Below are 72,089 nucleotides of genomic sequence, written 5' to 3'. Positions count from 1 at the left end.
CAATGTTTTGCATTCTCTTTATAGAACATTTAACATTTTAATTCCATGCGTTTTATGATTTAGTTAAAGTAATATTACAGCTTATAAAGTTCTTATCTTAATAAAAGGCATAAACAAAAAACTTTCATTTCCATGAATACGCTCATTAACTTTTTGAATCAAATAAATCCTTTTAAATGCAATCAAATCCTGCATTTATTCCTATTCAATAACTTATCTATCTTCAAAGCATTCGCCTAATTACAAATTCGCATTTCAAGTGATCGTTCAATCGATATCTCTTTCATTCATTCATTCATTCACTCGATCTTCCTAAATGAAATACACCGAGAAAATCGTTCGGTTTTTCATTTGTTATTCTGACAAGCTACAAATTATTCGAGAGATTGCAAACAAACATGTTTTTATTTCTTTTGATTGGGAAAATATTTCTTGTTGTTATTTTCAGTTCTCTTTGATTAAGTTTTGACTTGTTCATTTATAATCTAGCTCTTCTACAAGGACCTTACTACCTCATTTTATACGCTACAAGAAATTGTAGTGTATAAAGTGAGGTAATCGACGTTTTTATATTCAGCACACCAAAACTTGAAATGATTATTTACAGCCTGTGTACGGTCATTCTTTTTTTTAAAATACTTGATCCCGATAATCTGATCAAGTCTTCTCCATTTTACACGGTTAGCAACTTATCAATTTTGACTTAATTACAAAGTAGTAAAGCATATTTTCGTTTTCTCAGCCACTATCTATACTGAAATATAAAGCTAAAGAGTTTGTTTGTTTGTTTGAACGTGCTAATCTCAGGAACTACTGGTCCAAATTGAAAAGTTCCTTTTTGTGTTGAATAGACCATTCCTCGAGGAAGGCTTTAGGCTATAAACCATCACGCTGCGACTAATAGGAGCAAAGATACAATGGAAAATGTGAAAAAATAGGGCAGGTATAAATCATAACTTATATTATTATTTTCTACCCACGCCACGGGGTCGAAGTCGCGGGCAACAGCTAGTTGAATATAAAACAATAATGTATTAAAACTCTTTATTGGCTGACCATTCCAATTGTCAAATATGCGACACACTTTAATAATGCAGTCACAGTTTGTCCAATATTGTCCATGGCTTTTGTTAAACATAATTAGTTACAAAATATAGCAAATATTATTTTAGCGAAGCAATTTAAACATAGGGAACTAAATAGTGTGGTTTTGATTATTGTTGACAGTTATTCAACTTTTGTTTATTAAATCAATTTGAAATATGTTAGTAAATAGTATCTAATGTTTTTACTAATTTAACTAGACCAACGGGTCGTGTTAGTTTCCCAGTTTAAGATGTTATTTTAGGTATGGTAGGTGTTTTATTGTATTGGCCAACTGAAGCCTACATGCGGACAAAAGAGACACCCTTGTAAGCCATGTTCCACGGCGGCTTTAAAATATACCTGCACATGGTTTCCTTTTGAAAAAGTACTAGTCAAATAATCAGGAAGATGTGTGGTAAGGTAACAAGCCCGGAGGTAAATTTCATATTGACTTTCCCAATTTACTTAACTAGTAGCCTAATTAAGAATTTTCTATAAAAATAAAGAGTAAAAATCATACGTTATATTTTTCAGTTTATTGTGCCACTATTTCAAAAACTAAATTCACAGAATCCAGCTGCAGTCAACAAATCTGAATAAAACTTCAAACAAAAGTACGTGTGCAACTTTTTATATAAAAAAAAATACACACATAAAAAGTTACGCAGGATCTCGAGCGCTTCAAAAACAAAGCAAAAACGGTACCGAATGCTAAGTCTGAAGAAAAACGAAAAAAAGAACATTTTTTTTCGAAAACAGCTCTATAAATCACTGCAGAGAGTTCGTTAGTCTATTTTCATTCGAGTGAAGGGATGGGGAAGCACTTTTGCGCGCACCAGTACACTGTCATCGGTACGCAGCACGTAATTACGAAGGAAAAACCAGCATTTTCAATTTAAGCGATTTTATTATTGAAACGTTTGTACGCGGCTGTACAGTGCATTAAAGTGATTAAACGTGTGTAGGGCAGTTTGAAAAGCTGATGTGATTGCGATCTCAGTTTATTTATACTGAAAATTTATAGAAAAATATTCGATATTGCGTCGCTTTATAAAATGAGTGAACTTTTAAATTGTTTGTGAAATGTGAACGACTGTTTGTCACTGATGTTTGTATTGAGTCTCCTTTTGTAAGATAAATTGATTATTTGTAATTTAGTTAAGCTTACTACAAGAGCTTACTAATTTCTCATTACGTGTGAACGCTTGAATAATTTCAAACTACTTCAAAAAGGTTATTTTTGTCACCTCAACTTTGGACTGGGTCAAACAATTTTATTTAACGCATAAAAAAACAAGTTTAGCGAAATGTTGTAAGTTTTTTTGAGAAAAAAAAACTAATTGATTAAAACAAATGTTTAAACTACGTGCCTATTTGGCATGTAAAAGTATTTCTGCTCATAGCAACGTAAGAGAGAGAAAACCTATTTTTTTTTCTTTTATGTAATATTTTTGCGTTAGCTTTGTTCTCGCAATTTAGGTAATAGAATTTAGTATTCCAATCAATTCTAATTCAAAGGCTCTGTTCAAAGCAATTAATTTCATAAGTTTTCATTGAAAGTTGTAACGATTTCTATTTAATTTTCACTTTATTTGACTTTCTCGTTAAATGTATCGATTGCAAAATCAAACCTCTGACTAAAGTCTTCAAATAGGGCAACAACATTAATCTATAAATTACACATAACCTAAGCTATGACATACCAAAAAAGAAACAATTACTACTACTTAAGACTATGACAGCAACCCTAGGTATATAGAATTTTGGCTATTTCTGTAAACTGCCACGACTTATATGCATATTAATTGCAGGTGCGAAAGAGAGCGACACTGCTATAAAGTGTAGCGCGCTGTCATGCTTCAACAACCATTATTTTTTGTAAGGCTGGGGAATCCTCATAGAAACCCACTTTCTCGGGGGAGGAAATGGGTAGTGTCAGACTCTTACTGACTAAACCTGAACCACCGCACTACGTCATCCGCGTTTTGTGTCGGTGTATGGCAATACATTGCAATCCTTCATACACGCTCCCACAACCATAATTCTTTAAGAGGTTGTAGATCCTCTGGATTCTAAATCTATCTACATAATGAAGAATTAAACAATGGAGACGCATTAGCACTGCTGCGTAGGATGGGGTATCGTTAACAGCCTTACGTCAGTGCGAGAGACACTGACTATTTTAAGTTTATAAAGGAAAAAATACAGCTGAAATGAGAAAAAATTGTTTGATTATAAGAAGGTAATAGAGAGGTCTATATTTATAAAGGTTTGGTGGTCTGTAGGAGTATCATTGGCAACTTAATATATAGGAACACTAGCTTGCCTCGACAGATAATTTGAACAAATTAATATTAAATAAGATGGAAACTATCCTGTCTTTCAATTTGGATCAAACTGCACACAGTGAGCTAGTTTTATTAAAATCGGTTTAGTAATTTAGGACTTTCATCGCTGACAAACAACGGGACATGTTATTTATTTGTATTAAGATGAAGACTATTAAGAGTTCAAAGTTTGTGACATTGTGAGCGATAATTCAGGATCTTTTTTCATCAGTAAACCTTTCTATTTTGGAGTATCAGAGGCATAATAATATATTAATATTAACCCAAATAATACCTCTGAACGAAATCGACTCCTGCTAGTATAATTATAATATGCCTATATTTGGTACCTAAAGTAAATCGTGTTAAGTGTAACAATGGAACTAAGGATTAATTACTCACAATCAGGTTAAAATTTTAATATTAAATCCTTTGATACCCGCCGAGGCAATCAACATTGTAAATAAATCCGGTATGTAAATAAGTGTGCCAATGGGTCTAGCTCTAATTACTCGCAAAGCGATTACAGTTCTATATATTTTACAAAAATAACTATTCTGCTTTGTAAATATACTTTTTGTATAAAAAAATACAAATCATAAAAGTAAATTTCAAAAAATTCGTCTTTCCATACAATTTTTGATTAGAGCATTATTACAATTTGAACGGAACCTTATTATAAAGACTCCGCTGTATGTCCGTCTGTCACCAGTTTGTATCACATGAACCGTTACTGCTAGCCTGTTCTGACTGATAATGTATATCTGGTAACGCTCTAATGAAATACCACTCTACCGAAAAAAAAAATCGTCAAACAAAGTCCTCAACAGTTTTAATAAAATAAATAATGACTACATTTTTTTCAAATTTGCTTATCTTACCCTATTTTAGGAAACTCCTTGTCGCGGGAACAACTCGCACTTAACTGGTTCTCTTCTCAAAGTAACCCGAAGTACAGAAGCGTAAGTTATTCCCGAAAAAATATGTTACCAGCTTGTCCTATTTATTTATATATTGTATTAACACTATCGTGACAATTATTCATTTACCCCGCCGCGTCAGCTCATGATTAAGGACTCCGGTTGGGTTCGAAACTAGTCGCGCGATTCCGATAAATACGCGAGAGTAAACTGCTGCATCAATAAATAATTTTCCTAATAATCTTAAGTAATTTTAGCTAACGACGTGCTAATAGATTTTAGCTGAATACTCCAAAGTTAAAGTTAGCCAACTTTATCTAGCAAGCTGGAAAGCTTAGCGTTCACACGGTCAGAAGGTTAAATATAACGGCTAGTTCTACTCAAATCCTATTAGTTAGTTCTCAAAGTTTAGTTAACTTTAAACTTCTAATTCTATTATAAGTCGAATTAAATTCAATTTTCTGGTAATACCTTCTTAAGTAGGTCGGTAGGTAACAAAAACATATTTTTTAAGATTTACATTAAATAGCCGTCATTAGGTTTCATGAAAGTTTCATCAATTTTGGTTCAGTAGATGAGTGTTTGAAGTTGGGTGTATGTTATGGCTGTTAAACAATATTATTTACTCAATCATAATTTATGAAGAAAACCACCCACATAGTGCAAAATTTTGTCGTTGTCACTTCCTTTTATAATAATTTCTTATCACAATTTTCTTCGAATTAATTAAAAAGTAACTCCTCACGAAATCATGCCCCCTTAATATCTAATCACTATTTAAAAACTGATTACAAAACCAGACACACCATGAAAACGTTTAATAATTGCATTTAACCGAAGAACATATTAAAGTGACTGAACTTGCTAAAGGTAAACCAAATTAAACCTTATGAAATTGCAATAAGGACGTCTGTTTGTCAAAGAGTCTTTATTACTGAGCTGCACATTAATAAAAGTTCGTAGGTTTTCTCTTAAATAAAAACTGGGAGCTGAATGTACACTTCTTTTGCAATCACATGACATTGATACATAAGTGAACATTCAAAGGTCCTTTTTAAACAGATTCAGATTTATTTACTTTACTAGAGAAAATGGGATTTTGTTCGGTATTTACCAAACAGTTTACCGGAACTGAAATTTAATATCTACAAAAATTTGTCGAACTCATTGTTAAGGGACGATTTTTATTATAATTTCTAGGGCTCGACTAGTCTGTTAGCGTTGAATATGTTATACTGGTAAAAGGTGTGGTAAAATGTATTGAGACTTATTTATTGATAAGATTGACTGAATTACATTGTTTTTTCGAATTTGAAAGGCGATAATAGGTATACGTATATAATTAGAAAGAAATGACATTTCCATGCAACGTCCAAAATCCATTACAATCAATTCAGTTCTTTTGGCGTGAAAGCGAGACAGACAGAGATACTTACGCATTAATAATATCTATACTCTATACTAATATATAAAGCTGAAGAGTTTGTTTGTTTGTTTGAACGCGCTTATCTCAGAAACTACTGGTTCAAATTTAAAAAATCTTTTTGTGTTGAATAGACCATTCATCAAGGAAGGTTTTAATCTATACTCCATCACGCTGCGACTTCTAGAAGCGAAGATACAATACAAAATGTGGAAAAAAACAGGGCAGATATAAATCATAACTTATATCTTCTAACCACGGGGACGAAGTCGCGGGCAACAGCTAGTAGGAAATATAATAAGAAATGATATTTCCATGCAACTTCATGCGACCGTATTGAAGCTGATGGTTGTCGAAATATCACTTAGCTAGAAGGGATGTACTTAGATTTTCCAGATGTGCCTATGTCCTTTCTCGAGATATCTGTGTACCAAATTACATTACAATAAGTTCAGTAGTTTTGGAGTGATTGCGAGACAGACAGACACACGCATTTATAATATTAGTATGGAAATAAGAACTACCCATTTGACCTTCTCCTTAACGTAATAACTGTAATACCACACCACTTCATTTCTGCAGCATGATTATTCAACACTTGGTATTTTAAACCAGTTACTGTCCGTTGACATTAACTGCAGGTGTACGTAACCGTCGTTTAATTGTTATAAAAACTGTTGCGTTCTGTTATGTTATAGTTTGTGAGAAAGGTTAATTTTGTTATATGGCCATTTCACTTTTTATCGTCGGCATTTTAATTGTATATCATTAGTTTCGCTGTTTTTAGAAAAAAATTGTAGTGTTTTTAGTAAGCTGTTAATTCTGTATTAGGAGGTTTCTTAATTTCATGCCTTTGGTAAATGCTTTTATGCCTTAAAATGTCTTTGACATAAAAAATTGAAATTGTACAAAATTTAGTCAGTTTGTAAAAGACGAAGGCTCTATCGTGACCCTTGCAAAATTCTCAAGTGTGCTCGTGCAGGTTTAATGAAATAATTCAAAAATTACAAAACTATCGATTTTCAAAATTTCCCTAGTCTTTATGAACAAGATGGTACAGCCATGAAATTAGTAGATTCAACGAGCTAAGTACAAAGAGACAAGTATTAAGACAGTATAAAAAAGGGTATTAACAATGGTGGTTAGTATTGCAAAACGTAATCTCACAAAAGGCTACTAACAGACAAAACACGAACTACCATAAATTAGAAACGAGAAAGTCTACGTTTATTACTTAATCACGTTTCTGGAAAACAATAGACAATTTTACATAGAGGAAACGCGTGTTGCGGAAAGCGACGTAATGATTTGTCGGTCACTTTGTTGCGATAGACGTAAAGGGGTACCTAAAATAAAAGACCGAGGTCACAGGTAGGATTTTCAGGGGAAGACGTTCATCCGGTAGGAATAGTAGGGAATAAAGGTTCGAGCTTTTAATAGTGTTTGGGAATGAGGTTGAAATTAATAAGTAGATAGCTGAGTGGTTGAGACCTCCACGTCAAACCCACTCAGCACGTGGGTTCGATGCTCGCATAGAACAAGCATTGAATGTGATCCACATATGCTAACCCTGTGTCTTTGTACATGTGGTTTAAATGTTTGTTGTTGAGAAACCTCACGACAAAAAGATTTAATTATTTAATGCGAGAGTCGTTTTTTTAAACAAATAGTCATACATTGGATTGGTCTCCAAGAAGGAGGTCTCCTCGCGAAGAACGAAAAAACAAGCAGCACCACGCAGCAAAACCTCTTTCAAATATCCTAAAAGTTTTAAACTTTCGCAATTCAAAGCAACATCCTTCCAAACATTATCTAACATCACCCCGCAGTCGCGTCACGTCTCAAAAGCAATTCAAATACTAATACACGATATTACACAACGCACTTAAAATTCGCCGTCGATCAACAGGCGATAAAGCAGTATGTCCTTGCTTCAAGTTATGCCTAATTTATTCTGCCGAGGTGTACGTTGGTATGTCAGCCGGTGAATTTGCATTGGTATCTAGTGTATTTGTGAATCAGACAGACGGACGGACTGGAAAGTATCTGAGAAATCAATTTGTGTCATTAGGTGAGTTGCAGGATAAAAAATGTGGCTTTCCAAGCGGATGGTGAGCATGTGTTTTTGTGGAGTTCGGATTTCTGATTTCTGATTTCTTTAATGACTTTAAATGTGAATTTCTGATTGATATTGCCAACTTTCTTATGGATATGGTGCTTTTATACATCCAGAACTATACCTACGTGATCGTCTAATACTGTTTCGAAGGAAACTTTGATATGACGTTAAATTACGTTTTTAAGAAAGCAGTTAGACTGAAATACAGTTCAATTGAAAATCACCAATGCGCAAAGGAATTAATTCCAAAAAAACACTTATTTTCAATTCAAGTGCATGAGAATATAACAAAGCAAGAAATTTTGTTTGATATCAGAGGTCCACCATTTTACAAGGATAACAAAAAGAAGCTTATTTTAATATCTAAGACCAATGTCAAACTGATTTGCCGACAGGAAATGTCGTCAGTAAGTTATTAAGCCCACGCCAACACCTCCAAGCAAATTAATTCAATACGTGCCACGTATGATCATTACCAATCAGATTCTTGGTATTATTTGTCATTGCTATGACGTCATACATTTTTGTATTCATGATGATTTTGAACTTTTGTCTGAGCGTAGCAAAGATGGTTTTCAGTTCATTTTGAAAGTAAGGGGGGCAAATTCGGGAAGTTTATAACCTGTCCCAGATTAACAAATCGATGGAAAAGTGGAAGATGTACGTCATTCATTGGAAGTCTCACTTCAAGAGTAAAGAAAAACACAAAAATCATGAATATTTCTATGATACTTGAAAGTACTAGTACCAAAAATCGGTAATGTTTACTTAATTAATAACAAGAAAAGAAACAAGTTTTAGGCCTCGGAGACAAAATAATTCATTAGGTGATATTTTACAATACTACCAACTATTTTTGAGGTTAAGTTAATTTTAGTGTTTCTGTAAGTGTGCAGTATTAATTAAGTATCTTGGACTTACAAGTTCATTTCTCCAGTCTTTTACACTGACGAATGCTCAAATACATCAGAATGAAAATTCAAAGTTACGTCTGTGATCGAAAAGGAATCCTATTCGCAAACGTTTAAAGTTTTCTATTCTAAATCATTGTGACATTATCTAAGCTGTCCTAAGTTTCTCAATTCACATACCTCTTGATATCCTCGTGAGTAAGAACTTGGTGATATACTTGTATTGTTTCAGTTCATTAGACCCGTGAGCTGTCAGGTTGGAGTTCATTAACTTGATGTATTGTGACATATCGTCAAGGCCCAAGTTTAGGATGGAGGTAAAATCATTTTATTGGAAATCGAAAGAGGAGTCATTATTTTAGTACCTATAAGACTATTAAGAACTATAGAACAATTATAGCAAATAACTGAAGATAGAAAAACAATGAACATATACTTACTAAGTAAGTAAAAAGTAATGACGTATTGTAATGATTGTGGTGATCTTTATAATGCGATAGATATAAATGGCTGAGTGAATGATGAAAGACATAAAACAATAATTAAATGTTTTGAGTGTCTGACGTAACGATCAGACTGCACTTCGATCATTTTATTGGTTAGGCGGGGGTATCCTCATGAACCCTCATGGACCTTCTCGAGAGAGGAAAGGATACTGACTCTTACTGCAACTGCAACGTCTCTTGCATTTAGTCGGTGAGCGGCAATGCATAGCAATTCATCACGCTCAGGTTGCCCTTCAACCTGTTGGCAAGCAGACAAAGTCTGCCGTATCTGTCTAAAACGCGTTCATTTAAAATTTGACATAGAAAAGAAAAACTGTCGTAAACGCTCTCCAATTAAATATGTCAAATTCTAATCCCTTAACAGATTCGACAACCATAAGTAGGTTCACTAAGGAAAAATAAAATATGCCTATAACTAACAATCTTTAGCTTAACAATGAAACTCGATACCAAGTACCTCATACCCCGGAAGAATTATATTACACCGTTCAAAGTGTCACAAAACAAAATCGAGGTCGGTTTTTTGTTCGACATGACAGCGCCCGTCGACGACCTAACTTCGTCTTAAGCAAACAAAGTTTTGAGAGTTACCGATAGTTCCCTACAATGTGGTTTTACTGGTTCCCGATCGAAATGATGGAACTGTGCTCAAAATGTACCGGAGTTTATGAAGTGAGATATTTTTTGGAGTTAGGGATGTGGAGGAGTTTCGGGTAGACTATATTGTTGTCGGATGAAAATTTGTAGAGGATCATGTCGTGTTGTATGGGCTGAAACGTGCAGAACAACTTTTTACTATTGTATATTGCTATAGGAGACGTACGGCAAAGAGGGCCGTTTTCTACTGTGTTGTTAATCGAAATGTTGTAACAATGTAAGTTAAAAATGTATCTATCTCAATTATTTGTATTCGTATTTCCAAAGGTTTTTATTTATATTTTTCTGGAATAAAGTTACGGAGACCACAAGCGGAGACCGCAAACCACACATTGTGAAGTGCAAAGTTACAGGTTTAAATCATTCGTTAGCGGTTATGGTTACATCGCAGTCAACCTGAATAATTTATGTAATAATGAGATTCATGGTGCGTTTTGAATAGATAATGAGTTGAACGTAGACGTGGTTATTATAGGTTGTATATGTATCTGGTCTCTGTGACCTGACAAATTGGACTTCACTTTAAGTAGATCATAGTCATCATCAGCGTTGCCTCTTCCCAACCATGTTCCGGTCGGCTTCTAGTTCAACTGGATGCAGCCAAGTCTGCCTGTCTGATCTCCTCAACCTTTTTGCCTTGGCAATCTGATCTCCTCAACCCTGGGCAACTCGATACCCTTTAGTTGGACTCCTGCAGACTGATTGTTAGACTTCCTAGCTTCTTTCTATGAAGACTGTCAAGGATTCATACATGGACCCACCGTAGCAACTTGAGCAGTTGTAGTTTACCCACGAGCTTCTTGTTATGGTTGGATTTTAAGTTCGACCTTTTGAAGTTATCTTCTAACTTCTTGATACCGTAGGTATCTTCAGCTGAATTCAGTTTGGATAGTATTGGACCTAAAATATCTTGAGAAGGCCGACAAAGTGACGTTGAGTGATTTATGGAAGCAATTAATGATAAAGTTTTATATTTTAACACTTATAAGTAGGTATCTACCCGTATTGGTAATTGAAATCTCTAACCTAAGATGACCAAGCGTGGTGAATAATCTTTAATCATACCCTATATGGAAGAGGTCTTTGAACAGCTGTGAGTTAGTTTAATATAATGAGTATGTCCTTTTTACCTGATACTGCAATAAAAGTATACAAAGCTTTCAATTTTACCCTTAAAGAAAACAATCATAAATCCACACGATAATCTGAACTGTGGGTTTATTTATAACCTATTCCCGTCCTACATCATTGGTATGGGCATATTTATCCCGGTATTATCTATAACAAGCAGCATTGCCACTAGCCAGTAATATAAATCAATCCGGGAACGCACTGAAGCAATAGACGGCGCATGAAATAAACATTGCACATACTGCCTAGATGTCATGGGCGCCTGGTACACCGAACTGGAAGTAATAAACCTAACTTATTTCAAAGAAAGAATAATATACCTGATTTATTTCAAAGAAACGTATTCTTTACATTTGTTTTAAATTCCTATGAGAATTGCTATAAACGTTTATTTCTCCTACTAATATTAAAACGCAAAAGTTTCCTCTTTCTCTTTCATGTTTTCTCTTTCATGCCAAAAGCGCTGAACACAACACAGACAGTTTATAAGCAGGATTAACACAAAGGACAGTCTTTATCCCGATTTGATGTTCCTGAGGGATCATTTTCGGTTTTAAGCGGGCGGGCCCGCGGGCATCAGCTAGGGCAAAGTAAATTTTAAAGTGTTGTTCGTCACTGAATTGCGCATTACATCAATTATTATTACAGAAATTAAATTACCAAATTTATAACCAAATATTTCAGAAGTGCAGTTTATTTCAACCAATTAAAGTTTGTATCTCGTTCCAGGACTTTACAGCCTTTGTTCGTTTTTATGACAAAGCGTGTGGGAAATAACAAAGAATTTATTGAGATCCTCATTCGACAAAAATAGCAATTGACGACTCATCATTACCTTAAAATTGTTGGAAACTTCTGTTTTCTTACTCATATCCAAAAATAAAGAAACAAGAAACCTACACTTAAAAACATTCAAAAAGCAAATCCAGAAACATACTTTCTTTACTGACGATATAGGAAAAAGACAAAGAAATCTCTTGATCTCAAAACATTTTCAAGGCTATTACGAAAATAAATTATGACGCACATACCCAAACTGTTACTGACTTATTTACTCCGATGTAAATCTAAGAAGATAAAATAAAAATACTCGAAATTCTTCGGTTGTCAGTGGCGCCTACGTTGACTACGTTCAGTTCATTCGCAAGTGGGCGATAACAATAAAACACACATTAAATGTATACCCACCAAAGACCTGTATTATAGTACGCTGGAAGAGTAGTAACTATTAATTTCTTGATGTTTTTTGACGTCGCTATTTTAGCGTCGAGGACAATCAAATAATAACAGTGATCGACACTGAAATTTTTCAACTGTTAACAATTCTACAGACTGCAAAAGGCCGATTTGAAGTATTGGCATAGTAGAAAATTTTATGGTATAGAGGAGGTCATAAACATTTCAATCACATACAAAAAGATATCACTCCAAAAAAAATTGCGAATATCAAAAATACTTTTTCGATGCGGGAATCAAACCAGCAACACTTCCATGGTGATCATCTATCCGTGCAGTGATTCTAATACTTATCCACCTTGGTGCACTTCAAATGCCCACAAAGATGTACTGCTCAAGTTATCCAGCGTACGATAATAAAGGCCAGTGATACCCACACGTCAGTGTGAACGCGTCCTACATGACAGCTGTCACACCTATATCGTGTTAGGTTAAGTACGGTGATATTTAAATTAGTGTTGTAGTGGTTTTTATTTCAATCGCGTAGGAGGATACTGGTGTCTTTAATTAGACGCTTTTACGTTGATTGATCGATTGATATATTTTAGATAAATATTTTTGTTGTTTATTTTATTCATAGTGTTTTAGTCGTTGATTTATTGCGTAAAAGAGTATTAGAGAGAAAACTATAAATCTTCCACAGAATGAACAGCAGTCCTATTCATTTTAACCTAAAATAGAGTTTGTATCAAAACAAATCCTTAATCAAACAACCAATAAAACTCCTTATCCAGTTAAGTACATTAAACTTTAGTTACTTTTTTATAGAAAATATCGTGAGAATGATTTATTATTAAAATTTGCAACGATTAACTCACGAGTATTTATCGGGATTGCCCGACTAGTTTCGGACCCAACCGGAGTCCGTATTCAAGCGACAGCAGCGTGACAGTTTGACTAACAACAATCCCGATAAATACGCGTGAGCAAAACGATGCATCATTTAATTAAGTTACTTTTACTCACAAACATGCACCTTCATTGAAACCAAACCGAAAAATTTAAAACATTACAATTTACACAGTAAAACGGCCTCCTAAAAGAAACGGAAATTCAAAGCACACCATAAAATGGCCTCTTTATGATGCAATTGTTACGCGTCGGTGTGAGTGTCAGTCCCGCATCACACGCATCGCGGGGCCTGCACTTTATAAGGATTGTTGTCCCTTTGTGCTTAAAACATTGTCCCAGAGCATACTGCCTTAGTACCTACCATTTTGTACACAGAACAATATATTTAAGGCTGTGGACGGAATATATTGAGTACAAAAAATTTTGTTTTAGTCCTTACTAAGAACATTTTTACTTTGAAAAAGTAGGCAATTTTATTTTGAGAAAATTTATGTATTACAGTCTTACTCGTAACTTTTTTTTGGTTATGATCCACAGCAAGACAAAAGGGCTACCTCCGCTTTTTTCCTTGTATCCAGATCTTTAGCTAAAAATGGACTGTTTTGTAATGAGGAATCGAATTCATCCTGTCATCTCCTTCTGGGCTGTGAGATCTTTTTGTTCCATAATGAATAGAAATTAATAGGATCTGGTCATAAAAAGTGTCATATGACCCCCTCGTAGATACCCACAACGATATTATTATACCTTATTTGTACACTTGGAAAACAAATGACTCCTTCCGCTTTGGGATGAGCGGAAAAGAGTGTCAGACTTCTACTGACTAAAACCCACCCATGATCCTTCCTTTACCCATCGTGTACCGGGTAACCCTTTCGGATACTTGGAAAACCTACCCACACATGTGAAGGTAGGTACCAAAAAATATAAAACTTTACTCGGGTTATTGACCGAAAAATGTCAACCAACGAGTATTTAATAAAAAGCATACTATAAAAATATTTTGGACCGCAAAGAATGCAACTCTTTGATCCGACTATCAAATAAACAGTAGCTTTAAATTCCTATTTTTATAGCAAATACCAGAACGTCTAGCAAAAGTCCGGTTATCGGTAAAGACCGGTTTTGCAATATCCGTACCTAGCTAGCTAATACAGTGGAACTGTTACAATCTGAAAGTAAATTTCACCAATTATAATGTCGACAGAATTTTGATTGATTTGAGATCATTTAAAATATATTGTAAGCAATTTAATTATAACCAAGTGCCTTTAATAAACATGTTTGACGCAATTTTAGATTGCAATCATCTCTAGTCCTATGCCTACATCGCCTTGGCTTTTAAAATCTTAATAAGTAGGTAGGTACCCAGATATAAACAAGATTATTACGATCAGTATGGAGTGATCGACATAGTTTGTACAGTTAGCAAGGTGGTGTAGCAGTGAGGTTGCCATGACTGTCGAAGGACTGATGGCCGCTGCAGACAAGTTAATGAACAAAAAGTAAGTCAATTACAATGTCTAAAATTATATTCCAGTTTATTAAAAAACATGATTTAGTTATCTTTATTTTTATTTTTCTGCCACATTATATTTTCAAACTGAGTTTTTATCTTAACAAATAGTATTTGGGTAGCACAGTTAATAATATAATACTTGAAGTCATCTTCATTATAAACATGGATGTCAGAATCTTTTTTATTTAAACATTTTTCCCAAGATTTTCTTGTCAAAAATATCAAAGATTGATCTGCCCTATTTCAACCCCTTTCACTATACACAAAACCTTAGATTTATAGTAACATTTACGTGCAATACGCCTTCCCTGATTGCCAAGTCAAACGTCAACTATGAAGTGATAAATTACCATAATATTTAGGCAATCGATCACATTTTGACGTGGAGAAAACGAAAAAAGAAAGCTAGGTGTGTTATACTTAAGTACTTATGGGGAACACTTAAGTTTGGTTATATGTATTAAAGGAGTAAGATGGGTCGGTGACATAGTAAAGGTCTTGGGTCGAGTCTGGATGAGGCTGGCACAGGAACTTAGAAATTGGTACGAAAAAAAGAGAGGTCTATGTTCAGCAGTGGAGGACAAAGGCTGTGGTGACGATGATGATATGTATACATAATTATATGAAAATAAAAATGAAGTAATGAAACATTGATTTGATTTGCTTGAAAGGTTTATCTAAGAGTCTACTACCACGTCCAAAGTCCAAAGCAATACTGCTTTGGGTGTGGAAACGTAGACCCTAACTTTCGGCGAAGAGTAACATCCCTTTCACATCCGCAACAATATTAGATCCTTCAAGAGGTGATAGTAAGCTCTCTGAACAAAGTCTAACACCCACGAAACTCGATTAAACATCTTTATTAATATTTCCTATTCTTAGCAATTTTTAAAAAGGCTAGGATTTCTCTAATTAGTTGACCTCAAATTCAGCAGTGATATTTACAATTTAAACAAGGAAAGTAAGCTACATGCATGCGTCAAAACAAATGCAACTCAGCAACAAACAGTATCAACTGACACTGCAAAACTAATTACAATTATTGCTGCAACAAAATTTGAGTCATCATACGAAATTAAACTCTTGTCCATCGAAACACGGATTATTATAGCTCGGCAGAAACATTTTAGCTTACCAGGTAAACAAGTATTTTGTTGATAAGATCTAAACAAAAGCATTTCGCTATTCTCGGTTATAATATTCGTATTGAGACGGCCGGCAAAATGTGCAAACAGTTGAACACTGCCATTGTAAGATACGATGCAGAAGGTCCAATGAAATGCGTGATAAGAAACGTGATGATAAATAAATAAAATTATTGTATTCAAGTAGATATTCCTGTGTTTGTACTGTTTAAGACAAACAAATGACGTATGCGATTCAAAAAACAATATCTTGAAATAGATTTTAGTTTTAACATTTTTTATAGTTATTGGTTTAATAATGGTGTACGTGGAGATAACTGGAGCTATTAAAAAATAAAGCAATGAATTTGAATGTCATTATGTTATGATTAAGATGGCTTAACTATTTTACCAACAACTTAAAGAACTTTTGTCACCATATGTTACTGAAAAGTAATTGGACTTTGACTTTGTCCAGGTGGTAGCTAGTCAAACAATTCGACGGATAGACAGACGGACGGACAGCGAAGCTTCAGTAATAGGGATCCATTTCTACTCTTTGGGTTTGAAACCCTGAAAATACAGTTATAAAAATAAATATTCTATAATTCTATATGTGTACAAGAGCACACCAACATAAAATAAAAATATTTCTGTTTAAAATTTCACATTTTTTTTATCAAGCAGGACTTCTGTTTATTTTATTTTACTGCGATAAGCACACTAACATATCTGGTGGAACTGGCAAATATTTGTCTGGAACTAATCTGCAGCCGATATGAGCATCCTGTACACAGAGTATAAAATACCTATTATAGTAAACACTTCCGCATTAACTTTCTATAGCTATGAGACAAGTTCAGAGAAAAGAAAACTATAGTACTGAAATACTAAAACCTTTTGTTAGTTGTCTTTTGATTAGTAACTGCATTAAGGAATTTAATCCTTGTGTCGCAAGGGGTGTCATAAATCCATGGTGGGGGCCGCATTCGGTGCTATGGATGTGGTCCCAATATGAGGCGAGGAGACCGACGCTCTTAACAACACGAGAAATGACCCACCGGCTGACACTACTGGCCGGTGGAAGCCCGCAGTCGATGTATGAAGGATTGCAAAGCATTGGCATGTCAAACTGGATTTCATAAACAAGTCACATGCACAAAGACATCCAGACTCAGAACAAGTATTAGTGGATCACACATATTATTGAACAACGCCGCGCACTTTGGATTCAAACCGGCGACCATAGGCTATCGGTGCAGTCTTTCTCTTGCCTTGATTCCACCGCTGATGTTTAGATTTTTACACCAAAATTCAGAAGTTACAATTGTGATAATTGGACAAAGGCTACAAATGGACAACATTTTAAGAATTCAAGTAAAATTCCAGTTATTTATTTGTTAAAAAAATATTAACATACATTAATTTTTAGTTGGAGTGAGTTGTCTATCTGAGAAATGTCAGTTAATATCATTTGATTTGTTAATTAGAAGCTTAGTATTGCAATCGTTAAATATCGATGTTTATTTTCAACATTTTATAGGTGGCATTATCTCTTAAGTATTACAAGGTTAGAAAATAAATAAACAAAACTTAAGTGTTGTTTTGTCACAATAATAGTTTGTTAGGCTATTAAGACGATACGTCAAGTATCTAAAGTCCGTATAACTCATTGTCAATAGGTGTCAACAATTTTGACAAAATTAACTGGTCAAGTGCGTTTCATACTCATGCGTATCCCCTCAAATTTATAACCGTAACAAGCCATTGCTATACTTCGTGTTTTTTTTACTGCCAGCTATCACATTCCATGGGATACAGACCGATGACGGCGTTGCCTCAGTGATAGCCTCCGTTTTACTCTTTGTGTTCATACCCTTAATAAAAACGTAAAGTATTTTATTTATTTCTACCTTCAAAAAAACAAAACACTGGAAAAGCCATCCAATGTAGCCGTAGTTAACATGTCACAGGCTAAAAAAGTAATATTTCATAGTAAGTCCCAGTAGGGCCAGCGGTCATACTGACCTATGTCCTCACCTGTCACTAAACAAAAACCGGATCTATTACTCATTACTGGACAGGTTTTCCTAACAATATGTTTACTTACTTCTCATACCGATGTTATATAATAGATATATATTTACGAATGTTCATAATAATGTTAATTTATATTTTTTGTGTGGTTTGTTACCCCTTTACGCTCAACCGGCTAGACCTATTTCGATGAAATGTGGTAAGGAAGTAGCGACTTCGTTAAAGATGAATGATGTTTTTACAGCTTTAACCTATGTCCAATCGGCTGAAGCCGCGAGTAATACAAAAAAAAGATAAATGTTTTTTTCCTTACAGCTAGAAATCAATTATACCCGCAATATTGCTATCACAATAATTCAACAATAATACCCCTGCGAGGGAGAGAGAAGGAGATATTTTATAGACTTTTAAACCGCTTTATAAATTACATATATTACTTTAATCAATAAATACAACAATACTAAACTATTACGTTGTTTTAATGTATTTATAAGTCGATAAGAACACGTGTGAAATTAGGTCAGACCACACTAAGTAATTATATTTGTACAAGAACTCCCGCTAAGACTATTTTATTTTTGATTAGCTATTACATATTTGTACTAGAGTTTATCTGCATATTATACTTCGGAATGTGCTAGCTGTGAACTCTTTGTTCCTGGTATTAAAGCTTGTGAACAGTTTTGAAATTATTTATTAGATATACATATCTTGTCTTTATTAGCTGACCATGCAAAAATTGTTTTGCCACATAATTTATTTCTAGGGAATATCTGGTGAAGAAGTGCTAGACCACTTTTCCTATTCTCAGACCTAACAAATATGCACACAAAATTTCATGAGTATCCATTTTCAAGATGACTTATTAGGCCCTATACTCCTTACCACAGTATCTTAAAATGTATGTATACAAAAATGTATATGATAAGTAACACACCCAGGTAACATAATTTTATCAGTTTCGCAACAACTTTTATAGCACAGATTAATGTACCTATATAAATTGGTGTAACCTAATTGACGAAAACGTCATAAAAATAACCGATTTTAAATCCACATTATTTTCACTGACGCTATCAAATAAGATTAGGTTTAAATGATTATGTTATCAAACATCCTACCACTTTCTTTTAAATCTAGATGGATGCATGTGTGCGAGTAAGATGGCGCTCTACGATATGTGCTGCTTTCTCGCTTCCACGTTTGACAGTTTAATCGTAAGATGCCGTGGTACACGGTCTGATAGGAGGAAGTTTGATAATATTCGTCTAATTGTTACAATGTGGGTGCTAGTGATATCATGTTATAACGTTTTGTTTTGATAAGCTCTCTTTGCTTATAAAATATCTTTGTTGTAGCTAATATTAGAGACAGTGGTTATGTAATATTTAATGTACTTATTTTATTGTTTATACAGGGAGAATAAACATACTTGCTAACATGATTAATGTGAAAGTAACTGTCTATCTATCACTACATGTCGTCAAAATTATTAAAGTTCCAGGCAAAAAGGTAAAATCGTAACCTTATTACTCATACGACTCTGACTGTCGATGTCGATCGGCCTATTACCAGGTTGTATCTCATGAACCATGATAGCAAGACTGCTGAAATTTGCACCGATCATTTACTTCTGTTTACGATGTAGAAATAAATAACTAAATCGAGATAAATCTGCAATTGGTAGGCACTAATGGCATTTTTGTTGCAAATTTGTTTTTTTTTACCCTATTTAATAGTCCCTCAACGTCGGGAATCCAATTTGGCCGGATTTTTAAATAACACAAAGGCAAAAGAATAACAACAATAGAATTTCGGACAGTGTATTAGTTTAAGATAATGCTTTAGTAAATCAGAGTAAATTTTCCGAATCATTACTCACGCACTTAGCCTACGAAATTTGTCATTTCGAAGTAGTTTATAATGATGGTTTCGGAAGCCTGACACCTGAGGACCTATTTATTATGAAAATTATTTTCAGATTATAAAGGCAAACTAATATCTTTCGTAGGTACTAGAATAATTTGTAGAGTGCTTTGGAAATATCAGCTCAAAATGTACGTTGAAATACTTTTAATTCGTGACTTATCAGGTATATCTACAGGTCCTACAGTATTCAGTATAAAAAACACTATTTACTAACATTTTTGGTATTTTGAAAGTAGGTATATATTTTTGAATGTACATTTTGAGTGGTATGTTATTTAAATACTTTAATATTGTCTTCAAAAGTATTCAAAAGAAAAAAAATATGTCACACATTTTTTTGCAAAACACTTGCTATTCTAATTTTGTAATTCAACCTGATTTTTCATACCTGGAATATTAATCCTGGCTCTTGGGAGACGTTTTAAATGCCTTCGTTTAGAGTACACTGGTACAATATCGTAAAACGGGGTGAATAGAATTCTAAAAGGGTGGAAAAAAAATTTTTGGGCCTCTTATGCGTTTACATCATTAAACTAAAATCTAGAAACAGTATTTTTATCCGCCTCGAAAATGCCTCTATTCACCCCGTTTTTATCTATTAACATCTCCAGATAGTAAAATCTACGCAAATACCCACATAAATCAAAACGGTAAATATGGGGGTAGATTATAATACACTATGTTTGTAATAACCATATTTATTAAGCCTAACAATATCAAATAAATTATTTATCAACTATTTACTTACAAACTTTCTTTTTCTACTGACCCCTCTAATTGTCAAAGTTGAAAAGTATTCGACCCCCGACCGAGACAGAATTGAACCAAGAATCCTTCGAATTAATTTAACGAAACCCGCGCAAACAAACAAGAACTTTCCACTTTATCTTGTAGATTTAGATTTCTATAAATATCTTCCATCCTTCGTTTTTTAAGTAATTAAAAATATTGCTATCACTAGGTGTAATTTAGCTTGGGAGAGTGAAGCGTAAACCAAGACGACAGCAATTAAAACAAGATCTGGGCATAATGTTAATGATGATGACAGATTAAAGAACGTTCCAGAAATAGCAGCAATAACTATATAATTATCTCAAACACAAGTATAAACAATAAATTACAAAGTACATGAGAATATAATAACACAATATGAATCACAAAATAATGATACAATCACAGCGGACGCAAAATAAACTTAAATTATGGAGTTTCTTGAAAAACTCTGTAAGCAAAACACAAAGTTTGTTGGAAACGTGACAGAACTAACATCGTAAATAAATAGGATGGCAACAAACAAGGTTTTCATGTAATGTTCGGCGGAATCCGTGAAAACAATATTAACGAGCTTACCAAAACAATGCACGCAATCAAACATAAAATTGCAAACCAAATACCTTCCCACGGTTGACCGGACGAAAAACCGGTTGTTGCATACAGAAAGGAAATCAGTCTTGTACGTTCCTTACTAGTAATTATTAAAAACTAAACAGAACTGGTCGACATACCTTAGACACAGATATCCGATAGTTGAACAACGATCACAACACATAAACTAAACACACATGTTTTAAACTTCACTACAAAGGTTAAATATGTGAGTCGACTGTCGATAGATAGTCACTCTCGTTTTGATTCTGCCGCACACGCGGTCGCCGGCTTTCGGCGAAAATTAACGCACACGTCCACTCGCCACCGAGTCTCAAGCGACACTGACTTTGCTGTTGTGAATGTGAGCGGACCCATTCTCGAATACTACGCTACGGCCATTCAGGTATGTGAACAACCTCTGAGATGGGGTCATTGCAAACGAAAATCAACTATACACGCTAAAGAATAAAGGTAAAATTTAAATGTAGGCGTGGCAGTGATAAGGCTGCGTCGATATCAGAGCTGCGTCTAGGATTCCAAACAGAGCGAGACGGGTGGCAAACGTGTTGGGGAAGGAAAGAGAAGGGTATATTTCGACATTAAGATGATTGGAGCGTGAAATTTTTATATTCAGTTTGCAGCAAAAGCGCAGCATCAGAACAATAGTGAGTATCGGAGACTGCAAGCGATCTCATAGTTTATTTAACGATGGAAAGGGAGGACATCATTATTCATTGTTCGGAAGCGGCTTTCAGGCTCCTGTTAGCAGCCATCCTTACTCCCTGAGGATTCAAAACAAAATGTATTTGTTTACCAAGATGGTATATTGAGAAATGGAAAATATTAAGCTCCATAAAAATAGATGCATGAAGAACAAGTGAGGATTACACAGAATTTCGAAAGGCTCTCGTTCTGACAAGTAAATCCTTTAAGGTTGTTTGTGGCTTTCGTTTAGTTTGCGTTCTTTAATTAATTTAATTGAAATAAGACTTTTTGAGGGCTGAATAAATAAGATGCTTTTCAACATATTTTTTTTTGAGTATTAAGAAGTAAAAAGATGAAAAAATGTCAGAATTCTTGAACTGATTGATAAGTGTGTCTATTGGTTATTAACTAAGGTCTCTAAGTCCAAACGAAATTGATTGGGATTCCATAGTCAAAGCGCAAAAAATGAATCGCTATTACTGAGGCCCCGCTTTCTGTAATTCTATCTACACCTATCTTTCTGTTCATTTGTCACCAAGCTGTATCTCATGTACCGTTACAAGTAAATAGTTGAAACTTAGAATGTGTATCATATAACTCTAATGCTACTATAGAATCAAATAATCAAATCGTATATAGGAAATATATATAGAGAAACCGCATAGTCACAATTCTAAGTCGTACATGACATTGTTCTTCATTGCGAAAGACATTATACCAATGATTTTGAAGAACCCACGACTAGAACGCTCCTTTGAGCAGCAGCAATCCATGTAATATTCCAAATAACTTCTTATTCATTAATAAAATTTCAATCAATTTACTTGATACATGCGCTGTTTATATCATTACACAAACAGAACAAAAAGTTTACGGAAACAATACCTAAACCAAGCCTTAAACAAGACAGAAGAATGTTATGCTATATTTTATATCTTGACTTTTATAACATGCATTGAATTTTCTAGCTCTTAAAGAATTTATCGATGCTGCACTGTCTTTCATGGTTCGAACGTAATATCGCTGCTTTTCCTTGTTTATATACTTACTTATTCAAGTATCATATTATTAAAGGAAAACGTTCCTGAATTGTTTATTATTGTGACGTCAATTTTGAAAAAAATGGAATGGTTGTTTTTGGAGTAGTCATCATCATCATCCACAGCCTTCATCCTCCCACTGCTGGGCATAGGCCTCTCCTTTCTCGTGCCAATTACTACGGTCCTGTGCTAGCCTCATCCAGACTCGACTCGTTTGGAGTAGAGTTTCATTACTCGTTTGGTGTATTGAAACAAATTATTTATTACTTTTTCACGATCGACGATTTCAGCAATAAGGAAGTTAGGCCTTGTGTCGTGCAGGGTCTCACAAACATTAAGTCATATGCACAAGTCATATGCACAAGTCATCAGAACAAGCATTCGTCGAGTCTGCATATAATTGCATAGGTTTTATTTTCACAGATTAAAAACTGCGTCACAGATAGTCTGTCATCTGCGCTTCACCTAATGCTTATCTTATGCGGGGGTCGAACCCACAGGAGCAGTTTTGTCGTGGTGACCTAGACCACTCGGCTATCCATGCAGTCACCATAGATGAACTCTGAACGTACTTTTGACTAAGACTAATCTCGCACAGTTGAGACATTCGGTTCTCTGGATTGTTAAGTCTAGCAAACCACAAGGTCATATGATTTAAGCCAGATTTTTCAATCGTCAGATAACTTTTATCTCAGGAAGCTGTCAAAACGTCAAACATATTCGTCGAATAAATGTAATTTGGCGATTGAAAAATTGGCCCTTAACAAGATTATACATAGATAGATTTGGTTTCGTACATGGTGATCAAAATATGGTTTTAACAGAAACTATTAAGATTTTCTAGTATCAACAGGTACGGGATAAGACGAAGGCTGAAACAAGATACAAATAGAACTAAATCTAACTACAAATTCTTCTCAGCACATATTGAACAAATCCCAAAAATTCCAACCTGTCTCAACTTGTTCGCATAAGAGTTTTTTTATCGCCTTTTAATTCTTAGTTCCCACAACCATTAATAGTTGTTCCGAAATTCTCGGGTTTTTTTTGCATCCCTTTTTGGGGCGCAACGTCTGACAATAAAGAGAGGTACCTGTTTAAGGGCAAAAAATTGTCTCAAGTATTACCGCCTTGCACCCAATTGATGCTTTGACGATTATAATTATCTTTTCGTTTAATGTTTAGTTATTGAAATTCGTTTCATGATTTATTTAAAAGTTTTAATTTTTGCTATAATTTTTCATGTCGTTTGCAAGCAGGATGAGATATGACGTGACATCCATCAGAGATAACAGTTTATTTGATTTATTCGTTTTGGTATAATATTAGTTTTCGGACAAGTTTGAAATCATAAAAAAGCTAACTTACAAGAAAACCACAAAACAGGCGCGATATTTAAGTTTTTTTTTTCATGTTGTCTAAGTAGACAATAGATTATTTTTCTTTACATAGCTGATTAACTATATATGAATGTGCAGACACGCCACGACAGCCGGATCTTTTACGTATGCAGAAAACCGAATAATATGCAGACAATAAACACACTATTCCACTTGTAATACACGACAAAAAAAAATGTCTCGGCAGTGATAGTCTAGTTATACATTCGTTAGCCAGCTGCGTCAAAAGCCGTAGGTTGAAATCCCTCTTTGCCTATCGTCTTGCGAAATCACTTCTTGTGATGAAATCAACAGTAAAATCAACACTTCCTTGGGGAGAAAGCGATTAGTGTCAGAAACTTAGCCAGCAGGTATATTATACATTCCATTAAAACACTCTGCATTAGTTTATACACTTTGCTCGCATTTTAAAATTGTCTGGACTTTAAAAGAGACTGCGACCCCTGCGTTTGTTTCGACATTTCTTCTCAGGGTAGTCGGATAGGAAATGTCGGCTCCAGCGTTCTCTTAAAAGACATGTAAAAGTGATGAAATATCCTATTTGCAGAATAAATGATTTCATTTCACTTAATGAGGAAACCTGAACACGTGTCACAACGCGTCTTTGACACTGGGTTGTACCACAAACATGTGAAAAGCGTATTGTCCCAAAATTTGATAGTCGGTATTGTGACTAATACTGCCATTAATACTAAATTGTTTCTTGTTGCATGTACTGTTACTTGATAACTGTTTGTTTCAGTGTGCCTTTTAGAAAAGGCTTCCTTTAACAGTCGAAGGAGGTCTTTTTTCTGTCACAAGTTAATCTTCAGTGAAAACCCTCCATTTGCTGAAACTCGTCATGCCATTTGTTTTCCCTTGTCGCGTTGGCCTGATAGCCGAGTGGAAAGGTCACACCTAACCCACTGTGCGCGACGTGTCCTGGGTTCGATACCCGCTAGGACAAACCCTTGTATGATCAGCTTATACTTACTCTCAGTGTATGTTCCTTCAGTGTTTGTGAAACTCCTATCAGCATTAGGATATTATCTCTTATTTAAGCGAGGTCAGTTTTAAAAGAAGAAAATAGTGACCATTTTAATGCACCACCTTTCTCTATATTTTTATTAAATTTTGAAATTGTCGCTATAAAACAAGTATGTTTAAATATATTTATATTACAGTTTTCAAATCGTTTTATTTTATAATGTACGTAACATTATAAAATAAAACGATTATAACACTATAAATATTTTGTAATATTGAACAAATGGAGTATTTATATACTTTAGTATTCATTCGTAAGTGTTTTTCTTATATTTAAAAGGAGATTTTTGTCACAAATCTAGAGTTGTTTACATTGCATTATATTACTAAAAAAAAGGGCTATCTTTTTGAGATTTACCCTCAATTTGTCTATATAGATAACATTTCTCAAAATTAATAATATTTAATAAAACTATTATCATCAACCTCAAAAGAAAATACTCAAATGAATGGAAAAAGCATTTCATTTGGATAATCACGTCACTTAAACATGTTATTTCCATGAATGTCATGGGTAAGGAACTAACTAACTTTGAATTTCAGTTTACTTCACCAAGGAGACGAAACCAACTAATCTGGATGAAGGTAAAACAACTAGTTTATTAGAAACAAGGGACTACCTGCGCGCTGACTACATTCCCCCAAATCACAAATGGGTTGACAGCTACTACGTACCTGACTACGACTACCCCGTGTTGACGCACAAGACCCCACTGCCAAAGAGCCATATCGGGATCGGTTCTTCAGTACTCTTTTGGCAAATGCTACCTCGGTACTGGAAAATGATAATTGGGGACAGGGACAAAATGCCTACCACATTTCCGCCAGTACCATATATCTTCATACCAACTAAATACCCCACTACCACCACCACCACCACCACTACTACTATGAGCACTACTAATACGACTGACTCTACAAATACGACTGACCCTACTACGCCCGACACAGACACAACTGAGGCGTCAACTACTACGCTTCCTGAAACTAATACGCCTTCAAAGACTACTACAGAGTCTACTACGACTGCGGATGTTGATACTCAGGACGCAAATAATTATCTAATAAGACAGAAAATGAGTCCCCGAAGACGAGTATTCGGAAAGCCGGTATCCCGAAAACGGGCCTCAGGAAAGCAGAAATGGCGAATACCCGTTATTACAAAACAGGCGGTGCGAAAACGAACCTCCAGAAAACGTGCTTTACAAAAACTGGTAACCAGCACACAGGGTATCCGAAAAGCGGTGTCTAGAAAACCGAAACACCGAGTACCATTTTCCGGGCAACCAGTATTCCTTATACCTCTGTCTCAAACATCGGTATCTGTAAAAACGCAGCGTTGGATACCAGCTAAGATGTTCGGAAAATCAACACCTCAAAACGTAACAATGCAAAAATGGGAACCCCTAACCCCAATATATCCAAAAATTAAAAACTTAAATGGAAAACTTGGACTAGAAAAATCAACACCGCAAAACGTAACAATGCAAAAATGGGAACCCCGAACTCCATATCCAAAAATTAAAAACCTAAATGGAAAAGTTCAGAAGCGATTTCGAATTTTAAATATGTCATAGAGTACGTACAAATTTGACTGCACGGAGTGCAGGGTCGCGTGGCCGACTCCCCCTGCGAGTGACATCTGTGTGAACACTGGGCATTGTAAGCAGTGTTAATACTCATGTGCTTTTGGTGGTTCTAACGAGGAAGGAAAGGAAGATCTGGACAACGATTAAAATCTCATTAAAATCCTGATACTCGAAATAAAAGCATGCACTTAAAGTTAAAAATTATCATAAAAATGCGTGTATTTTTTCAGAACTCACATAAATACGACACTTAATATCATCGTTGTTGTGCTGCAACTTGAGGAAGGTCTCTGTCGGGACCACGATAGGTCGAGATTAATAATTGCTTTTTAATACAATATTATTGCTCGGGATCTAAACACGCTAATTCTCTTAGCTGGCTAAGTTAAAGCATAAAAATCAGGGTCATTTAAATTAGGCCAGTAATACAGAGACAGACGAATCGTCCTGATCGCCGACCTTTTACTGCTTCCTAACCGATTCCAAAATGTTTCTTCTTTACTCTATGAAAAAAAAGGGAAAGAAAAAAAACAGCGCAGCTAACCTTTAGCACCTTGGTTAAAATTAATCAGTTTTCAGTGAAGTGCTTAGTTTTGGCAGTCAACAGTATGCGACTTTAGTAATTTTAACGTTATTAGTATTTTTCTGCATAATAATATATTATATTTAACCAAGCCATTTTAATCAGTCCTGCCATTTTCAAATCGCACGAAGCCTTTTGATTGACTCAAACAAAGATTAGTTATTAGGTCTAATGAACGAATGTAGCTGCTAACGCATCATTAATATTATTTATTACTTTTGTTCTAATAAACTATTTTGACTTTTGAATGTTTTTTTTTGTATGCGATTGAGTGTATGCCTGGATGGTTTAGACCCCACGAATCAGCCAGACAAACAAAACTATAAAAAGTTTGTTGAAAAATCTAACATAAAGTCTAATTTCATTTCATTTATCATGCTGTGCGTGCCATAAAACTATTTGAATAAAAATGGAATCTAGCATAGGTGCTATTAATAAATAATGGTACGAACATAAAAAAAAACTGGCCAAGTGCGAGTCGTTCTGTTGTACGAAGGGGTTCCATTGTCGTGGTCTATAAAAAAAAAAACCAAAAAAATAGGTGTGTACCAAGCTGTGTATCGTAAACCTTGATGCGACTACTTTTTTTTCCAGGGTGAAACGTTGATGCGACTACTGCTATAGCAACAATGACAGGAAACACAGAATCAAACGAATATTTAAGCACTTCCAGCTTACTACTTTTTAAAACATTTACATTCTCTCGTCTTTTTACACCTTTCTTGGCATTTCCATTGAATTCGCTTTCGTCTATACATATATTGAAATCGAAAACATAAAATTTTCTAATACTTACGAGTACTATAAATAGGTTCACGTAATAGTTATTGAAACGTTACAAAAAATAACACGATCATAAAATGTATATTTTATGGACTTAATAATATTGGAGATATGGATGTTTTTCATTTTTTTATATACTTTTGTAAGTGTGTTTTTTTTAATAAAAACGTATTTCGGTCACAAGGCACAATACGACGAGTTCTGATAGTCATACTCAAAATAATGCCGATAATAAACATTTATGGAATCGACAACACTTAGTCACGTGTCGTTTTAATACGGCTTACGAGTGTCAATGTGTTTTGTATTTCAGTTTACTTCACAAAAGAAACGAACTCAAATCCTCTGGGTCGGGTTGGAACAACTAGTGTGATACGCCCCAGCAACCAGCCACCCGCACTCCGCGGGCCCCAACATTACAAATGGGTGGACAGCTACTACATAAGGGACTACGAGTACCCCTTGCTGACGGCCAAACCAACTGTGGGCCTACCCCACCATATTCCCATGGGCGCGCAAATATTCTTTGGGCAAATATTACCTCGTTACTGGAAATGGATAAAAGGAGACAGAGAAAAATTCCCTACCACCTTACCACCAATGGGACATCTTACCAATTCAAGAGTTGACAGGGCGTTTATTACTGCAACAACTACTCGTACTACTACAAGAAGAACTACAAGAAGAACTACTAGAACAACGGATACAGAATATGTGCCTGCGGAACGATCTGTGCGAACATCGAAACAGACGGTTTTTCGAAGACAAGCCTTCGAAAAACTGTCTACAAAAAACACGGTACTCGTGAAACAGGAATTCCGGAAACCGCGACCTCAAACGGTATCCGTTAAAACAGTTCCTTTGAGAACGACACCTAAAAAACCGCCACTCCAAAGATTTACACCCCAAAAAGTAACATCCGAAGAATTGTTATTACTAACTCCAGTGTACCAAACAATTAAAACCCGAAGACAAAAGACTCAAAAGGTATACGGTTTTAGGGAGTATACCGATTACGTACTATTGTAACTACACTAGGTCACGCTACCTTCTCGCTATGGATGCGATCCTCACGCGTGATGGAGTCTAAGACATCCACAATTGTTTGATCTGAGGCAGGTTTGACAGCTGTCTGTGACTGTACAGAAGAGACGCACGGGCGTGGCCAGTAGTGTCCCGAAGCGATGATGCCCTATGATGAAAGAGTAAAATCTCGACAGGCTCAACTCATAGCGGGTTCGTGTGAGCCAACCCGTGTGGTTGTACGATTTTCTTGAGTTATGATTTTGTCTTTCCGTTCCTTAGTGTAAACCTTAACTGTGAAACCAACCTGTGTATTGGTGTTTACTGTGCATATCATTTTAACGGTTCCAGGAGATAGGAACAAAATTTATTGTAGACAAAAAATATCCTTAACATTGCACCATCAAAATTCACATGAAGCCACCACTTAATGGAATTTGATTGCTCTGTAGTTTTAAATGCTAATTACCTTGGCCGGCAAAATTAAAGCATCCCAGTTGCTAATTGCAATATTAAAGTCTGTTGCGGTAAAAACGCGGAATATTTCAATTTAACTCTAAAGCCAAAAAAGGCTTCAGGTTTCAATTGTTTAAAGAGTCTGCCGTTTAGCTTAATGATGTGAGGAGAATTTTAAAGTCGTGTTAATTATACATAATGTGTCCAATAAGGGCAAGCTTGAATTTTTTGAGGAATAATGGGTTATACCGAAAGCTGTGCTTAAAGCAAATATTATGAGACATATAAACGTCACCAATGTTAAAGCGGTCTAAATATAACCTTAGTGTAGGTTCGAATTGAATGCTCGAATTAACTAAACCTTGTTACAGTCAAAATGCTCAAAATAAGCTTAAACATATCATTTTTTTTAAGGACGTAGCGTTTCATACGGTTGATTATAAAAAGATGAAATAAATTCAATTCATAAATTAAAGAGACTGGAGTCGCCAACTTGCCAATGAGTAAGCATGGCGAATGAGATCGCTGCTCGAACCGCCTCTATTATTTTAAAGGTCTGGTCGAGATAATAACTAAAATCAACTGTAAACTTACAGCCCTGTAAACTGGTGTAAATCGAAAAGAAAATTTCAAATCTTTGGGAATGACATTACTTTTTAACAAAGGATGTTAGTATGTCTTGTCAGTTTATAAATTTATACGGTTTGTTGAAATGTAACATGTCTTCACGGTCATCAAATGACTCTAACGGCTTTGGGCTGAGCGGAAGAGAATGTTAGACTTTGACTGACTAAAACCCACCCGTGTCCCTTCATTTACGTTTTAGGTACTGGGGCCGGGGTTCCGCCCTTTCAGACGATCCCGCTGGCCGGAATCTAGAGTACTATCCTTTTGATACATCTAATTTGTTTCTAAGAATCATCAAAATCCTCTTCCGTTTTTCTCTTAACATCATCGGCCTAGCCTTTTCCCAACTATGTTGGGGTCGGCTACCAGTCCAACCGGTTTCAGGTAAGTATCAGTGTTTTACAAGGAGCGACTGCCTATCTGACCTCCTTAACCCAGTTACCTGGGCAACACGATACCCCTTGGTTAGACTGGCTGTCAGACTTTTTTCAGCTTCTGACTATCTGTAACTACTGTCAAAGATGTAGGAATAACAGCCGGGACCCACAATTTAACGTGCCTTCCGAAACACGGAGGAACTCGTTATGACAAAGATGGTCACACATCCACAGACCAACCGCGTCAAGCATAGCTTAACCTGTGATCGAATTACTTATGCGGTTATAGCCTAGCCACGAGCTCCTCTTTTTCTCTTAACATAAACTTTATTTATGTGTTACATAACAAAGTAAGTTATAGCCGTTTTCTTGAGCTTTATACTTGTAATTAAAGGTAACTTGAGTAAATTGCGCAAAAACTTGCTTCGGAGTTTCTTAAAGTTTGACTTTTCTTTGAGTTTATTTTTATTTTGCGAAGTATATTAGCGGCAATGGTTATATCTTTTAATAGCTTCTTAATGCTTCTTGTTTTGAAAAGATCAGTATTTCTTTGTAACAAGTCCGTAAAGTCAATAGGTATTAATGTTTCACATTCAGAACTTTAATTATATAAGTAGTCAATATGCTTATCGGGATCGCTCGACTAGTTTCTGACAATCTCTTAGTTTCATGTGGACTTGACTTCAATCGAATCGCTACCCCACCACGCCTCCGCAACAGCTCATTTAGGAGTCCGGTTGGGTCCGAAACTAGTCGGGTGATCCCGATAAAAAAGCATCAGGAAATCGTTGCATCGTTTTAGTACGGATCTTACGAAAGCTTACACAGAGATGAACTGATTTGATTGCACGATAGCCGTGTAGTTGAGTTCACCTCATCAAACTTACTAAGCGCGACGTGTCGTGGGTCCAATCAGCAGACAATCATGTGTGTGATCCACGAATGCTTGTCCTGAGTCTGAGTTTCATTGTGCACGCAATATTTGTGAAAACCCCGGTGACGCGAGGCGAAAATTCCGTACTGGGGCAGTCGGTTTTTATGTAAAAAAGAAATCTCTTAGAAGTTAGATTTGTTTTAATCCAAACCATTTCTATGTTAGTGACTTATATTATTTTATACTTAAACCACGTCTTTCAATAAAGTCACTTGATTAACCACGCAGTCTCCTATTGGGTCCACATGCTCCACACAACCGGTCTCATTGCTCATAATCCGCAACACAAGTTTCATCTCATGTTAGTAGTTTTCCAATCAACCGGGCCATTTACGAGTGTCAACATGTGCGATGTAAACACTAGGTTTAATTAAAATCAGCTGCCGGGTACAAATGGGAGCTATAAATATTGTGAGACGTATAGCGTTTTGATGTGACGCTGTGTTGTGTATGTAGATGAAATTAAATGTGTGTCGTTGTGTGAAAGAAATATGTTGATATTATTTTCAAAGAAATGTTTTATTTTTATATTCCGATTTAGCTTTGTCTGCTGTTTTGATGGTATAGTTGGTTTTTTTATTTATTTGCTATTTATTATGGGTTCATACGGAAAAGGTAGAAACGGAACCCTTTCATTGTCCGTCGGTACGGCACCAGGCTGAATGTCATGAAATGTGGTAGCTATTAGCTGGACAGATCTAATTTTCCGCAGATGATTTTTCATTCTAAATAACACCAAATACAATAACTGAAGATGGGGTTTAATCGCCATATTTAGGGTCACAACACTGTTGTCTCAAATTAAAACATTAGAAAATCAAAGGTAACTGCTACACAAACTGGAATGAAAACTCCTTTGTTTTAAATTTAGGTTTTCAACTATCTTTTTGTACCAATTTTGTTCTAATCTGTTTCGTGATTTTTGTGTGAAGGCGTAACAAACATCCATCCATTCCAGCATACTAGGATACAAGTCACTTGAAAATTACACTTATGCTTTGTATGTCTAAAGAGTTGGTAGTCAATATAATAAAAGTTATAAAATATTCTTAATATTCCCTCGCAGTTTTAATAATGCATGCACAAAACAAACGTATTTGTACTCGCATTTGTGAGAACTAGACTGTATCAGATACATACCGCTATAATATTGCAACGCGATTCGCAAACGCAATAAATGTTTACGAACGTTTTCAGCCCAGTTCCAATGAAACCGTATATTTTTAGTTTTTGAACTGAAAAATATTCAAAACAATTTTTATTCGCTGTTGTTTCAGTTTTGCTTTGAATTTTGAAAGTTCGTTGAAAAATTGCAATGTTTGGGCTTCGGGCTATGGCCAAAACATTTTTCGTGATGTTAGGCTGGCTGGATTAGAATGTAATATATACCTTCAGTCAATTGAATTGCATAGGAAAATGACTAAACTCAAAAAATTATATCGTGTGACCTTTTTGCTTCAATATTTAAATCATCCTATATATTTTTAAACACACTTTTCAACTTACGTTTACTGTAAATTAACTTGAAAAGTTTTAAAGTTCGAGAGATTTTTCTGAAAAGCCTCTTTATGGAAGTATCAAAAAGGTTTTCCTATAAGTAAACTCCTTCGGGTCGTTAATTCCGTTTTCGCTTTTGAGTGGAAATAGTTTTAATTTAAACTTCAGCTCTTCCTTGAATGTTTTTTGATTAAATGTAAGGATGTGTTTAGTAAGTTCCTTATACCTACTGTGAAACCGTTTTTATGCTAAAGCAAGTCTTAGGACCTTATTCATAAAAGAGCAATCTATCAGATTTTTCCTGAATAAGTTTAATATGCAAAGATTTTGATAATATCCTAAATTTCGTTTAGTTTAAATTTCTAAGTTTTGACGTTTTAAGACGAAGTGATTTTATTTGAGAAACTAAGCAATAAATGAATCCGAACCATTTATTATTTGAGAGATATAGAGTTAGAATCGAAAGAGGGCATATCAACGTGTATGTGGCGTGGGTTGTTATTAGCTTTTCAGTAAAGAAATGACGAACCCGGAGAGCATCTGTATATTTTCTGTCTAGCTATTTCTTCAGTAGCACAAATAAGAGAAATAAACGGGTATTATTAAAAAGACTTTAAAACATATCGCCTTCTTCACTCCCACGTTTATATAAACTCACTTTCTTGTTTGTTTGTCGTTCCGGTTGGATTTTTGCAGCAAACTGAAATTTTCAGGGTAGTTTTAAACCGGATGACAATGCAATTTACAACTATAAAAACGGCTAGACCGGTTTTGAAAAAATATGAATGGAGTGATATTTAAAAACGTGGATATTTAGAGTTTTTGAATCTATTAATTTTTAACTTTGATTTAACATATAAGTACTGTAAATAATTTATTTAACAGTTAAGTAATTTAATAATAGTATTAGTTATAATTTTTAAAATAACATTTCCTCTATTAAGACCTTTACTTTCTACTTCTGATTTTGAAGCCTGGTGTTTGTTATATTTCAGTATTTAGCTTGAAGTTTCCTAAGTGTCTTGAGGTTGGATCCAGAGGACATGAGGCCCATTCTTTTCCCTTTCGTGCCTCTCCTGTGATGATGTCTGCGTGTCAGCATCTATTCTCCCTCTTCTTCCTGGTATCAAAGGCTTATCATGCGGGAACAGGTTAAATAAATATTCATTTCTCTTCGGCAAAGTGTGCGAATGGAATGTCACGATTCTTATTGGGTTTCCTGAATGAGCTAGCTGGATATGAAGGAACACTGAAAATATTAATCAGATTTAAACTCCCCAGTGGGTTCACACTCTTTCTTGAGACCCTTACTCAAAGCGTAAAAATGGATCCCTACTCCTATCCGAAGATGGGTATCCAATGTTTTATGTTTTTTTTTTCTTTTGAAGACTTCCGACTTTACGACTCCCGCCGTAAGGAATTTAATCCCCGTGTCGCGGGGGTTTTACAAACATACAAATCACATGCACAAAGACACCCAGAATCAGAAGAGGCATTCGTGGATCACACAAATGCTTGTCCTAGTCGGGGATCGACCCGACACGTCGCGCACAGTGGGTTTGGTGTATTGACCTCAACCACTCGGCTATCCGTTCAGTCGTTTTCTTCGGCCTATTTACGAAACATTCATAATTTTAAGCAAGGAATGAAAAGATTGTAATTACGTAAATTTATTTATTAATATTTCTCATATATGAATAATGCATAAAATCGTACTTAATGCCTGAGACAGTCTGCGCTTATTAATCATAGTGTGATACAAAAATAACAAGATATAGGTGTAAAAATAAAAAAGAAATGTAAAATCATCAAGATTCTTATAAAATGACGCAAAAAACGATACAGAGGAGGTGAGAAAATAGTCCAAAAAATGGTATAGTAGTCGTAAATACTCACACAATAATACAAAAATCTTTCCAATAGTGTCTAGAGTAGCCAGTCTGAACATTTTAAAGCCAATCCCGAAAATACATTTTCGATAAGCTAAATTGAATATTTTATCAGTTCTCGTTTACAAACTAAATAACACATATTTTAAATTTATTTTTTATTTTAAACTAGATTTTTGTTGCGTTCTGTTTTTATACTTTTATGATGTTTACTGAACGTCTGAAGTTTCTAAAGTATTTGTTTTCGGAGTCGAAAACACGCCTAGCTAAATGACGTTTCTAAATTCGTTAACGTCAATATATATTCTAAAGTCTAATGTATTATGAAAGGTTTAAATCACGTGATCAATTAAAAATGTAATTTTCATACATTTGGGCATTTTCTAATGACGTTAACGTATTCATGGCAATGTCATTTGTAACAAACAAGTGTCACAATAAAAGTTGCTGCAGTCTGCAATTGACTTTAAACCATTTTTTTATATAACTGTTAACTCATGCATATTTATCGGGATAGCCCGACTAGTTTCGGACATCACCGGAGATCTTGATCATGAGTTGACGTTTCGATGGCCAAGTTGTTGTAAGTTTTAAGGGTCCAACTGAAACTGAGAGCGTCTGAAACTAGTCAGGCGATCCCGATTAGTATGCGTGAGTAAACCGTTGTGTCATTCAAGTACCGTACTTTAAATATGAATACCTTTTGACTTGATATTATTCAATAAATAATTATGAATTCGCCCACGAAAGTTCTACCAAACCGTTAAATTTTGAAACTATTTTCTCCACACAAAAGTAATTTATTTTCCTTTGACCGGTGGGTTTTCCTGCCGGAAAATGGCTACATATGGTTGCTTATTATCTTTCTTGAATTTATCATTTTTGATCACAGATACATCGTGTTTGATTGGGTGTATTGTTTTGTGTTGACGCAGTTCTTGCCTTTGTTTCTTCAAGGGCCCTTTTCCTGGTATAGCAGGAAAAAATAACATTGGGTCTGGTAACCTCTTTCTTATAATATCCTGCTTGCTGAATGATCTTGCCACTGATATTTGGAATTGTAGGTAAACTGTAAACAAATTGAGTTTTTATACCAAATTCGTAATGTCCTTAAATCAATAAAAATCTTGCCACAGTATATCGTAATTATCGTAAATAATAAGACTGATTAGATTATCCCTTTGATTCTTCGAAATTCGATCAATTCGAATAATTCGAATCAACTTAGCATTAAAAAAATAGCAGTTATCAGTTCTTATTTGACCACTGATCAATACTGGCCATCTACCTGAAATAGCGTTGTGAGAAAATGATCTGAATAAAAATAAATAAAGATATTTTATTTGCAACGACTAAAACATGGTTTAAAATTGTGTTGTTAATAATACAATAATCCAAACATATTTGCTTATTGATTATTCACTAAAATCATATATTATACACAATAAATTGAACTTATTGTCAATGTCTTAAACAATACTCTAGATGGAGTCTCAGAAACGCAATTACAACAGAATATGTCTAAGATAAAATAATGTTTTACTATAAACAAAAAACTTACGTATGAAAATGAATATATTTCGTATAAACTGAACGGTCACTGATCCGCACATTGCAGAATGCAGAGCCAATACTGAACTACATTTCCGATAAGCAAGATTGAAAATTGTTATAGTATTTCCTACATAGTGACGAGTTTTACTATGTTTTCAATAATATTCGAAAATTCAAGGATTTTTAGGCTAATTTTAGGTTATAGCTAACTATTTTTAAAGTAAGATTTTAAGCGATTGTTTTGAGTTTAAAAAGGTATCATTTAATGTAAAGGAGAACTCGTCGTAAAAAATTAACTGCTTGAGGAATGTGCTCGATATTGTTTAAGTCCAAATAAAACAAAACATGATGTTTTTTACTGTAATATGCATTTAGAGCATTAAAATATAAATTGACAAAAAGTTGTATAAAAAATACCTTAATTTAAAGCTACCATAACAAATATCATTTATCATGTCGGCAGATTAATACAGACAGACACTTATCAAAAATATACCAAACTATTATTAGAACCAATCAAAATATTCAAGTTTCAAAGGTAACAAAAACTGAAACCTAATAAAAAAAGTAATCAGAAGCCATTACTGTATTAATTCCAATAACCGTTAAATTGAATTTGATATACCTACACACATCTATCAATCACGCTAAAGTTTAGAAAGCCCAAAACATTCCACAGAAATTTGATGGGAAAGAATTATTTTAGGCTTCGATACATATTCTTATAATAACTACCCATCAAAAGAAAAAGTTCCAGTAATTTTCTAACTAACAATTTGAATAACTAATTAAACCATTTCACTAATAAAACAGTCAAAAAATTCAATCCAATGAGACACTGTATATGTATATGCCCCGGAGGCTGAATTTTACTGCCAATTCTTCGTGTAAAAAAAAAACAGAAAAGATTCCACATCATGAGTTCCATATCCCAAGTGTTTCAACCGCAAATTTCTCAAAAATATTATTTCCAATCAGATCTAATTTAAGTTAAAGGTTAATGTAGCTATATACTATTAAATGATGTAACGGTTTACTCACGAGTATTTATCGGGGTAGCCCGACTAGTTTCGGACCCAACCGGAGTCCTTAATCATGAGCAGACGCGGCGGGATCGCGAGTCGAAGTCGAGTTCGACTTTCGACCCCGATAAATACGCGTGAGTAAACCGTTACATCATTTAATAATGAATCAGTCTCACGATAGTTATTATAAAAATATAGCTATATACTAAAATTTTATCGAATATAGCTTTTACTTTTTCACATTTATATTGTTTTTATTTTGCGTTTGCTAAGCACTTCAATGACAAAAAAGAAGCAAGATAGACCACATCCAAAGAGCCAAATGTGAAAGGCTCCAGCTATCTGCTTGAGCGTGATCTTACACCCAGCCTGGCAACTATAACTGTTCGTTATCGTGTTAGCATTAGCAATACCTGCCTTATCTACCACAGACAGACCAATGGCTTCAATAAACTGCTTTCTTGTAATACCACCTTCAAATAATCTTGGTATTATTTTTTGGATTTTCACTACAAGTGAACTGTTCTTTCTAATCAGCATTTCATTGAAGACTGTCAAAACATTCTCGGAAGCTCTTAGTATTCTAGCTTCATCATCGACAGTTGTCATCGCTTGGATGATATAGAAGTAACTCTGCAGAACTATTGTCAAACCATTGTACTGTATAGTTTTATTCGAGCAATCCATGAACGATGAACAGTCTTGAGACTTATCTGCAAACTTCAAATATTTCTCGTCCCTATTAAAATATTTCGTTATTGGTTTTAAGAAGGCTACTCTCCCTGACTCCATAACTTCGTCGTTGGTTTTAAATAATTGTGGCGGCACTTGTATGGTCAAGTATGAATACAGTTGGATGCTTACAAATACAGATAAGAAGACACACAGGATTAAATACATGATGTTTATCACTTTCTGTTTTGCTGATCTTGGTTCTTGTATAGATGTTGCACCTACGAGTCCTCCCCAGCCGTACAACAACGTATTCGTAAAAGAAACTGAATTCCCATCGAATAAACAAATGAAATACCAAATAATGGAATAGGTAAAGTAGAATATGATGAAGATGTAACTGCTGTACATTTTTCTTATTAAATTCTCCCAAGACCTTTCTGATCGTTGACCGTAATAAATCCATAGAACGTCTTGTCTGCTGTAGATCCCTGAGTATGCTACTACGTCTCCGTATATTCTGTAGAGGCCCCCAGCACATATATCAAGGCTGTCGTTAAAAAGGAACTTCAGAAGTTCGGTGTCCACATACGGATTCTCTTCACTTCTATTGATATAATGTAGTTCTAAAGATGCATTAAAATGTTTACTGATGACTTTCAGCATTTCTAGATCTGATCCTTTAATTTGTGATTCTTCGAGTGGATCATAAGATTTAAGTGAATTATGATCTTTAATTGTGGAGAATGGAAAAAGTGTTGCCATACCTACCCTAAGAGGACATTTGTTGTAATTCGTGGGTGTTTTCATTGGAAACACTTCTTGAGTTTCTAAAGTACTGTTGATACAAGTATTGATGTGCGTCAACTTGTGGACCATTTCACACGTGTTTATGTCTTTATAGGGAAATATTGTGTAAATCTTATTGATGTCACTAGAAAAATCTTGAATAATAAAAGTGACGTCAAATTCACCAACTGTTTCTTTTATTGCTTTAAGTATTTTTCCACAGTCATTGCTGGTAGGATCAGATATAACGATGAGGTATTTTATTTTGTTTACATTCTTGTAGTCAAACTGAATTGCTTCTTCACACGAACCGAAAAAAACAACTGTTAATGAGTTGATGTATAAATCATGGCTATCTTCATCGTGGTCGGTAACATCTTCAAGAATAGCTTGAGGTGTATTGTGTTTAGCTAGACTTCTCACCAATTGTTCGATAAATTCATTTTCTTTATTATCCTCATCTTTTTGTTTGAGTATCGTAAATGTCGGGCTCATATTTAGCAAACCACTCAAAGTTATAACACATTCAGTTATAGATTCAAATTCATTTATTACTGCGACTTCGTTTTTTAAATATATACCATCTGCTCTATGAGAACAGGATACATTTAATATGAAACAGATTAATAGCTTCCACATCATCAAAATTATTTGTAACTGTTGCTTAGGTTTTGCTTTCTTCTGAAGTTGTTTTTGTAAATTTTCTTTATATAGGTCCTGTTTAAACGTTAATGAGCTCTATTTTTTACCTGAACACGTATTTACCATTTGTCGCTACTCGGAGCATGTTATTAACGCAGAACAATAAACACATGTATAAGATTTTCGTTTGTCCTTGCGATTGGAATATTATGAAACTTTCTAGAATTTATATAAAGAAGAGCAAGAATTCGACATGAATTTCAGGTGATTTATTAGTTCGATCTGTTAATAAGTCAGGAATTAACAATTACGCTAGCCAGAAGGTTGATGATTTCTTATTTCTATCTTTAGAATTCAATTTTTCTTAAAAATAAAACAGTAAAAATAGGATATTGAAGCAAATACACAAAAAAGAGAGAATATAAATAAAATCAAAGTTGTAACTAATATTGAAGCAGAGACACAAAATATTATAAATAAAATTATAATTTAAGTACGTATTAACTACAGCTACAGGCGTATCCACGCTCAAACAATGTATGATTCAGAAAATCACAACAATTTTAGCTTTTACGCAATGAAAATCAAAATGTTTTTTGACATTAACTGTTTTTTATACTTTACATTTTGATGATGATTGTCCATTTGGGATATTAAACTCAATGTTAACAGTAAATGCATTTTTTATGTATAGTCCCATCAATTTTGTTTCACCCCACACTTTTAACCTTTTTAATGGTTCTGCGGTCAATATTCCTATTAAATAACCCATATTGTTACCATCACTTTGCCCTAGGTATTTTCCGAACTGAAACATTTTCGATTTCAACTTCTTTTACTGTCTCCCGCATTCAAGAATTGAATCCTTGTGTAGCGGGGATTTTCACAAACATTGAAGTCATTTGCGCAAAGACACTCAGACTCAGGACAAGCTTGAACCAGAACCAGAAAAACGCTTAACGAATCCGCGACATGTAAACAGTAGGCTGGCGTGGTATAAAACAATTATTTTGTTCCAAAACAATATTACGTCCTTTCATTTTTCAGGTACCATGATACTTGTATAAGCTTTCTAGTATTTACAAAAATATCGCCGACTATCATGCTGCAAAATAATCAACTTAGCCTGCAGCATTCCATTGCTAGACATACTAGTAGTGTCACCACAATACCCGGTCCTCCGCCTTCCGCATCCATTCCGAGCCCTTTGAACATCATCGATCCATCGAACTGGTGAACTATCACCAACTTTCTTACCTAATAAACAACTAATAAGAGACAAAGATCATCATTTACAAACAATTGCCTCTCAAAATGAACAGAATAACTTCTTTTCATCATAACAAAACAATATTATTGTACAAAGGAAAAAGTTGGAGAAATAAAATTTAATATTCCATTCTAACCCGGGGCTGGTAACTTTTTAATTAACCTCTCAAGATCATAGCGGCAATGAAGTGAAATCTTCTTTAAGATCTGCAATAAATTCCGATCGGCTTACATTTTTGATTAAGTTAATCATTTCTTTCTTTGTGGATGTCTGTGCCTGTACCATGATATCTTAGATACTCCTTTCGATAAGTTGTTGCTGTGTAAGCAAAATGTCGACACTACACCGCATGCTTGGTAGTGCCTGTCTCGCTGCCACAATGACAACAGTTTTGCTTTGAGTTCATGGTACTCAGGTTTGTCTATAGATCAGATTTTTTGTATGATGGGAACTTATATTAATGAAGTTGTGTGAGTCTAGTCATGGTTTGCTTTGTTTCAGGATGAAAGTGCAGTGATAGGTATGTCGATATTTTGTGTTGTGTTATTCATCAAACTTAATTATACAAGTTCTTAGGAAAAATAGTATTAATATTTTACTTACACAAAGCCGAACATACCTAATTTGCCTTTACTTAATTGTGTTCCTCAAAAATATATATTTCAAAACTTAACTTAGTGAGTCTTTGCTTAAAAACAAGTAAAATTGTTGCTTATTTTCCACGAAAGTAAAAGGAGTTTGCGTCTGACGTGTACTTTCGATCAATTCTGAAGCTCTAAAAATAAAACTGTTGAAAGTCGAAAAAAAACCGATGAAATTCCTCATTCCATATTTTCAGCTCAGTTTGTTTTATTAAATAAATATTTTTAGAGCCCCAAGCAGAACGCTGTCGGAAAAATATTTGAATAAACAACTCACAATTTTATTAAAGAAGGTTTTCCTAAATTCTAGTTTTCCTTCATAATTGATTGAGGTGGTGAGGTGACCTCAACTACGAGCCAAATTATTCTCACGTTCTCCTGCGGCATGCGTTTCAAAAATCTTCTGCTCTGCATGTGCACTTACGTCCAATTAAATTGCGTCCTGTAAAATGATGATAGATCCTCCAAACATATTCCTATGGGTAGCTACAATTCGTATAATAGCTTACATATGTCAGTCTCGCATTACAAGTGAATTAGCTACACAGCCTGCCTCTCGGGACGCTCGTGTTTCATGAGTCGACGGCATAAATCATAATACCTCTCCAGAATACTAAATCATTGCACATTTCACTGCGTCCTGTATTATTTGAGGTAAGTCGTGGAGACAAGGGATTGTAATACGTAATTAAATGTGCGTAAGGAAGAAAATCTATTGCAGGTTTTTGTTTGATCACATTATTATAAATTAAAAAGTATATAAGTGTGTCTTGTTTCAAACGGCTGGGCTGGTTTCGATGAAATTTGATCAGGATGTAATTGACAACTTGGATTAACACATAGGCTATCTTCATAATATTTTGCATCTATAACCGACATCAGCAGTTAGCAAATAATGTAGATGTGAACAGGCTTTTGATATTTTCTCATTACTTCCCAAAATGTAGTAACCAGTTGAATACTTTTAGCGACAATGTTAGAGTATTTTGGCTAAATCAGAGACGTTTAAAAGATGAAAGACTAAGGCTTAAGATTTTCCTAGCACTATCAAGGCCTTACCAAGTCTTTCAGGGCTTATTAACACAAATACTAGTATTTTTTTATTTGCCTCGCGTTTTGCTAGATACCAAATATTCTTTTCGAAATAACCACAAAACCAAATATAGGTAATGTGAACAAAACAAAATATAATAAATTAAACATTTATTTACAACGGGAGAACGTAGCACTTATTATATTTTTGGGAGACATTCTTCAACAAAACACATAACTGTAACGAGGGTAGAAAAAATATAAAATCTAACGCTTACTCAAAGCTTAGTACAAAAGGTGGTTACATCTGTTTTCTTGCACAAGTCACACTTCTACAAGCGCTCCACAATGATAGGTCAAATGTAAAGAGATGACATTCCTTTTCAACTTCCACTTGTTATGTCTCTACATTTGAGTAATGAGATTAAGGTTATAGCGTTTGCACTTGCGATACGCGATGCAAAAAACGTTCTATTGAACCAATAGTATTGCATTAAAAGGTTACCGAGGCCGGAAAAAGGAACAGACATAAGTCAACAATTCCTCCCCCCTTCTGTTCCCTCTTCTCCCTTCAACCCAAAGATGTAGGAGGCATTTGATGATTTCAATACAATGAATTTGCATTATTCCTTCCGATTAACACGCCCTTAAAAATCTTAGCTGTGCTGGTTCTCTTCACACGTTTTCCTTCACCGTTTCAGCAAATGATAATTACTTCGATATAAACACATGATAACAATACGAGTTTTGACTTGGCAATCCAAGGTTTATAGTAGTTGAACTTGTAGAAGTGCCACTTATCTTGGGCAAACGCTCATCTGGTAAGACACATTCTTCTTGAAGGGCAAAAGATAAGTTTAGATAAAGTAAATTAAATAGTTAGAACAGACATCTTGATCTTGTTACAAAGTACAAAACAAAAGAAATGAGAGGTGGCCTAATAAATACGAACTTTTTAATTAGAAATACTTAGAAAAATGACTAGAATCTTGGGTATCACGTTACAAGAACTGAACGAGCAAAAGCGAGAACGAAAAAATTATTAAAACGAGAACGAAAATATATTAAAGTTCTCAGTATAGTAGCTGATATTTTTTAGAATAGCGTTATTTTTAGAGTAAAAACAGTTACTGAAAAAAGTGGTGTAAAGATCGAATCATTTTAATTCAATTCATGCCTTCAATAATTTTCATTTGCAGTTGAATTCCGAGAAACGAAGTATGTAATATAATATTCAATGTCGATATTAAAACTTTTTCGATGAATTTAAATGAAGTGTTTCACTTCACTTTCATTAACGTTTTTTTTTCTGATTTGAGTCAACAATTAATTCGGAATATAACTATTTCTTTGAATTTATATTTTCAGTTAAACGTAAATCAGTCAGTTCTTCGTTCAGAAACCAGTGGATACTTGAAAATACTGTTTGGAGCTGCTGAAAAGATTGCAGCATTATCCCAGATTGATTTAGAATGGGAATAAAAATCTAGTCTTCCTTATCAGCCCAAATGCTGTCGCCATTTGCTTCGCTGGTTGCAGAACCTCTGACGAACTTCTGGATGGCGGGCAGCTTGTACAGGTAGACCGATAGGATAGACCCAGCACACGCTCCTATCCAGTAGACTAAGGCGTGTTCCATGAGCGTGTGACCTTCACAGCCAGCCTTCAGTGATGTCGCCAGAACAGGGTTGAAGTAGCCGCCGGAGTAATCAAACGCTGCAAAGAGAAATAAGGTTTTACGTAGACTTTTTTATGACATTTTATAAACATTCGACTTGATGACAAGGACTTTTCAGTGCGACCTTCAATTGTTTTTGGATATAGGATAAGTCATTATTATCCCTTAATAGCTTTTTCTGTATAAATATACGAACTACAAAAGCCAGAGCTAACCTACAAAGATCAAAAAGAAAATGATATGGAAAGTAGTTTTGTACAGTGATAATTATGTTGATGATAATGATCCTAGAAGATCGTTCAGAAAATGATGTTGATCCATGCATTAAAGCGACCGATGGTATTAACGTTAGTGGACATTTAGTTATACAAGTATGTACCTTTTCCTAAATGTACTTTGCAAAAGATGGACACGCTTAGGTCCGCATTGGCACTATTGTCCTGATAGCGGTAGACGAATACCGTGTGCCTAGTGAGGACTCCTGGAACATTGATAGCTATGCGTGAGTATGTGAGTGATATTGGTGTATTGCAGGCTTATTGGCTGTAGGCGTGGTTGTTTGGTTCTATGCATTGTGGCAGCCCTTCTTTCAAGCCAAATGATGTCTATAAACAACGCCCAAATGTATGGAAAAGACTTTTCGTTTCGCTAAATCACGTGTCTTTGAGCTGTCATCGACAAACATTCATGCTTTTTCTATTGAACAAGTAAGTTACTTGGCAGCGGTCCGTACATATTTAAGTTCAGATTCAGGCATAGCTTAAAATATAAGAAGAGATAATCACGAGACGGAAAACAAATATAAAACGGTTTTTTCAACAGATCAGTGTAACGTTTTAAGCGATATAGCCAATAGACCTGCGGGTGATATGTGCTGTAGTGATTAAGTGGCAGCGGGGTGTTCGTGTTAAAAGGTAAGCTTATGACAAACACCATGTATCTATGTAACGTTTTGTTTCTGTAGGAAAATTGTTCAAATAAAAAGGATAAAAAAAAAACAGGGAGTGAAACTTTTTGGATGTTTTGAATTAGGTATGTTCCTAAACCTCAGTGTGAGTTGGACAATTGAGTTAGGACTGTCAAAAAATGTACAGTATGATCTATAAATATTTTTTATTCTTACCGGCGACAACCAAGGAGGTTCCGATGAAGGAGTCGATGGCTGTGGCAAAGCGAGGGTTCAGGTCACCGAGAGATTTAGACGCCAAACGACAGAGGCAGGTGGCGATGCCTTCCACTACGGCACCGTATAGAACTGGAACCTGGAAGAATTGGACAAATCATTCGTTTTGTTGACTGAAAGTTATGCAAATGAAATTGAACTGAATGTCGTGGGACATAAGTCTTAATATAACTTAGCCAAAGTAGTATGCAATTTTATCAGCGTAACTGTGATAATTAAATAAAAACAGAAAGGGTAGTTGTAACTGTAACTTTGGAAAATTTTCAGCTAGGAAGCAAAATATAAGCGGCAAAATGAAAAGTATAACACTGTCTTTTAAATTTAAAAGTATGGCATAGATGCTCTCCTTTATATTTAATATCGTATAATTCCTTTTTGTCACCTAACGGACTCTAGTACTGACATTTATAGAAATGCAGCCCTGTCTGGGTAGGATAATGATATAGCACCTTGATTCCAAATCAACGTAATATTAAACGCGATCTGTTTTCCGGTGCATTTACAAATTAATCGTTAGTTTATTAGGTATTATTTTTAATGAATGGCCTTTAGAGAGGTTGCAAACATACACACGTACAAAGGCACTGGCATTCTTTCATTGCATCCATTTATAATATTAGAGTGATAAATGACTCTGCCCGAAGTTGGCTGAATGCTGACAAGACGGTCAAGTACCTAAAGTCGACATTAACAACAGAAACAGCATATTATCGCTATCTGAGAAGGTTACATCATAAAACGATGCAATAAACAGTATCTATACAAAACCCAAGTTCAAAATTCCAGTCTAAATTCCACAAGAATATTTTCCCATTTCGAATATTATCTTAATCCAATCTTAATACTGAAGATTCTCAGACAATTTAATCCACTAACGCGAGTACGTTTCGCGGTTATTCCACACTGCATCGTGCACGTAGTTTCTGCATAACATCTGCCAGACTTCATACATCGTACTAAGAAAGCCGTCAGTTAATATTTCATCTAATTAACTGTAAAGCCTTGAAGTTTGTTTAGTTTACCGAAGAATATTGTTTTGAAGACTTAATTAAATTCTGGTTTATGATTATGACGTCAGTTGTCTTGTTCCAAGAATAGCGGTTTTAAAAGATAGGAGGAAATACTTGAAGCTATACAAGAAGCAGTGTTTTGAATTAAATGTTTCTAAAATAAAACATCTTGACGTATACTAGCTTCAGCAGTCGACTTTGCCCGAGTCAAGCATTTTTTTCAACGACTCACACTGTAATTCTTGTGCCGTGTTTCTGTTTGGAATGTCGCAAATATTCAAATGACATGCGCAAAGACACCCAGCCTCAGAACTGGTATTCGTGACTGACACTACCTACTTCTTGTCCTACGTGAATTGAACCTACGAAACGTCCCGCGGAGAGGATATGGCGTGGCGACCTTTAACGGTCGGCTGACTACGGAGACATTTCATTTTAGCTAGTATATGCAAGATTCTGTCCTTAGTTGAAAGTTTACGCCTAATTTGATTAAAATCTGTTCAGTGGTTTAGAAGTAAAAGTACCCCAAACATGCGTAGTTGTCTTGGATTTGTATGTAACATTAAGCGTAATGTGGGTTTGAACGTTTATAGAATATACCTCTCTAGCCAGAGAGGAAGTATAAATCCCATATAAATACAAAAAGCATTTTTTAAAAGAAAACTAAAGATTGCATGGAAAAATGCTGGCATTGAACCAAGATAGTTGACATCATGAACAGAATTTATGGCCAACAATCGCATTAAGATAGAAAATAGAACTATAAAAAGCGTAAAACGAACTATTACGTAAATATCTACAGTATAGAGAAACAGTTTTTACAGTTAAAAGGCAAAAAAAATTATAGTTACTTTCGTGCCGATAACTCGCGATCCTGTGACGTTTGCTCATAATTAAGGACTCCAGTTGAGGCCGAAAATAGTCGAGCAACCCCGATAAATACGCGTGCATTTGAACTCATCAGCTCAGTATTCAATAACAGCAAAACATTATCATAATTATTCAAAATAATGAGTATTGAATCCATTATACGTACGCTCTAATTTGGTGTAAAACCTCATTACCATTTGAACTCATATTAATGGCAAATTAAACAAAAACAAACGCGAAATGCGACCGACAAACAAACCAATAGAACGCATGCAAATCAAATAAAAGATTATTTTGCCTTTCGTACAACCAGCAGCAAAAGCGACATATTAATATTAAGACAATCAGATTTACCGTAACAAGTAATTTCCAGTGAATTATAAAAAATCGTATATTCTGTATATCATGGGACAGCTCACACACGGTTATCTGATCCCAAGCTAAGCAGAGCTTGTGTTATGGTAACCAGACAACTGATAAACTTATATATTTCTTAATACATACATATTATAGGTAAATTATTATACTTCAATTAAGTGTGATTAATTTTAGGTTTCGAGCTCATTTTGTTAACTTTGCTATTTTAATATGCAGAATGTGTTGTTAATCGGGTCATATTTGTAAATAAATACAAATGCTGCAATGAGAAACCTGCAACTCCTCGCTATACGCATCAGTCGCTTTATCAATTAATCTACTGAGATTACTGACTGAATATGATTTTTTTTTGCATCGTGTCGTTAAACTAATTCTAATATTACTCCTTGAATTCGATTGTGTACAGTTATTTTTTAAATTCGATACTATTAACTACTTCTGTCGCCACCTGTACAATGCAAAGGGCAGAACGCAGACACAAAGAAACTTGCATACGTCAGCGAATATCGGTTACGTCGCCTCGTGTATAAAGGGCTTTATATTCCGTAATCTTGTATACGAGATACCAAAGGAAGTTACGGTTTGACGTAACAGCTGTGTCTGTCTCAATGTAGGTCAAAGCGAACGTTTTTGCATGGACCATCCATATGTTACCGATTTTCTACCATTTAGGATAAAGTACTGTGTGATGTGCCTATAAAAATGTATTTTATTGAAGATAATGGTATTGCAATGAAATGTAACAAAATCAGTCCGGTTAATGCCCTTGTAACGTAAATCATGTTACACTTAACAAACACAAGCTTTGCTTAGTCTGACACTAGATGGCGCTGTGTAAAAGTTGTGAAAGATAATTATCATTGCTTGTCAGATGCTAGTCAGAAAACAAAATATCGGTAAGATATATTTCGTGATAAAGTATTATTTAATCTATTAGTTTTTACAGTAGCATTATAACCTAACCTAACCTAACCAATTTAATAATGTACCTGCAAATCAGCTTTGCAGTCTTCAAACGCCTTGTCCTTGTGTGTGTCGGAGATCTCCAGGGCCCAGTACATTTGGACATATTTGAAAACCAGGAGACCACCTCCCAGTTCAGCCCAAGTCTTCAAGAGAGCCTTGCGGATGTCACCTTTGCCTGAAAATTTTATGTAGAATCATCAGTAGAGTGTTTTAATTTTTAGGATTCTACTCCTAAATGATAAAAGCGAAACCGTAATATTAAGGCTCAACCACCTTAGCCTTCAGCTTTGGTGCATTCTGGGTACTTGTAATCATCCTATATTTATCCCATTTTTAGACGTACTCCTCTTCTCAGCTTCTCCAATCTATAGACGTCTAGTCTACCACCTGGTTTCATAATATCTTGGTATTATCTGATTCTTTGTTGGAGTTCCAGAAACAGACATATTTCTACAGCTTTCTTTTAGTTTTGGGCCGAATTATGCTTACCTTCAATGATATCCTCTATGTGTGTATAGGGGCAGGCAGTAGCGTCTCCCCAGTTCAGCGACCACCAGATCGTCAGAGCAAAGAGGAATATCGCATAGGTTGACACACCGAAATTGTCCGCCACTGGAGAAACCAAAAATAAATTTTAATGTAATGTAACAAAATCACTTCAATATAGCTCATTTAATTGATCAAACTGCTAAGAAATTAATTTCATCACTCCTGCCCGTTGGTCCAAATATAAATTAAATGAATTCCAAATGTAATAAGTTCGGCACTAAGTCTTGAATTTAAACTTCCTGTTTAGATATCCCTTTAAAATCCATTAGACCCTAAATCGAACAGTAAAATTACTTAGACGAGAATATCAAACATCCAGTTAGTTTAAACTTCGTATGATAAGAATATATTTATCATAGAAGGTGAATGGTTAATTAATTACCACTAAATAAAAGTCCCCCATTCTTAACCATGATTCATTACCACCCACTTACCCACAATCAGCTCAAAACAGCAACCACATAGTTCAGCTGCGGCTATCGCTTCCTCAAAGAGTAACCTTATAAAGGGTTCCTTGACAACCTTCTGGACGACTCTCCTTGCACAATGGGCGAGCAGTGATGTGAGGAGGATGAAGAGAGTTGACACGACCAAGGGTGCGAATGTTACTTTGTTTATCTGGAACCAAAGAGGTTGGAGGTCATTTTGGGATGTTAGTTTTATAAGTGTTCGAGTGAAGGCAGTTCGCACAACAGTTTTAGACATCCTGGCTTTTCTTTATGGTTTTTGTTTCCGAAGTCGACGAAGTTTTATTTTATGCGATAGTGTATATTTAAAGAAAAAATACATTTGTCACAAAATTAAACCGACAGTTCTATGATAATATTATTTTAACAAATACATACATACGACTTCAACTAAAAATTACCAAGCCAGACTTCAGGAAACGGATTTTATGGGTCCAAATCACAGCTATTATGCGTTAAAGGACAATTAATCAACAAAATTGGTTCTACCAGTCCGAAATTCTGAGGTAACAAAATTCACACGAATTGAGAACCTCCTCCTTTAAAGTTGTTCGAAAAGGAACACTCAAAGACCAAACTTGATTAAAAAGAGTTTATTTCACATCAATAAATATTTTTAATCGACAGTGTATCCTTTTTTTCTTATCTCACGTAGAACACATAGTAACTATAAGGTAAAGGTTACCCAAACAGAGATACCAGGCTAGATAAAGTCACACAGAACCCGATAACACAGTTATCTGAACCCTATCAAGTTAAATATAGAAACGTCAGCGGACCCCGTCCACTGTGACGTCACATCCGACTTTGTTTGACGCTGCAAACGACGTTAACAATCAGCTTCCGACAGACGCTTTTGTAGTAAACTATTAAATTACTACAGTTAACACTTTGTTAAGTTACTTTTAGCACGTGGTTTTAAAATTTGATTTTTTCAATTTATTCGTTGAAAGAATAATTAAATTCCCAAAAATATTATTGATTTAGGTCTCATGTTTTTTTGAATTTTGTCTAGTTCTGTTAAGTTCAAAACATGACAAATTAAACTTAAAAGTTCTAAATTGGTTGAAATTATTGTGTAGTGTCAAAAACGTATTGATTTTAATTATTTAATTTAATTAGGTGTTGTTAAAGTTATCAATTCTACCTCTGAGAAAATTGATTAATTCTGTTATTTCACTTTGGGTACAGTACCCTAAAAATACATTAGAAGAGGGAATCTCTTTATTTTTGAAATCGGTTATAATACAGACAGCTTAATAAGAAGCACGTTTATTACTTAACTGAAGTTTTTCATCATTCAAGTTTTGTAATGTTAAGTTTTATTCAACTGTTAATAACTTACTGAAGTACGTGCTGCAAGTTTTTGTTTCAGGTTTCAGGATAAGTTATGACAAACACGAGGGCGTTGTTTCATAATATTAGGTATTTTGTTGTTACAGAAAACACGTTTTGTATAGAGCTTTTGACAAAAACACTTATTAGCACTTTTTATTAAATACTTATTTATTATTAAAAATAAATATTATTTTATTAAATAATTAATTTATTAGTAGACCTATTTTACAACTATTTTTAATTTTAATTTTACGTCTTTATTTCGTAAAATAAGTAGGAAAATTTATTCATATTCATGTATTTATTTGCATTCCGTAATGGTACAATAGATGTTAAAGAGGCTAGAGCTAGATACAAAATTATGAACCCTGTTAGGGCGCAGCAAAAGAAGGCATTTCGATGTCAATAGCATCGCAATTATCGAGAAAATAATAGCAAAAGTCAACTCTAATAACTCTAATAACCTCAACTTCAATATTATCAAAATTAATCTGCCAAAGATCTAAAAAAATGACTAAATTCCCTAGTGACCGATGAAAGACGAAGAAAAATTACGAAAGTACTTAAGTATCCAAAAAGTTTTGATCTTTACCGCGACGGTTATCCGTCATTGTCTAAACAAAGGACGAAGTAAACAAAAACACATCTGCTTAAGAATATCTCGAGTTTGTTTGGTCATTAAGGTTATAATATGTTTTACGGGATCGATGACCATACAGAGCGACTATCACATAACAGTTAGTGAGCCAATAATTCAAAGCACCGTATAGTCTCCGACACCCAGCCAATTTAATTTAAAAATGTATTTTTTTAGAGTTTACTTAAAGGTCAAAACGGAAGTCTATCTCTAAAGCTCTATTATTTCTTTGTCATGTCCTGGATCGTGATAGTTGGACGGTTGAAGTTTTAACCGATTATAAATCCATCTTTTACAGCACACGAGTTACGAGTTTTATTTTCACTAGAATGGCGCCTTTACGATTTCAGGCAAACTAAAATCTCTGAGCTAAACAGCAAACTTAATTAGGATTTCCAACAGCAGTTTTAAGTGTCTATTCTATAAGAAACGACGATATCAGAGAAAAAGAGTGTTAAACCTTTAAATATCTTTAAAAAAAGGAGGATAAATAAGTTAAATTATCTAGTGATTATCTAAACAAACAAAAACACTTGATCATTCAAGTTACCATCTCGAGTAGAGCAACAAAACTTTCCATCTGCTGTCATGTGCAAACAACTCGTTGCCATAGCAACCAAATAAACAAGGAGTAAAGGCAATATAAATAATGGGTGAGCAGTACACCAGCTACGCGAACTGCAAATACCCTGGAGACAGAACGATAAACATTGAATGAATAATATGTGTCTAGGAGGCGACCCCTACCGACAAATATTGTTAGACTAAACCAGACTATGTACGGTTTAAGTTATTTAAAAAAAATTTGTAAAATAGATAAAAATTAACAGTGAAGTGGGTTAAATTTTATGGTAACTTTCGTGAGAATATCATTAGAAATGCTCATGATTAAGTACTCCGATTGGGTCCGAAATTAGTCGGGCAATCCCGATAAATACGCGTAAGTAAGTCGTTGCATCATTTAATAATGGTTAAAAGTTAAGGTTACGATAGTAATAATTTGGTGTACAGCATTATATAAGTGAATCGGGCCCTCATCTCAATGTATCGATGACCGGTCAAATACGAGTCGGACTTGCGACGGCGAAGTGAAGTTTTCGTAATATAAATATGATAAGGATTTCTCTTAAAATTTTCCCTATCCATAAATAAAAACAAAACTAATAAGAAGCCTCTATTTAAGACGCCCAAAAACAAACATATTTCAAAGTTAATTTTGTCCAAAAAACTTCTTGGTGAGTCAAAACTAATTATCAGCTCCTAAATAATTCATAGGCCGGCCGTAACCTAGATTATCTTTTTGAGTCTGACAAATAAGTTTCTGAAACCTAACAAGAAAAGTTGTCCTTTCGCATTTACATGATGTAGGAGATGACGAGGATGAAATAGGCAGAATACAAAAAAGACTGGAATTGGATGGATGAGGGGCAATAGATATAGGAGAATGGCAAATATAAATGGAGGCTTATGCCCAGCAGTGGCTTGTCCAAGGCTGATGATGATTGAGACATGATGCAGGTAATAGAATTTCCTTCAGGATAATCTGATGAAATGTGTTCTTCAAACATTTTTATCCAATTAAGTCCAATTAAGCGTGTTTACCGTATAATATGCAATAAATAAAGATAATATATTTGTATCATACTTGTAAATAATAAATGTATCTATGAGAATCATCTCCAGCCCAAAAACAACAGTTAGGTACAAATTAATAAAAAAAAAACCGAGAAGTTCATCAGTAAACCAACCGATAGCAGAAATAGACTTAAAAAAACACTGCAAACGTTTTCCATCCTTTTTTATAAACTCTGTAGTCGTCGTAGAGGCAAAAATAATCTAAAAGGAATCGTTTTTTATGGGCACAGTCAACAGTTCGTACTGCCATTGGTCAGGTACGTTCCCAACCTTCCTCTTTTTATTTGGACGGTAAAACTTTACTGGAGTGGCTGAAAACGGGGCCGAGTTAACGAAATCAAAATATTTTTATTTGAAATAGAACTCTATCAGGCATTTTTGAAACTTTAAATGACTGTATTTTCTCTGATTCAAAACGTTATTTACAATGTCAATGACTGCACGGATAGCCAAGTGGTTGAGGTCATCAGGAAGAACCCACGGTGCGTGGCATGTGTCGCGGGTTCAATCCCCGAGTAGGTCAAGCGTTTTGCGATCCACGAATGCTTGTTTTGAGTCTGGGTATCTTGTGCATATGACCTAAATGTGTGAGAGAAACCCCGCAACATCTTTTTTTTTTAAGAAAAAATAGCAACGATAAAGATAACTGTTTTTTTGTTATCATTGGCTTCATTTATATCCTCTGGTGTTGACAAATTTGGCTACATGTTCACATTAACAGTGGAACAATAATAACAACAGGATGAACGCCGTATTTTCACCCTTAATTAATTATCATGACATTTAAAAAAAAAAACAAAAGCAGTAAATGTGTTGAGAAATAAATCATGCCACCACCATCAACCCACTGGTCCTATTTCTTACACGTTTCAACAAACGTCACTAAATTCTCTAAATCCTTCCAACATAACTCGCACTGAAAATGTCCTCCGAAGTCCTCTAGTCTAGATTTTCGAAGTTGACTAACCTCAGCCCGTCTGCTGGCTTCGTCCCTATATCTGTTGCAGTGTATCGTGTTGACAAATCTAGTTTCAGTCGCACTGAGTATGTTTACCATCCAGGTGAATGATTGACAAAATGTAGACGATGACATACGGATTAACATTGCAGGCGGTGCCGTTGTAATACTAGTAGGGTATAATATTTTCTTCGTTAGTGGAGTGTTCACAAGAACGTCTGATTGGGTCTAGACTATGTTACTTTGTTTTGGAATAAAAAGCCTGAAATGGCATTTCCTTTCATCAATTTACTATGTCAAAATCAAAATTAAAGTTTAAAGTAAAATTAGCACCTATCTGTCAGATAAATTGAAACAATTGACATTCCTTGTGTAAAAATATCTGTCAAGTAATTTAACGGGAAGTTATGTGGCGGTGGTGAAACAGGCCCTTAGACTACAAAGTAGCACTTTTTGAAGTTTAAATTGCAGCAGACAGCATCCAGTTTCATCCACCATTCACTATAAATGTAACCGTTGAACTAAATAAAGCCTAATTTTAAAAATATTTTCCAAAAACTTCGGCCGACCAAAGTGATGAGTTTCAAAAAAGAAAAGTCACAAAGTGAATCGCAGTTACAAAATTAGAAATAAATATCGTTTTAATATAGCTTGTTTTTCCAAAACTGTGTTACAGAAATATTGGAAAACTTTTCACAGTACTACAATGTCAATCTATCAAAACAAACTTATAAACAAGAGCCTTTTCTAAAAATAAGCTAATTTGGATTTGGACTCAAATAATAATAATAATAATATTTTTTTATTTAAAAACAACAAAGGTTCATTACAAGTTTTACCAAACTACATAGAATTTAAAAACATGGTAACAATTAATATTGTATTGTCCAGAGAGACTTAGTCCTCTGGGTTAAAACATATGTGAGTGGGCAATCCCATTTAGTTTTTATCACATTCAGGAAGCTGTCACATTAAGCTATCACATTCACATTCAAAGTACTCTAACAGATTGTTAAAACGACTCTAAACTCAATATTTTGTTTTTAGCGGAGCTCCTATGGCCACCTTCCATCTCCAGTATCAGATCGGCCATAGATCATGTCATAATATTGCATTGTTAATGTGAGTACCTACGTGCTATCAAAATTTCAGCTTTATCGAATATCGGAAAGTGAATCAAATTAACTAACAGACAGACAAAGGGACAAGTGAATCTAAATTAAAACTTATGAAAACGGTTTTTTCTTTGTTTTTAGCATACAGATATTTATTTACTTTGTTTTTAGAACTCAGGTAAATTAGCTTTCCAATTGAACTAAGTAAAAAAAGGGCAAAGCGTTAATATTTGTCAAAAATATCGGACCTGATATCACAACACCACACTAACCAGTTTCAAAAAGTCCATTTGGAAGTCTTTTTCGTCTTTTCAAATACGAAAACAATTTAGCTAAGCCCACTCAGAACGTTCTGTTCCGTGTACGGTCAGAAAAAACAGCTTTATGTTTTGCAAACCCTATTTTGGGAGAGCCAGTGTACTCAATCCTGGATCGCATGCTAAAGCTGATTCGATAGAACCGCATGCGTGTGAAGGCTTTGTATTAATTCGTAATTAAAACCGGGATAGGTGAGGTTCGTGACGTCGCCAATTGATACGCCGTCATGAATCGTTTATGCAATAGGAAGGAATTATAAAATTGCTGAATTGGGTTCAATTATTAAGTCCAATTAGGATCAGATATTTGAAGATGTCATTAATAAAGCAATAAGCTCTCTAAGCCCAGGCACAGATTTTAGACTTCATGAAATAATATGGTGAGGTCGTGATGTTTTTCTGTCTATTGGGGTTCCGTACGAAAACTGTAAAAATGGACCCCTTTTACTGAAAATCCGCTGTGTGTCCGTCTTATATTTTTATTAAGAGATAGTTATATAATAAAATATTGTAGGGTAACCGTATTACATTTCAACAATTAATATATAGATAAATATATTTACGTAATAAATTGACTTGATTTGCATTAATATTGTTATTCTTAGAAGCCTTTGTTAAATATTTAAGATTACAGAAATTAAATTAGAATGTAAATTAAATCGAATTAATTAATTTTATGTAAATTCGTTTAAACAAAATACGTTACTAGGCGGTTAGTACCTACTGGCGCTAAATCTCAGAAAACAAAGATTAAAATTGGAATTCCTTAATTTAAGTTCAAACAAGATTTCTTAATTTATTTTAGGCCCTACAGTGAAGTGTAACCCTCACTATTATTAATGAGAATTTCAGCTTGTATGTTTGTACATTCTGAGGACTAAACGAAATAACCAATTTTGAAAATTCTTTGTCTGATGGATAGCTGCAATTTCAATGACTGTCGGTCTGCTTGTCCTTCTTGGCGACAGACGTATGTACTTATGTTACCGTTCTAAGAAATAAGTTAAGCAGCTGCTGGTAAGGCACACATTTAACAGGTGACCATACGGAACTCTGAGTGGCTCGAGAATGGCTCACACTTTTCCATTTTTCTTTTGTTTATCCTAATGACAATAGCCAACGGTTTGAATTTCAGAAACTTTCGCTACATTAATAACTTTGAGGCTACCTGAAGTGCAGGTATTCATTTTGAATTTAACTGAAACGGCTTTAAGTTTTACTTCTGAAGTCGATCCGATTTTAATGCTTTCTCGACAACTTCGAAAGTTGTTTCGCCAAACTACATGGATGCTTGTAATTAGTAGCTTCGAAATATTTTGAATGTTTCTCTTCGTTTCCACTTAGCTATCTTAAATTTATTTCGTAAATAAATTATTCAGGAACTGAAATGAGGAATATAATTTGTTTTATTTTAATATACCTATCTCTTTTCATTCACGGGATAACTTTTTGGAAACCGAGTGATGAGAAACCGTGTCCTTATTAAAGGCGTACACGATGACACAAGTCATATTATTATATGCTTAGGCCTTTTTGAGAACTGTATTATAACGACAGTTAAATATATTAAACAAAAATTTCTTCTTTCTAATTTAATAGAACTATCTAATGCGATGATCTTCGATTTTCCGGATTAATCTGTGCATTCTAAACATATTGGACGACCAAATCGGTCCAGCCGTTACGGAGGCGTTCTGTGACCCACGCACTTTTCAATTATATAAAAAATATAGTCATAGATCAGACCTGAACGTTTTGCTCAAAACGCTTTTAAGTTTAAAATAAATACAACGAAATTGTTTTAAAAACTAATCACTGAAACCTTTCATAATACTAAGTAGAGCTAAAAGATAACTTCACAAAGCTAAAATATACTATTACGTATTTTAACACATCATGTGTTACGTTAGCCAATTTAAAAATACATTGATAAACAAATCACTTCTATAAATAGCTGAAAAATCAGAACGTATTTTTATTTATTGCGATGTACTGAAATAAATGTATACTTGTACCTACGTTTCGTTTATAATAAATAGAACAGTTTATTGCTTTGATTACGTCACAATAATAAACAGTACTGTGATCAATTCGTCAGATATCCGTGCTGATAGCTTGATTGACGTTTTCTTAGCTGTGCCGTACATTTTGTTCAAACATTACAGCGCACCACACGGCAAAAAGTATCGTCTCTCTTCCACGCCCCTAATGTTAGGTACTCCAAGATATGGATGTAAGGTCCATGATGGTTAAAAAAGCGTGTGTAACATGAACATTTCACATCATTCTGTTTGAAACAAGATTATCTTTTTATTTAGAGATTTTCTTAAGAATAGGAGGTTGTTTGCATGCAAATAGTTGATTTCCGTCAGTTCCAACCCATCACTAAGCAATGTCTCTGTCTCTACTTTGCTCTGTAACGTGACAGAGACTCGACTTAACGGCTCTGGCTTTGATCTTAGCAACTAAGTTTATATGAAGTGATGAAACACTACTAGATGAAAACAAGGGAGCATCGCAACACCCACAGCGATCTAAAATGAGACTGGCAGCCAAACAGAAGACAACGAATGTTTTTTTAATCATCTACCGTTTGGTATTGTAAACATGTTTTAAACACCCAGGTGTCGATGTTGTTACTAAGTATAAGTTTGAAGTGTTGGCTCAAACATTTTTATAATAGGCCAGTTCTTGGGATGTTATATGAAAACTATTTTCTAGAATGGACCTTTTTGAATAAAGGAGTAAGAAATAGTTGATAAGCCTTAGAGATCACAGAGAAAAAAAGGTCTGAGCCCGGCAGTGGGATGACAGGTAATTTTAAGGTATGCTGAAGTGGACAAAACCTGCAAATTGACCAACGGCATAGTTTATGTCAAAAAGTAATAAGAAATATTCTACGAAATCACTGGGGACCAGTTTACCTTCGAATACCAATTCTAATTTAGTGAATTAGAACTCGTTAACTCTAAAAGATTTGTATTACAAATAATACATAATATAAAATCCCAACTTAAAAATTTAATAATAAATGCATTACGTTAAACCGAATAGTCCACTACAACAAAACAATTTAAAAACCTAGTTTTTATAAAACGTTTTAAAATAAACAAACTCTATTGTAACCAGAGAACTATAACTCAATTATAACTTATTTAACAAAATTCATAACACAATTAATGAAACTCTAGTACCTAGTTAATTAAAATAGTAAACTAAAAGAGGATTATTAAAAGCGATTGGCAACAAGAAAAAACTTTTGTGAAACACTGGTACTCACTGAAACCGGTTAGACTGGTAGGCGACCCCAACATAGTTGGGAAAAGGCTAGGCCAATGATGATCTGAGATATTCAGTATTGTTCCATTAGAAAAAAAAAACAGTTTAATAAAAAAATGCCTGTACAACATCAAAGAATAGCTCACAGTCAACTTACATTTAAGATTTTATAGTTTACTGTAGGTAGGTAGATTCTATACTGTTGCAGTTCGACCAGTGAACCCAAAGTCGCGTCATCTCATTATTACAGATCGGTTGGTGCCGAAACTAGTCGGGCGATCACTTTAAATACTTGTGAAAATGTGAATAAACCGTTTCTATAACGTATATTTTTGAGTGTAATAATAAATATACTATTTAGGTACTGACTAGATACTAGATTCGAATCTTTCTCGTAAGATAAAAAAGTACGGTATAAAAAATCTGACTGTGTATGATTTTATATATACCTAAATTGTCTACCGCTAAACTATTCACACTTTCAGATATAAAATTAACCATAGTTCAAACTACAAGTGAGCAGACTATATAGCAACTAATACCAGTATTCGTATTATATAATTATGCGGACCAATGCAGGGCCGGCCTAAGGTCAGCGGTGCGCGACAAGCTAGTGAGGTAAACAGACCTCTTTTGTATGGAAATAATGTATGATTACCTAAAGGTCATATTTACCTTTATTTAATACTAGCTGTTGCCCGCGACTTCGTTCCCGTGGGTAGAAGAAGATGTAAGTTATGATTTATACCCGTCCTGTTTTTTCTCACATTTTCCATTGTATCTTCGCTCCTATTAGTCGCAGCGTGATGGTTTATAGCCTAAAGCCTTCCTCGATTAATTTTCTACTCAACACAAAAAGAATTTTTCAATTTGGACCAGTAGTTCCTGAGATTAGCGCGTTCAAACAAACAAACAAACAAACTCTTCAGGTTTATATATTAGTATAGATTACATTATTTATTGTGAAATAGTTATTTAAACATCAAATATAACGATGTCTTACTTAAGTGACGAAAAGGCCACTTGTTGATTGGATCGCGTGTGAAATTAGTCGGGACATACCGATAAAAAGGCGTGAGTAAACTGTTCTATCAATTAGACATGAATGAGTGTTTCCTTATTGTTTGAGTGCGGCATGAGTCGGCCAATTGAATTGGATCAGTTTTGCATATAATGCAAGACAGCGGCTACTGCACGATTGGAGACGAGATTTGAGTGTATTCTTATATGGTTACTAGCTGACCCAGCAAACGTTGTTTTGCCGATTTTTTTTTCTAGTTGTATGTATTTTTAATGCCACATTATAAAAAAAAGCAAACAATTTTGTCCAAAAAATAAAATATATTTTTTTAGTGTGAGCAACCCTTATCACTTAGGGGTATGAAAAATAGATTTTGTTCTATTCTCAGTTCTACCCAATATGTATACAAAATTTCATAAGAATCGGTAGAACCGTTTCCTAGGAGTACGGTAACTAACATCGTGACACGGGAATTTTATGTATTAGAAGAAGAAGATATTAGGGGAGCTCCTGGCTAAGCTATAACCGCATAAGTGATTCGATCACAGGTTAAGCTATGCTTGACGCGGTTGGTCCGTAGATGGGTGACCATCTTTGTCTTAGCGAGTTCCTCCGTGTTTCGGAAGGCACGTTAAATTTTGGGTCCCAGCTGTTATTCCTAAATCTTTGACAGTCGTTACAGGTAGTCAGAAGCTTGAAAAGTCTGACAGCCAGTCTAACCAAGGGGTGTCGTGTAGTCTAGGTAACTGGGTTGAGGAGGTCAGATAGGCAGTCACTCCTTAATTACTACTTTTAATATAATGATATCAAACAACTTAAAAATTAATAAAAAATATACCAACCTTATTTAAATACGTAAGCAATGCTGTCAAATTCAATATTAAACTTAGTATTATTAAAACACAAATACTACTGCTTTCTTTTTTCTTTCCAAGGATATTTTTCCAGACGGGATCCATAATTGTCACAATATTTTTACATATAACATTATTTATTACGTTCAGCTAACTCTTAACTCCAATATAGTGTATCAGGTGTATCTGTTATAGTAATTAATAAAAGACCTAAACTGGTTTGCCTACTCATAATGTTACTGGGCATTAAGTATGCATATTGTAATTAAAACCATATTAAATAAAAAAATGTTGAAGGACAAGGTTTAGTCATTAAAAAGCAATTGCCCTTACAGTATTAAATATATATTCATTGCAGGATTAAAAGTATCCTATTTTCATTCCTAGGTATCCGCTATATGAGCGGGATTGTTATCTAGGGCTACCGCAAACCCGTTTTCATACAAAGCGCTAAGGAAGGAACATGGATGGAATTTAGCCAGTAAAAGTCTGACACTCCTTGCCGCTCAACCCAAAGCGGGAGTTGATAATAACAATAAGCTATCCGGACAATAAAAACATCGGTCATTACGTGACATCCCTAACTTGTGTTTCTTTTTTCTGAAAATCATGTATTTATGAGTTATTTAAATCAATTGGAACGGTTTGTATTAGATAAGTAGCAAGGTATGATAAGTCAGGGCCACTAGATAAAATCTAATTGAGAACAAGGATCCCTTCCTACTAAATTACGATGCCCTAATAACCCTTGCGTCTGTTATTTATGAATAGATAAACATAAAGCAAACATTTTGATCAAATAACTGGTACAATTTTGCCACTTGGTGTTTCTCAGCCGTTTTTTAATTGGTAAAAAAGACCACCTAAAAAGCTTCCGCACCATAAGTTTTACTCCGCCATATACGAAATATATTTCCACAAGCGTTTATTGTGATTAAATGTATGGTAATGACAACTTGACAACTCTTCAGTTGCTAATCTCGTTGATGGTCTTTGCGGTCTTAATCCAAGTCTAAAACAGTTTTTTTTTCCGCAAAATTTAACTAAAAAGAAAACTCTTTAAAAATGTTCAGTCCGAAATTTATCCAATCGCTCTAATTGGCCCCCAACCCATGTTTGTGAAACCAAAAAGTTTTGAACTATCAACGTGGAATGAGTTGTCACTGGTATCAGTTGAAACTGCATTGCGGCCGGATCGCCAGTCAATTGGCTGATACTATTGAACCAAATGAAAGACTCACTACGCTAGCTACACAATGAGGTCAGCAGTAAACACGGTATAATGTCAATGTTTTGACTTGCCGCTGTTATAACACATACAAATCACGTCGGTGACGGAGTGTATTTTAATTGCACATCTCATCGATTTATTTTCGAACGACTTTAGAAAGGACGTTCTTAATTTGTCTGTATTTTTTTTAAGCTTTTTATCTCCGAATTTCGGCTTGGATGAACTAATTTTAATGATTTTCCTTCAATGTGGAATAGCTGTCATTTGGATCCATGAAAATTCATCAAGTTTTGCTCTGCAGTTTTCATTTGAAGTCGGTTGAATGTTAGGTATATTCTTGAGGAAGAAATATCTTCTTAATAAATAACATTAAGATTTTTTAAAAAAACCTAAAGATTTAGTCCTGATTCGTTGCTTTAGGTTTTATTTGGTGGCTTAGTGAAATTAATTTTAAATGAAATTTAAATAACAATTAGGTACATATTTGTGTATCAGTAAAATATTCATCTATATCGATGTACATTATAACACAAAAAAAAACATACTTTAGTATAATTTATTTTCAAGAATCTAAAACACTGCAATTAGGTAAACGAACTAGTATATTATCTGTCATGTCGCCAACATAGTTGCCCAGACATTTACCTACATGATATTCTAAAATTAATCCTTACTTTAGCTTCTACATTTTAAAAACACTTTTCAAGTTAAATTTTTCTTTATTTTTTATTTATACACAATATAAAATTTATTTTTGTTATAATATAATTTAAAAACTCACCTTAACAACGACTTTTAGAAAAATCCCCAGAACGTCAATAGTGAACTTCATTTTGTCTTCTTCTAATTAACTCACGATTACTTTCACAATTTTTCACTTTAATGACTGAAAAATGAAGACGAAAGCCAATTAGAACACAGTCCAGCCCATCGCAGCTGTTACGCGAGCATTTTTAAGACGATTGACAAAAATATGACCGATTTTCAAAAACAACTTCTAAACTCTCACAATCAACTTACCATTTTACGTTAAAATGTCCGAAATACAATCGTATCACAAAATTCACGTGATTTTTTATGCGATGTCGGTTAAGTCGGGTTCGTTAGAAAAATATAATATGTACTACGTTTGGTTTTTATTGTGTGAACGTTTGCTGTGCGCACACGCATCGTGCGAGGCCAGACGAAGGCGTTCTTAATTTAGAAGCGAACAAAATCGGACTAGAGATCGGATCACCCAGGGATTTCGTTTTATACCGCGCTATTGTGAAGGAAAATAATTAAAAATAAGCACTGAAGTTAACGTGTGGTGCACATGTCCGCTGAATACGCTTGTCATGTGTAATGACGATAAAATTATAGTTTCCAAGGATCTCCGGGTGACATGCGGTCATCAAAGAGCATGATTAAAAAAATCAGAAGCCGCCAAAATGATGCAGAGTTGATTAATTCTTCAGATTGAATAGTCGTGCCAATTAATTACAAAATTACTGCAAAAGCACTCTTAAATCAGAAAGGTATCTTTTTTCACTTTCTTTTATTTTTTGACGACTATTTATTTGTTACATAGCATTAGCATAGTTACATACAAAAGCCCCAAAGGTCTTCTATATCCACTTTAAAGGCTGAAAAATAATATTTCAACCAAACACCATCATTAGAGCAATATAAACAACTGGCATTTACAAGCGTCCTCTCTGGTCTTGAGGTTAGTTATATGTAGCTGGAGAAACATAACCCGCTTTAACGAAGTCGGAAAAAACTTATCTTCTAAGTGTCAGCTACTTCTACCAAAACCTAATGACATGTAAATCACCAGTCTTTATCGTAATCGCCAATCTTACCATGTAAATAAGTCAAGCCGTTTTGACATAAAAGGGCAACAAACAAACACACATATACAAAAACTCACACGCTTTTGCGTTTAAAAAAATGTGCGATTATTTGTTTTCGTAACATACATAAATTTTACCATTGTAACTTCTAACCTATTACCAAAAACATGACGTTAGGTACAAAACATCAGCTTTGACCCCGGTTAGTCTGTTGGCATAATCTTTGTCTTCCCGTGGGTACAAATTCTATAATTGATATTCATTACGCGACTTCGTATATCCGATGTTTGCTACTATAAGCCACTCGTGACGTATACAATGGTATTTAAATTAATGAATACATTTTGATGCTTCTGTCCAATTAAATTTGGTAGCTCTATTAAGTCACGGTATCCAGTAGAGGATTAAAATAATACGATGAACTGTATTCATTTCACATTAATTTTGTTTTTTTTTTTAGCAGAAACAATAAGCCACTGGGAAATCAACTTCTTTATATTGAAAAGATCTGGTCGTCAAACTCCTTATAAATAGGCTAAAGATAACAAAAAAAAACATACGTCGAAACAAAATCTGATAAAGACTGGTGAAACACAGAAGGGACGGACATTACCTAATAACAATATATTATTTATAAACGGTATCTGCAAATTTTCTTTGTACAATTTTTACTTTAGGGAGAAATAAAATCCACTCACTACTGCAAACTACAATTACTTGTTCCAAACACCTTTTACACAAAAAAGAAAAAAAAAAGAAAATTTTATTGGCGCCCAACGAGGCACACAAACTTTACAACAAAAATACACCACAAATCAGTTAAATGAATTCCAAACAAACCTCTACATCTGAGACTAACTGAACAAAGTAAATTTATTAGAACTTCTGGTATTGCGTCTCAGGGGATCCATTCAACTTGAGGGTAGGAAACTATTTTCTTAGCCCGATCGCCACACGCCAAGTGACGTCGGTGGAAACTATTTAGCGAACTACGGAAGCTGTACTAACTTAAGTATTTTGCTTTCATGTGTATTTCAAGCATTCTTAACAACACTAAGGACAGTCAAATTTGAGAAAATTGTATCACGGGACGTAATCAATTATGAAAACATGGAGAAAGACTGATTTTGAAAATAGTCATGTTACTTACACAATTTTTAATTTGTCAAAAAATATGTCAGTGAAAATACGCCAGAGTGAATAGAATAGAGGTGAATGTGATGCAGTAAATTCGACGAAGAGTAAAATTTTGATAGTGTTTTCTTGAATATTTTACGTCAATTTGTCAAAAACTGAACTTTGGTGCCGGTTTAGCAATACTACTATTAATTTTTCTTTAACAAGACATTATACTCACCTAACGCGCCTTCTTTTAAATATTTGTGTAACATTTTCTCTTTTCAACTCGTAGTCGTCACATAGTACTGTCTTGCTCTGACAAGTTAGGTGCATTTATAAAGAAGCCATAGAATAACATCTTCCACTCTACTCTATAAATCCACCTTCAGGATGCAGCCAACCCTATCCACCTTTTAGAAGTCATTGCTCGATCAGCTAAACAGTAACTGTCATAATAATTTACAAGAACAAGTTTAAAACAAACTGCATCTTTAGCAAAAGCGAAGACTTAGGATAAAGGAAGTGAATGCTTTTCAGGCGCTCGGTTTTCAGCGGGTATGTCTAGACTCCGGCGCTAATCACATTAGTGTCTAGAGCGCCGCTGACACCTGCAGTAGAGTCACCAAGCTGGAGGTAATACGGAAAATTTATGGCTTTTTTAAACCCGCCGTAAAAAGAAGAGTGTTTATCTATCTGTGGCATCGTATGTTCCCGAACATATTGGTCGTTTTTAATTTAGTTTCTTTAGTATAAATCTGTTTAAAAGTTGTGGGGAAGAATAGCTGAATGTCTATGAATACACTCGAAATAGAATATTAAAAACTTAATCAGGGAAGTTCCTATATTCGTTCGATGAGATAATTGTAGGTGGGAAAATTGGATAAGAAATCCGACGGTCAAGTGAGAGTATCAATCTAATCAATCTATGCTCTTCGCCACTCTGTTAAAAATGATTTGTTGTGTGAGCTTTAATAATCAAGATTCCGTCAATGGAATGGCGCTATATTGGCAATATTGACTTGTAATTGTTTGAATCTAGACAACGCCCTTTTCTTATACATGAGGAGATTTTTTTTAATTACTTTATTTGATTATTGTGTGTATCCTATCTTATTAAATATTGATTACCTATTTCTCAATTTTCTTCCTTGATGAATACCTTCCACATCAAATCGATACTTGAGTTATTTTTTGAATGTGACATCTCTTTTCGCTTTTAACACCGATCTCACTTATTTTCTTATACCAATCTCATAGTCTCCCTACCGCGCAGATAGTGACACTGCAGTAATTACGAGGAGGTAAAATGCAGATTTTGCATTAAATAATAGTCGTCCTTAAGCTTAACTTGCCAACTTATAGCAGAATTTTATTAAAGGACTTACCTTTGCAAAGATATTAATAACCACAGTTCATTCTGAACAGCTCAGGTCGAGTTTTCTTGCAAGAAAGTGTAATGAAACTTTTCTTCTTGTTCCCTAGCCAAGAACAGATTATGCACAATTGTCTAGAAATCACATTTCTCATTCGTGATTTTGACCTGTCATTTGTGGGCCTCCAACAAAGGCTGCACACATGGCTCGTAACTAATTACCATCAGTATTTGTCCTGTTTATTTGACCACAGAATTCAAAACTAAAAGTATAATAGCAAGTCAAATAATAGTCAGCAATAAAACCGGCCACCTCCATATGTTGCAGCATTTTCTATGCTGGCTATGGAGCCAGATCTGTTTCCAGTTATTATTTTTTAGAGAATAGTCGAGAAGTATCATCACAGGTTAGAAATATGTATGTTGACATTAAAAATTGGTAAAACAAGGGAGATCGATCTGATCGTAAAATAACAACACCCTTAAGCAACCAAATTTAATAAAACAAACCTGCGTTTCATTTCTAAAGTAACTCGCAATGAACATAATATCCCTAAACTTAAAACTTTAATATTAGTCATAATTTATCTTTCCTTTTCTGCGGTGGATGTATGAAATCTGAATAGTTCAAAAGATGGCGAGATCGAGGGCTCTTTATCTAATCCTTCACCAAAGTACGATATACAAATATACAGAAAAAAAAACCATGCGGGAAAACAGTTGATTGGCGATAATAGTGAACTTTTAGTTTCTTATAATCAATAGTACTGGAAGAGTAGCTGACCTTGGCTTATTTACTTTACGGTATTTCACGACATAGGGTTTTTGATTAAATCCAATTGTAAAAATATGTTTAGTCCATTAGATAGATTTCCAAATAATTTTGAACACGTATTGTGAACTTTAACTTAAGAAGATTTAGCACTTGAGAAGACGAAATGTTTGGTAGTTGGGGCTAGTACACTTGCTAGTAAAAAGCGTACTTGTAACTACTTGTAAGTGACGTCAAACGAGGTTTTAAATCACCGTATCCCCTTCATTTTTCGTTGACGAGATAAAAGATAAAATAAGTATCCAATATTTTTAGGATCTCTGTCTGAAGGACAAAATTTTTTTTTGTCAAATAGTTGCCCTATTAAGAGAAGTGGTATGTTAGACGTGACCACGAGTTACACCTTACGTAATTACCGGAGAATATTATTGCAATTTTGGAAGCGTGACAGCCGGTACTGCAGCAATATTAATAAACGATAATGCTAAGCAATCTTGGTACTCTATACCTACTACTGATTTTCAGGATTTAAATTCTTGTTCCTCTGATTTTCTTTTTCCTGCAATTTGAGGAGTATCTTCAATCGGTTCACGTAGTAGTCCTTAGGGTACTTCATTATTGCTGGCTTAGGCGCTCCGTAATATGACTGAACATGTGGCCTTATCTGGTCCGCCGCTCGTCTATGCAGCATCTTAACTAATGCCGTAAAACTCTTTATCTGTTCACAAAAACAGTTTATTTAATGCAAGTGTAATTGAGGTATGTAATCCAGGGATTTCCACTATAAAAAATTATAATCAGTCCATCAGACAGGTCAAAAGAAAAAAAATGTGTAATATAATTCATTAAACCTGTTGCGATACAATGGACAATAAAAAAGGAAATTGTCGTTATTCCTATTATGGTATACAAAAAAAAACTCCAGTAATTTCTAATAGTACATATTTTTAAACAGTAAAATAATGACTGTTTTTTTATAAAAGATGGGAGTGATAGTTCAGGATGCTCTTAATTTATTAAAAGTTGTGTTCATGAGTATAAAATAATTTAATTAAATGTCCAACTATCACAATAATCCTACAAAAAAGTCGCTCAGCACAAATAACCTTGAATAATGTTACAAAGGACTTTTTCGCTTACTTTCGAAATAAGTTTTTGCGCTATTATTTGTCCAGGGGGCATTTTTGATTTTTTGCCGTGCCGCAAGCTATTAAAGGCTGTGTCTAGGGCTGTCATGCCGGAAAACAGATTCGGTATATTCATTTCCACGGCTAAAATCTCTTTGTCACAGAGTGTATATGTAAACAGAGCTGATAAGGTCACAGCTATCCCTGAAAAGGAATGCTTCTGTTAGTCGATCCATAAATTTCTAAAAAAAACATTTATATTTAATTTCCCCGTTCTTTTCCAATCTCTAAATTCTGGGTAGGGGAATTTCAGTTAAAAATATTTAAAGAAGTACTTTCCTAGCCGAACGACAATTGAAGGTTTTTGGTGTCTCAAATAAGCCTCAATTATCTTTCCTCCTAAATTAGTACAAGTAGAACTGTGTCACCAATTATATACTTACAAATAACATCCATTTCGATCCAATATCTGTCCAACGTGATCCAAACAAAATTATTGCAGTTACCGTAAAAAATAACAAAAAGGAATATCATCCAATGATACAGACGTTCACATAGATAAGCATGGAGGGAAAACATAAAAATCTCGAATGTGTGTGTTTTAATTAAACTCCAAATTGTGCAAGCTACGTCGTCCGCAGCAAATTAGTCGCGCAATTTTTTCAATTAGTCCATATTCAGTGGAAATTCGCTTCGAGTTCTACGATATTTTCGCTTGCTTTGGTGTTTTTGTTGGATTCTGTTTGAGTTGGTTGATATTTTCCACGAACCACCGTTGAAAATATAGATATTTAGACTGTATTAAATTAATTCATTATCTATAACGAAACATCTTAGATTAGAATTGATGAGTTACCTATACCTTTATTTTATTGACTAGGAACCTTTGTTTTTTCTTTCTTACTGTAAATCCATATGGACATTCTAGATAAATAACCGGACTCAGACCGTCAACACAAAAATACTATTTTTTTAAATTCGCTCATGTATTGTACCTAGTCCAATGTTCAGTAGCAATTTCGGACTAATGCCAAATTCTACCCAAAAGGCGAAACCCACTGCTATTCCCGATACACATTTGCAATAGCGGTATACCATCATTAACTCTGCATGTTTGCAGGGCGGGATTTAGCGGACCAGGGGCCTTGGGGCAACAAAGGAGTGGGGGCCCCCTTTGTCCAAATTATTTTCATTCGTGAAAAATTAATCGAGCTTTTTTGATGCCTTCTTTGCAAGACACAAGACACTCTTGTAGTGTGGGCTTTTACTTCGGTTTCTACCATGGTTTCATTACCACACAATCTATTTTTTTTATATAATTTTTATCGGGAGTACTTTGCCCCTGGTCATAGTGGGCCCCTAGGCACTAGCCTAAAGTGCCTTACGGATAATACGGCACTGCATGTTTGTCAATAGTTCACGCATGAATAATCTCAGTCAATAGCTAGCAATCGACATGAAATTAAATCGAGTTTTAGCCATTCCCTTACAGATGCAACTCTCGTAATTGGTTCAATTCATTAACGACGGGCTAGTTGGTCACTACTATATGGGAGGTCGTGCGTTCGATTCCCGCCCAGGACCAATGTTGTGAGATGAGCATGATCATTTGTTCTGATGTCTGGGTGTAATTTATCTATAATATGTATGTATTTAGATATATATAAGTAAGTTTATCAGTTGTCTGGTAACATAACACAAGCTCTGCTTAGCTTGGGATCAGATGACCGTGTGTGAGTTGTCCCAGGATAAATATAATATTAAAGACTAAGTGAGCTTGTTCACTTCGAAAATACGAGTACGAATAGATTTTTGAGTACCTATCAATAAAGTGAACTGAAATATTTCTAGCAGAAAAGGCCATTCCAATTTTCTTTTATGTCTGAAATTCATGTCTTGATATAATGGAATTTGAGAAGTACCTTTAGACTTTGAATATTGATAATGCTCAATTACGTCTAACTAAATATTAATTACGAAACCACTTCAGGGTCAAACGACTAAGGTTATTTTGATATGAACCCTTTTTTAAATAAGATTTAACTTCTTGCGAAGCTAGTAGCCGACTACAACATAGTTGGGAAAAGGCTAGGCCGATGATCTTGCGAAGCTAGTCCTTTTAGCATTGATAATTCAGACTTAATAAGTATACATGAAAGTCCAAAATCCAATGCCTTATTTTCTTAACAACTTGAAGCACTTACCAATCGTATTTGACACGTTCTTCGGCACCAACATAGATATAACAAAAGCCAATCTCATTTCGGTAGCGCAGAAGACATCCCTTCGGAGTTCCAAGTTTCTTAGATGTATTGCGCGAAAACTAATCTCAAAATTGGAAACGTTGAGGAGTGTGGAGACTGTTATAATCTTGAGGACTTTGACTCTGTATACAACAAGACGGTTCCTGTTTTGTATGTGATGTGTGATTGATTTTAATATAATTGCCGAAAAGTAGCGGTACCTCTTAGGCCTGTAACTGTGAACTTTTTTTCGAATGGTTGATTAATAACCTGATTTTAACGTGTTTTTTTTTCATTAAGAAGTAAAAGTGAGTTCCTAAGCGTATTGTTTAAAAACAATGTACTGAACCAAACATTTTCATGTTAAGAAAAAACAGCTGTTTTACGTACCGTGAAAATTGAATCATCAGACTCAGTTTATAAAGTCCGAAGTTCAGAGAAAATAAAAAAAAAGAATACAAACGAATTGAGAATCTCCCTTTTGAAAATAAGTCACGATAAAAAATAACAAGACCAAGAAAATATTATCCAAGTTAGCAAGTAGACTTATTTTATGAAGCCTAGTTGTTAGAATCTGCCATTAGTATGACCTCATTTTTCCGGAACATTCCAATTTCCTGAACTTCACGACTGATACTTTGAATTTTTAAATATTTCTACAGTACATACGTAGGTACCTACTTACTCCGAGTAATAAACAACCTACCTGAAAAAAAGAAGGTAAGTATAAAAAAACTGTACTTGTATTTTAAAAGAAGTGTTTATAGAACGAGGTGCTAATTACACTTTTAAAAGTAAGTCAAAGAATTAAGAATAATCGTCATCAACGAAAAATTCTTGCCAGTGTCAAAATTGATGGTGCGAAAGGTGTCTGCCAAATACCACTGAAGACTGATGAACTTTAAATTAGAAGCAATTATCAGTGCATATTAATTAATGTCTTTAGTAAAATTTTAAGTATGCCTTTAAATAACGACAATTTATACCTAGTAACTGATTGACCTTAAAAATATGTTCCGCTGTTCATATGTATGAAACATAGCCCATCAAGCTAAACCTACTTTGTTACCACAATTACCAACGTGTTGTTCTGAGACTGGGTGTCACAAGGCATGTGGCTTGTGACACCCAGACCCAGATGTGAGTGGCATCCACAGCGACAGAAGGATTGAATTTCTTGGTGCGGGAGACATAAAAGAAGTATGAGTCGTATTCAAAATGATAACAACAAATAAACTATATTTGAATAAATTTCTAGCCAAAATACAGTAAAAAGAAAACACTTAAATTTTTCTAAGTAAAAAATCTGTCCCAAAACAAGAAAAAAAATATAAGAGTACCTATTTCAGGTTAATAATCTCCGAGTTCACAGACATACGCACTTTTATGTTCTTCCATTGAACATTTACAAGTAAAGAATCAATTACCAAATGTCT

At 34.6% G+C, this 72,089-nt stretch overlaps 4 protein-coding genes across 6 annotated transcripts; 1 reads left to right on the top strand and 3 right to left on the bottom strand.

Moving 5' to 3' along the window:
* The first annotated feature begins 28,296 nt into the window (after positions 1-28,296).
* LOC113497838 lies at positions 28,297-29,655 on the top strand. The gene is made up of 2 exons (XM_026877629.1): positions 28,297-28,413; positions 28,585-29,655. The coding sequence occupies exons 1-2, from the start codon at positions 28,383-28,385 to the stop codon at positions 29,298-29,300; spliced, it is 747 nt and encodes a 248-aa protein (XP_026733430.1). The 5' UTR covers positions 28,297-28,382; the 3' UTR covers positions 29,301-29,655.
* Positions 29,656-37,807: 8,152 nt separating this feature from the next.
* On the bottom strand, positions 37,808-39,967 carry LOC113497769. The gene has a single exon (XM_026877517.1). It carries the CDS (start codon positions 39,754-39,756, stop codon positions 37,897-37,899), a length of 1,860 nt encoding a protein of 619 aa, XP_026733318.1. The 5' UTR covers positions 39,757-39,967; the 3' UTR covers positions 37,808-37,896.
* A 3,719-nt stretch (positions 39,968-43,686) lies between these two features.
* On the bottom strand, positions 43,687-63,402 carry LOC113499431 (aquaporin-11). 3 transcript variants are annotated; one of them, XM_026879912.1, is made up of 8 exons: positions 63,206-63,402; positions 62,967-63,071; positions 49,768-49,951; positions 49,274-49,396; positions 48,808-48,959; positions 45,501-45,639; positions 44,757-44,858; positions 43,687-44,415 (listed from the first exon to the last, which is right to left on the bottom strand). In XM_026879912.1, exons 2-8 carry the CDS (start codon positions 63,015-63,017, stop codon positions 44,186-44,188), a joined length of 981 nt encoding a protein of 326 aa, XP_026735713.1. In that variant the 5' UTR covers positions 63,018-63,071; positions 63,206-63,402; the 3' UTR covers positions 43,687-44,185. The 3 variants fall into 3 exon arrangements, with proteins under 3 accessions (XP_026735713.1, XP_026735729.1, XP_026735721.1); XM_026879928.1 differs by lacking the exon at positions 44,757-44,858 and having other exon boundaries at positions 63,206-63,391; XM_026879920.1 differs by lacking the exon at positions 63,206-63,402 and having other exon boundaries at positions 62,967-63,180.
* A 4,245-nt stretch (positions 63,403-67,647) lies between these two features.
* LOC113497683 lies at positions 67,648-68,892 on the bottom strand. The gene is made up of 3 exons (XM_026877396.1): positions 68,854-68,892; positions 68,424-68,614; positions 67,648-68,001 (listed from the first exon to the last, which is right to left on the bottom strand). Exons 1-3 carry the CDS (start codon positions 68,864-68,866, stop codon positions 67,795-67,797), a joined length of 411 nt encoding a protein of 136 aa, XP_026733197.1. The 5' UTR covers positions 68,867-68,892; the 3' UTR covers positions 67,648-67,794.
* Between the last annotated feature and the right edge of the window lie 3,197 nt (positions 68,893-72,089).

Source organism: Trichoplusia ni, chromosome 1 (assembly GCF_003590095.1).
Source record: "Trichoplusia ni isolate ovarian cell line Hi5 chromosome 1, tn1, whole genome shotgun sequence".
Taxonomy (NCBI): Eukaryota; Metazoa; Arthropoda; class Insecta; order Lepidoptera; family Noctuidae; genus Trichoplusia; species Trichoplusia ni.
The sequence above is the reverse complement of the archived record's forward strand: the minus strand, read 5'-3'. Positions and strand labels throughout refer to the sequence as shown.

Bases quoted from the DNA above. Each gene is read 5' to 3' on its own strand.
- LOC113499431 (XM_026879912.1), bottom strand. From the start codon at position 63,017: ATGAAGTTCACTATTGACGTTCTGGGGATTTTTCTAAAAGTCGTTGTT. The intron at 48,960-49,273 runs GTAAGCATAATT...TAAAATTTTCAG, and splicing joins CATAGAGGATATCATTGAAG to GCAAAGGTGACATCCGCAAG. The intron at 44,859-45,500 runs GTAAGAATAAAA...TCAATGTTCCAG, and splicing joins AACCTCCTTGGTTGTCGCCG to GAGTCCTCACTAGGCACACG.
- LOC113497683 (XM_026877396.1), bottom strand. The intron at 68,002-68,423 runs GTAAGCGAAAAA...TTTTGTGAACAG, and splicing joins CGCAAAAACTTATTTCGAAA to ATAAAGAGTTTTACGGCATT.
- LOC113497769 (XM_026877517.1), bottom strand. From the start codon at position 39,756: ATGATGTGGAAGCTATTAATCTGTTTCATATTAAATGTATCCTGTTCT.
- LOC113497838 (XM_026877629.1), top strand. From the start codon at position 28,383: ATGGATGTTTTTCATTTTTTTATATACTTTT. The intron at 28,414-28,584 runs GTAAGTGTGTTT...TTTGTATTTCAG, and splicing joins TCATTTTTTTATATACTTTT to TTTACTTCACAAAAGAAACG.